Source organism: Pseudopodoces humilis, chromosome 16 (assembly GCF_049639895.1).
Source record: "Pseudopodoces humilis isolate 2021_Gansu_Grassland_sample_001 chromosome 16, ASM4963989v1, whole genome shotgun sequence".
Taxonomy (NCBI): domain Eukaryota; kingdom Metazoa; phylum Chordata; class Aves; order Passeriformes; family Paridae; genus Pseudopodoces; species Pseudopodoces humilis.
The window spans coordinates 18,497,168-18,566,095 of record NC_142215.1 but is presented as its reverse complement, the minus strand read 5'-3'; the positions used below and the strand labels follow the sequence as shown (position 1 = coordinate 18,566,095).

At 56.9% G+C, this 68,928-nt stretch overlaps 4 protein-coding genes across 8 annotated transcripts in view; 1 reads left to right on the top strand and 3 right to left on the bottom strand.

Moving 5' to 3' along the window:
- Positions 1–23,401: 23,401 nt before the first annotated feature.
- CCDC33 (coiled-coil domain containing 33) lies at positions 23,402–27,661 on the top strand. Its single transcript, XM_088063274.1, has 9 exons — positions 23,402–23,572; positions 23,655–23,688; positions 25,685–25,874; positions 26,264–26,352; positions 26,427–26,664; positions 26,957–27,051; positions 27,153–27,236; positions 27,351–27,440; positions 27,599–27,661. Exons 1-9 carry the CDS (start codon positions 23,409–23,411, stop codon positions 27,659–27,661), a joined length of 1,047 nt encoding a protein of 348 aa, XP_087919400.1. The 5' UTR covers positions 23,402–23,408.
- Positions 27,662–27,822: 161 nt separating this feature from the next.
- On the bottom strand, positions 27,823–33,055 carry CYP11A1 (cytochrome P450 family 11 subfamily A member 1). The gene is made up of 9 exons (XM_005521726.2): positions 32,775–33,055; positions 31,853–32,008; positions 31,249–31,448; positions 29,997–30,200; positions 29,748–29,908; positions 29,397–29,563; positions 29,206–29,284; positions 28,352–28,543; positions 27,823–28,111 (listed from the first exon to the last, which is right to left on the bottom strand). Exons 1-9 carry the CDS (start codon positions 33,053–33,055, stop codon positions 27,989–27,991), a joined length of 1,563 nt encoding a protein of 520 aa, XP_005521783.2. The 3' UTR covers positions 27,823–27,988.
- A 5,287-nt stretch (positions 33,056–38,342) lies between these two features.
- On the bottom strand, positions 38,343–60,695 carry SEMA7A (semaphorin 7A (JohnMiltonHagen blood group)). Its single transcript, XM_005521367.3, has 14 exons — positions 60,508–60,695; positions 47,911–48,044; positions 47,456–47,506; positions 47,015–47,110; positions 46,853–46,937; positions 46,298–46,408; positions 45,248–45,387; positions 44,860–45,038; positions 44,630–44,738; positions 44,084–44,282; positions 42,388–42,503; positions 41,690–41,841; positions 40,955–41,022; positions 38,343–39,924 (listed from the first exon to the last, which is right to left on the bottom strand). The coding sequence occupies exons 1-14, from the start codon at positions 60,620–60,622 to the stop codon at positions 39,578–39,580; spliced, it is 1,902 nt and encodes a 633-aa protein (XP_005521424.2). The 5' UTR covers positions 60,623–60,695; the 3' UTR covers positions 38,343–39,577.
- Positions 60,696–68,586: 7,891 nt separating this feature from the next.
- Positions 68,587–68,928, bottom strand: part of UBL7 (ubiquitin like 7) — a 7,264-nt gene continuing 6,922 nt past the window's right edge. For all 5 annotated transcript variants that reach the window (XM_088063341.1, XM_088063342.1, XM_088063340.1 and 2 more), the window contains exons 11-12: positions 68,831–68,928; positions 68,587–68,734 (exon numbers count right to left, since the gene is read on the bottom strand). The exon at positions 68,831–68,928 is cut by the window's right edge. In XM_088063341.1, the coding sequence (XP_087919467.1) occupies positions 68,848–68,928 (81 nt within the window). In that variant the 3' untranslated portion in view covers positions 68,587–68,734; positions 68,831–68,847. The remainder of the gene's footprint in view (positions 68,735–68,830) is intronic.

Here is a 68,928-nt window from a genome sequence, read left to right as displayed (position 1 = left end):
GTCCCCATGGACACCATGTCCCTGTCCCCATGGCCACCGTGTCCCCATGGCCACCCTGTCCCTGTCCCCATGGCCACCGTGTCCCCATGGCCACCCTGTCCCTGTCCCCATGGCCACCGTGTCCCCATGGCCACCTGTCCCCATGGCCACTGTGTCCCTGTCCCCACTGCTGCACTGTCCCCATGGCCCCGCTGTCCCCATGGCCATGCTGTCCCTGTCCCCATGACTGTGGTGTCCCTGTCCCCATGGCTGTGATGTCCCCATGGCCACTGTGTCCCCATGGCCACCATGTCCCTGTCCCCATGTCCCTGTTCCCATGGCCACCCTGTCCCCAGGGCTGTGGTGTCCGTGTCCCCATGGCCGTGATGTCCCCATGGCCACCATGTCCCTGTCCCCATGGCCACCGTGTCCCCATGGCCACCATGTCCCTGTCCCCATGGCCACTGTGTCCCTCTCCCCAGGGCTGTGGGGGAATAGAATAGAAGAGAAAAAAATAAAATAAAATAAAAAATTAAATTAAAATAAAATAAAATAAAAAATATATAATATAAAATACAAAAAAAAACCCAAAACAAAATAGCATAACATAAAATAATACAAAATAAAATGAAATTAAATAAAATACAAAATAAAGCATGACATATAAAACATAATAAAATAAAATAAAAATAAAATAAAATAAAATAATATAAAATAAACTAGAATAAAATAAAATAGAATAAAATAAAATAAAATAGAATAAAATAAAATAAAATAAAATAAAATAAAATAAAATAGAATAAAATAGAATAAAATAAAATAAAATAAAATAAAATAAAATAAAATAAAACAAAAACCAGGGCTCCTCAACCCCTGCTGAGCTGTGCCCTCCCTCCCTCAGCATCCCGGTGGGATGAGGATGGAGCAGCCCAAGGCTGGAATATTGGGAGCGGTGGGAAAAGCAGGATAATGGATCTCCCTGCAGGGATAATAACTTGGGATGGGGATAATTCCTTATCTTTTAGCTCTTATCAGCTCTTATCAGCTCTTATCAGCTCTTATCAGCTCCCATCTCTGACCCTTATCGCAGCAGCCGCTCAGCACGCAGGGGAAGGATGGAGAATCCATCCTGGAATATCCCAGAGGGAATGGGATGGAGAATCCATCCTGGAATATCCCAGAGGGAATGGGATGGAGAATCCACCCCAGAATATTCTGGTGGGAATGGGATGGATAATCCACCCTGGAATATCCCAGAGGAAAGGGGATGGAGAATCCATCCTGGAACATTCCTGTGGGAACGGGATGGAGAATCCATCCTGGAATATCCCAGAGGGAATGGGATGGAGAATCTACCCTGGAATAACCCAGAGGGAATGGGATGGAGAATCCATCCTGGAACATTCCTGTGGGAATGGGATGGAGAATCCATCCTGGAACATTCCCAGAGGGAAGGGGATGGAGAATCCATCCCGGAACACCATGGGAGCCACTCCTGGAGCACCCTGGGGGAATGGGATGGAGAATCCATCCCTGAGAATCCCAGGAACAAATCCAGAACATTCCAATTTCCAAATTTTCCAGTTTCCTTGGACCCTGAATCCAGAGAATTCCCAATCCTTGGATCCTAAATCCAGAACATTCCTTGGAGTCTAAATCCAGAACATCCCATGGACCCTAAGTCCAGAGAATTCCCATTCCATGAACCCTAAATCCAGAACAATCCCATCCCTTGTGTCCTAAATCCAGAACAATCCCAATCCTTGGACCCTAAATCCAGAGAATTCCCATTCCCATTCCCATTCCCATTCCCATTCCCATTCCCATTCCCATTCCCGTGTCTCCATGGATGTCCCCCACCTCCCCCAGCGGTTTTTGGGGTTCCCAGGGGACAACGGAGACCCCAAAAATTCCCGCCGGCCCCACTGAACTCAGGGGGAGCTCGTTAATTACCCGAGCTAATTAGGGGGCGATTAATTGATCCAGGTGGCCGCAGGTGAAGGATCCCCGTAATTAATGAGCCCCGAGCACCCCCTAATTAATCCGTGCCGGTCCTAATGAGGCTCTCGTTAACATTCCAGCCCCTCTCCCTCTTCCCGGCGGCCTTTCCCTGTCCCCTCATCAATTCCGGGATAATTAACCCCAAAGAGCCTGGAATGGCCTTTGGGATAAATGGGATTTAAAAAACAAAAAAAATCCCCCTGGATCCGGGAATAAATCTGGATTCCCCCAGAGCCCCATTCCCAAAAAATCCGCCCAGAATTCCTGCTTTTTTTTTTTCCCTGGAGCTGGGAGTATTCCTGGAATTGGGGACGGGGGTTGGGATTCGCCTCCTCCGGGGGTTATTTGGGATTTCGCGGTGTCCAGGAGTAGGGGACAGGACATTCCCGAGATGGATCCATGATTCCCACGGCATCCCTCGGGAATCACCGCCGAGCTCGGAGCCACATCCCGCCGCTTTTCCTGGGATGGGGCCAAAAAATCCAGGGAATTCGGGCCGGGATTTGGTTACAAAAGCGGCTCCTTACAAAACAAACGGCGCGAGCCGCCCTCGGCCCCGGGCCCGATCCCTGATCCCAAGAAAAATGAGGAGATCTGAGGGATTTTCCTGCTCCGGGAGAGCCTCCAGATGTTCCCAGCTGTGCCACCTCCCCTCCCCAGCTGCCATTCCCAGGTGCACCTGGAAACCCTCCGCATTCCCACAAATCCCATGGAGACCCTCCAGGGGCCGCATTTCTTATTTTTCCTTTTTTTTTTTTTTTTAATTTTATTTATTTGCCCAGATAAAAAGCGCGATTTCCATGGAAATGGGGCAATTCCCGGGAAAACGCCAGCCGCGCTCCTGCCTCATTCCCGATTTTTTTCCTGGCATTCCCGGCTCGGCCAAGCAGGAGTTAAGGCGGCCGGGCTGGGGGAAGGGAAGGCTGATGGCAGCATAAAGAGAGGGCGGTTTTCCCTTCCATCAGCTCCTTGGAATTCTTTTTTTTCCCCCTGTTTCCATGAAAAGCTCCCACTCGCTCCCGCCTGTCACCGCAATTACGGCTCGGCGCTAATTGCAGGGGGGTGGCGGAGGCGCTGCCGGGGATGGGGAGGGATGGATCGGAGGGAATAAAGGGAATTTCAGGGATTGTTCCCCTGCCCGGAGGGGTTTGGGATGCGCGGGGTTTTGCTCCCGGTTTGGGGGTGAAAAGGGGAAGGAGCCGCCGGAATTGGATCCAGCCCCCATTCCCTGCTCCAAATCCCAGAACCAGCCCCCATTCCCTGCCCCTTCCCAATTCCTGTTCCCTACCCCAAATCCTGGATCCATCCCCCATTCCCTGCCCCTTTCAATCCCCATTCCCTGCTCCCAAATCCCAGAACCAGCCCCCATTCCCTGCTCCAAATCCCAGATTCATCCCCCATTCCTTGCCCATTCCCAATCCCTGTTCCCTACCCCAAATCCCGGATCCATCCCCCATTCCCTGCTCCCAATCCCAGCTCCAACCCCCTTTCCCTTCCCCAACTGCAAATCCCCTCCTCTCCTCTCCTCCAAATCCTGGATCCATCCCCCATTCCCTGCCCCTTCCCAAATCCCCATTCCCCGCCCCAAATCCCAGATCCATCCCCATTCCCAGCCCCAAATCCCCATTCCCCGCCCCAAATCCCAGATCCATCCCCATTCCCAGCCCCAAATCCCCATTCTCCGCCTCAAATCCCGGCTCCAGCCCCCATTCTCTGCCCCAAATCCTGGATCCATCCCCCATTCCCCACCTCAAATCCCAACTCCATCCCCCATTCCCTGCCCCAGATCCCGGCTCTCGTTCCCATCCCTCCATCCCTGCCCCTCCCGCGGGAGGACAAATCCTCCGGGGAGTCCTTGGGGACAATTCCAGCCGGGTTCAGCTCCAAGATTCCCGATTTCCATGGGATTTCTCCCGGGTTTAGCCTTGTGTAAGGCCCTAATCCCGGTGGGAACAGCGCAGCCTGGGAAAGGCGCCCAAAGCGCTTTGGGAACAAGGCCGGCCTTGTGCCGCCTTGGGAAAGCAGGAAGGGAAAAGTGGGATTTCGGGAAAGGCTTTTGCAGCTCTGGATCCCGGGAAGGGGGCGCGAGGCAGGGCCTGCTCGTTAAGCAGCCGGCTGTTAACGAACCTCGGGGAGAAGCGGCTTCCCGGCCTCATCCATTTGGGATTTCTCCCGTTCCAGGGAGCTCCGTGCGCTGCTGAGACCTGGAAAAGTCACGATGTTCCCCAAAATCCACCTGGTGGGATGGGATCCCCTAAAATCCACCTGGTGGGAATGGGATCCCCCAAAATCCACCTGACAGGAATGGGGTCTCTCCAAAATCCACCTGGTGGGAGCGGGATCCCCCAAAATCCACCTGGTGGGAATGGGATCTCTCCAAAATTCATGTAGTGGGAATGGGATCCCCCCAAAATCCAGCTGGTGGGTGATAGGATCCCCCAAAATCCACCTGTTGGGAACGGCATCCCCCAAAATCCACCTGGTGGGAATGGGATCCCCCAAAATCCACCTGGTGGGAATGGGATCCCCCAAAATCCACGAGGGAGGGAGGGAGGGAGGGAGGGAGGGAGGGAGGGAGGGAGGAGGCACGCAGGCCGCGACCTTCTCCTCCCCGCTCCTCAAGTACCGCCAGGCATCTTCAAACTCGCCGTTACCACGGCAACCGATGCTCGGGGCCCCGCTTTTGTTCCCCAAAATCAGGGAGGAGGGCTGGAGCCAGCAGGAAGCTCCGGCTGGAGCTGCTGCATCCCCCGGGAAGCGCGGCCGGGGGCAGAGGTCCGGCCGCCCCTGGAATATGGATCCAGCTGGTGGAGCACAGGTTGCTCCGTGCGCTGAATTTTGATGGCGCTTTCGGAGCAGAATTCCCTGGATCAACACGTCCCCGGGAGGCCATAAATAAAATATCATGGAAAGAAGGCCGGCAGAATTCCAGGTGGGCCGGGAGGCACTGGATTGCCACGAAAACCGGAGCGGTTTTCCGAGGATTCTGGGTTTAGGAAGGATCCCCCCCACACACTTCAGTTTGGGCCCGGTGTGGATTTGGGATTTGAGATTTTCGGGAAGGAAATCCCTGTCCTCTTCCCCCTCCTCCCCAGCAGGGATTTGGGATTTCGGATTTAGAGAAGGAAATCCTTGCCTGCTTCCCAATCCCCGCCGTTTCCCGGGGATATTTCCCTGCTTTGAAGGCCCCCACCCCGCCCCGGGAATGCGTTTCTGTGGGATTTTGGGATGGATTCAAGCACAGCCGCGGGGAACTTGTGGGATTCGCGGATCCCGCATCCCTGGCCCTGCCGGGGGGGAGGAAAATTAATCCCGGCCATCTGGCCTGGCCACCAGCCTCCTCCTCCTCCTGCTGCTCCTGCTTTTCCTCCTCCTCCACATCCCTGAGGAGCCTCCCCCACATCCCCTGCCTCAGTTTCCCCACCTGTAGGCCGCGCTTTGTTCCCGAGGCTGGGGGGAGAAATATTGGGAAAGGCCGGGGAAAAGAGGAGGAAGAGGAGGGGGAGGAGGAGGAGGAGGAGGGGAAGCGTGGCCGCTTCCAGAGGTTAATGGCTTTCCCTGGGCTCGGGATAATGGGATTCCAGGATCCCGCGTGTCCTCTCGCCTGTCGCTTCCCATCAGATCCGCGCTTGGCTTCACCTCCAGCAGGACATTCCCGCTCCCCGCGTTTGTTTTTTTTTGGGATCCCGGGGGTTTTAACCCTTCCCTGGGATCACAGAGACCTGGAATTCCTGGCCAGGACTCGGAGATTCCGCAGGGACGCACCGGCTCTCCCCGGGTGTTCCCATGGTGCCAAAACACTCCCGCTTTTCCACCAAAAACCATGGATTTGGATGTGCTGGGCAGAAAGCAAACCCACGTGGATGTGGAAAGCCTCATCCCACCCTCCCTCCCGGCACCAAACCCCGGGAATTCCGGCTTTTTTTGGGATAAATCCATTTTTGGCATCTTTTCCTTGTGGATTCTCCAGCGGAAGCCGCTCATCCCTTGGGATTTCCGAGGCTTGGGGTCTTGGTTCCCAAGGGGATGAAGGTGGCTCCTTCCTCCCCCTCCTCCTCCTCCTCCTCCTCCTTCTCCTCCCCCTCCCGGTCCCTTTGTGGTGGAGGTGCCAAAATCCTGGCGGATCCGAGCGACATCGCCCACGGAGCCACCATCTGTCCCCCTGGCCCCCTCATGGAAAATCCCAGGAAAAAGCGGGAATGCGGCCGGTCGGGGTCAAATCCCGAGTTTGGCTTTTCCCTGCCCCGCTGGGGCTGGAGCGGAGACGTCTCCAGCGCCTCGGATGATACCGGGGAAAGCAACCGGAGGCGGAATTCCGGGAGCTTTTCCCAGCAAATTGGACTTCCCGAGGGCTGGGAAAGGACAGGAGGGTACTGAGCGTTTTCCTGAGGATTCCCAGCATCCAAATGCGGCGGTATCCCTGCCAAAAATCCCTCGGGAAGCGAAGCTGGAAAATTCCTGCTGCTGAGCCAGGGGATTTTCCCGGCTCTGGAGCATTCCCAAGGCTAGATAAAGCATGATCCCATCCCCATCCCAAAGCCGGGAGCGGACGGAGATCCCACCACTTTTCCAGCCTCCCCGGGAAGCGGGAATGTCAGGAGCTGCTGTCGATAAATTCCTGGCGTTGGGATGGCGGTGGCAGGGATGACCTTTGGAAAACCCTCCGGAGGCTGGGATGGGCCGGTGTCATTCCGATGAGCCGATGTCATTCCCGATGATGGATTGCAGAGCTGGGGACAGATGTGCTTCCCGATGTTCCGTATGACCTGGAATTCCAGCTTGGGAAGAGGTTTGAGGGTGACAGATGGACACCGAGCGCCTTCCCAAGATCCGTGTCCCCCACAAATCCCAAATTCCTCATTTTCTCCTGAGAAATGGATGGATGGATGATGATGGATGGATCCATGGATGGATGGATGGATGGATCAGGATTTCTGGGATGCAGACCCCACCTCCAGGCCTGGATCCACAGCCTGTCACACAATTCCCAAGCAATCCCATGGGAAGCCAGGACCTCGGCTCCAACCTCAGCCCCGCCCTCTGGATTAACACCAGGACAGCTCCAAATCTGCCCAGAACTCCATGGAAAACCCAATCCCAGCCTTCCGAACCGGGACCATCCCAAGCGTGGGGCTCCGCCTGCGATCCCAGATGCGATCCCGGAAATGCCGAATCCCGCGGCTGGGAGTGACGGAGAGGGGGATGAGGATGAGGATGAGGAAGGGACACGGACGAGGCTCTTCGGAGCTGCCAGCCCCTCCCCATCCCTCTCAGCAGGGCCGGGTCCCGCTTTTATCCCTTAGGGAAGTTGGCCCAAATCCACAAATCCACGGCTTTTCCGGGAATGTCGGCACATGCCGGTATTCCCAGGAAAGCTGAGCGGGAGGCCGGAGGGGATTGAGGAGCGGGGGGGAAAGGCCAGGCTGCTTAACCCTGGTGACAAACATCCATCTGTCCCCATCCCCAGGGACGGCCCCACCACCGCCGCTTTTCCAGGGAATCGCGGCCTCGGAAAAGCCGGGATGTGCCTCCAGCCCGATCGATCTCATTTCCACATCCCCAAATCCCCTCCGCCGGCAGAATTTGGGAAGGGAGAGGCTCTGGAATGAGAAGGGAAAAGGGGGATTCGCGTGATGAATTATTCACGGGTCCGGGATTAATCCCGGCACTTCCAGCTGGCGCTAAATTATCGCTTGTGGTCATGCGGGAAAACGCCTTTGGAATTCATTTCCCTGATTATTATTTGGATCTCGGAGCTGCCAGGGGCTTCTTTTTTGGCTTCTTTTTTTTGGGAATTTTTCCTTTTTTTTCCCCCCTTTCCCTCAACCTCTCCCATTCCCAGCTCTGGCTTCCCATCGTGGATGGAAGAGCTGGGAGCGGAGACGAAAAACAGGGAAGCAGATCCAGATAATTTATCTGGAGTGATGGAAATGAGGGAGAGAATTCCTGCTGGGCGAGGCCATGGCCCCGCCTGCAGCTCGGGATTTTCTGAGGAATGCCACGGTTTTCCAAGGAAAGCCATGGTTTTCCAATGAAAAACCCGGATTTTCCAAGGAAAGTCGGGATTTTCCAAAGAAGGCTACGATTTTCCAAGGAATGTCATGGTTTTCCAAGGAAAGTCACAATTTTCCAAGGGAGGTCACGATTTCCCAAGGAAAAATCCATATTTTCCGAGGAAGGTCAGGATTCTCCAAGGAATATCACGATTTTCCAAGGAAGGTCAGGATTTTCCAAGAGAGGTCAGGATTTCCCAAGGAAAGTCACGATTTTCCTTGGATCCTGGGATCCCACAGTCCCTGCCCATCCCTGGATCTGACAAACCCCACAATCCCTGCAAATCCCTGGATTTGAGGAATCCCACAATCCCTGGATCGGAAGAATCCCACAACCCCTGCGGGGTCTGTGAAAATCCCAGAGCACCACGAGCAAATCCCAGGAATGCTATCCTGGGTGCACCCCTTGGAAAAAAGCACCAAGACCCCAAAACTTTCCCTTTTCCATGGATTTTCACCCTTTTCCGGCCGCGTTCTCCCTCTGGAGGACAAAAGCCTTTGATCATCTGCGGGAGACAAAGAAATCAAAGACTTCAGCAAAACGCTGCTGTTTGAGCCAATTAACGTCGGGAAAACTCCACCTTTCCCAGCTTTCCTTCCAGGATTTTTTTCCAGGTTTTTTTTTCCCCCCTAGGAGAAACCGGCAGCCGAATTCCTCCTCCCACTCCCGGCTCCTCTTTTCCCTTTCTCTTTCTTTTTTCACCCCAAATCCGGTGTTTCGTCTGCACACCCCCCCCCCACCCCCCCCAAAAAAAAAAACCCAAACCCTGAGTTTGAACGGTGATAAATCCCGGGAAAACACAAATCCCGAGGGATCGGTTTCCATCCAGATTTAATCACAGGTCGAGTTTTAGGCTCGGTTTTAACCCAGCTCAGCGCCCTTAATTCGGCACCTGCCACTTTTGGGGTGTCACCAGCCCGGCGGTGTCACCCGGACGGGGATTTGGGGACATCCAGACACTGGAAAAGCTGGAAAATCAGGGAAAAGACACGGATTTGATTTATGGGATTGCTGGAGCTGAGCGGAGCCGAGGCTGGCGTCGATCAGCGCTGATTGTCACCGCACCAGACCCGGCCCCAGGATGGCCAAAAAAATCCGGGATTGCCTTTGGAATGGGAGCAGGAGGTCGCTTGCTGTGGATTCAGCCTGGTTTGGGCACCAAAATTGGGGGTTTTATCCCCAAATCTTGGGGGGAAAGGTTTGGGTTGGGGAATCCCAGAATTGAGGTTTTTATCCCCAGGAAAGGCTTGGATTGGGAATTTCAGAATTGAGGTTTTTAACCCCAGGAAAGGTTTGGGTTGAGGAACCCCAGAATTTGGGTTTTTATCCCCAGGAAAGGTTTGGGTTGGGGAATCCCAGAATTGGGGTTTTGGCCCCAAAACAGGTGGGACTTGTTGGTTTGGGGAATCCCAGAATAGAGGGTTTTATCCCCAAATCACAGTGAGGAAAGTTTGGTTTGGGAATCCCAGAATTGGGGTTTTGGCCCCAAAACAGGTGGGACTTGCTGGCTTGGGGAATCCCAGAATTGAGGGTTTTATCCCCAAGAAAGGCTTGGATTGGAAATCTCAGAATTGGGTTTTTATCCCCAGGTAAGGTTTGGGAACCCCAGAACTGGGGTTTTCATCCCCAAGAAAGGTTTGGTTTGGGAATCCCAGAACTGGGGTTTTGGCCCCAAAACAGAGGGGGACTTGCTGGTTTGGGGAATCCCAGAATTCGGGTTTTGTGTCCAAGGTTGGTTTGGGAATCCCAGAATTGGGGGTTTATCCCCAAGAAAGGCTGGGATTGTGCATCCCAGGATTGGAGTTTTGGCCCCAAGTTTGGTTTGGGAATCCTGGAATTGGTGTTTTTATCCCCAAGAAAGGTTTGGTTTGGGAATCCTGGAATCTGGGTTTTTATCCCCAGGTTTGTTTTGGCAATCCGGGAATCGGAGTTTTTATCCCCAAGTTTGGTTTGGGAATCCTGGAATCCGGGTTTTTATCCCCAGGTTTGGTTTGGCAATCCCGGAATCGGGGTTTTTATCCCCAAATTTGGTTTGGCAATCCCAGAACTGAGGTTTTTATCCCCAGGAAATGTTTTGCTTGGGGAATCCCGGGATCCCAGGCTGGGCTGGGTTGGACGGGACCTCAAGGCCCATCCCATGGCATAGGCAGCTCCCACCATCCCAGAGGTCCATCCTTGGCCATTCCCGGGATCCAGGAACACTCCCTAACACCCATTCCCATCTTTTCCCCAGCTCAGCCCCTCCCCGCCACTGATTGACAGCTGCCAATCACCCCCTTCCCATTGTGGCAGGATTCCAGGCGCGGCCAGAGCCGGGAATGTCTTTGTTAGGGGCAGCTCGCTCGGGGCTCCCGGGGGAGCGCTCGGGGCGGCGCTAATTGAATTAATTGAATTAAGGGCCCCGCGGGCGCAGCTGGGCCCTGATGGGGTTAATGAGGCGGGCACAGCCACGGCCGCTCCCGGAGCGCCGCCCTTCCCGGCCCTTCCCGGAGCCATTCCCGTCATTCCTGGTCATTCCCGGCCCTTCCCGGAGCCATTCCCGTCATTCCTGGTCATTCCCGGCCCTTCCCGGAGCCATTCCCGTCATCCCCAACCCTTCCCGGAGCCATTCCCATCATTCCCCATCATTCCCCATCATTCCCCATCATTCCCAGCCATTCCCAGAGTCATTCCCCGCCATTCCTGCCATTCCCAGAGCCATTCCCATCATTCCCCGTCATTCCTGGCCATTCCCATCATTCCTGGTCATTCCCAGCCCTTCCCGGACCCATTCCCATCATTCCCGGCCCTTCCTGGAGCCATTCCCGGTCATTCCCGGTCATTGTTCATCATTCCCAGCCATTCCCAAAGCCATTCCCCGCCATTCCCGTCATTCCCCACCATTCCCAGAGCCATTCCCAACCATTCCTGACCATTCCCAGAGCCATTCCCAGAGCCACTCCCAAACTTTCCCGACCATTCCCAGCCGTTCCCAAATCCATTCCCAAATCCATTCCCAGAGCCATTCCCAGAGCCATTCCTGGCTCCAACGAGGCTAAGCCAGGCTCAGGCACAGGTCAAAGGCACCGGTAGCGGCATTTCCCGGGATGCAGCTCCATGAATCCCGGTGTCAAGGTGGCCGTGACGCTCCGGCCCCCGCGGCCAGGAGCTCCATCCGTGCTTTATCCCATTAGGATCGCGCTTCCCGGCCTAACCGGATTAGGGCGACTCCGTCAGAGCCAGGCCGGAGCGGGAAATGAGGGGCCGGGAAATCGAGTTAGCGCGGCCGGCAGTGTCTGGCACGGCTCCGGCCGCGGGGCTTGGGGGGGTGGGGGCACACGGGAGGGCCTGGAGAGCCCTCCTGGGGCTGGGGAGCTCCTCCTCTTCCTCACCGCAGAACCCCAAAACCCCCGAACCCCAAAACCCCAAAACCCCCAAACCTCCAGCTCCTCCTTCTCATTCCAGTGGGGCGTTTTGGGGACCTGGAATTTGGGGGATGGGGACATCAACTCCGCCCCATCCTCACCTCACAGCCCTAAAACCCCCAAACCCCAAAATCCCTGAACCCCAAAACCCCCAAACCCCCAGCTCCTCCTTCTCATTCCAGCAGTGTTTTGGGGACCTGGATTTTGGAGGATGGGGACATCAACTCAGTCCCATCCTCACCCTGAAACCCCAAAACCCCTGAACCCCAAAACCCCCAAACCCACAGCTCCTCCTCCTCATTCCAGCAGTGTTTTGGGAGCCTGGATTTTGGGGTCCCTCACCCTGAACCCCCAAAACCTTCCTGGTGCTGATCCCCAGCTTCTCCTTCTCATTCCAGTGGGGCATTTTGGGGACCTGGGTTTTGGGGGATGGGGAATCAACTCCTCCCCATCCTCACCCTGAAACCCCAAAACCCCTGAACCCCAAAACCCCCAAATCCCCAGCTCCTCCTTCTCATTCCAGCAGCTTTGGGGACCCGGATTTTGGGGAGGAGGGCACATCAAGCTCAGCCCCATCCTCACCCTGAAACCACAAACCCCTCAAACCCCAAAACCCCCAAGTCCCCAGCTCCTCGTTATCATTCCCGTGGGGTGTTTTGGGGACCTGGATTTTGGGGTCCCTCACCCTGAAACCCCGAGACCTTCCTGGTGCCAACCCCCAGCTCCTCCTTGTTCCAACAGCATTTGGGGACCTGGATTTTGGGGGATGGGGACATCAAGCTCAGCCCCATCCTCACCCTGAAACCCCAAAATCCCCAAACCCCAAAACCCCCAAACCCCCAGCTCCTCCTTCTCATTCCAGCAGTGTTTTGGGAGCCTGGATTTTGGGGTCCCTCACCCTGAAACCCCAAAACCTTCCTGGTGCCGACTCCCAGCTCCTCCTCCTCATTCCAGTGGTGTTTGGGGACCTGGATTTTGAGGGATGGGGACATTATCTCCGCCCCATCCTCACCCTGAAACCCCAAACCCCCTGAACCCCAAAACCCCCAAACCCCCTTTCCTCCCCTTTACTCCCAGGGGCATTTTGGGGACCTGGATTTTGGGGCCCCTCACTCTGAAACCCCCAAAACCTTCCTGGTGCTGACCCCCAGCTCCCCCCGTCACTCCCAGTAGAGTTTTTGGGACCTGGATTTTGGGGGGCAGCCCAAGTTTTGCCTGAGTCCGGCAGAATTCCCGACCCCAGCGGGCAGCGATGCCCTCTGGACCCTCATGAAGGTCTCACCATCATCACCCTGCTGAAAAACCCCCAAAATTCCCAATTTTCCACCCATTTCCCATGGCCGGGAGCTCAGGTCGTTCCCTGGGCACCGATCCGTGGCGCCGCTGGGATCCCAGCACTTAATCCCGAATCCATGGGGCGAATTCCGTCCCGTTCCTCCTCCTCCTCCTCCTCCTCTCCAGCCCTTTGTGCAGATAAACGGAGCCTGGCCACGGATCCAAACTCGGCTCTGGAATTTTCCAATCCGGCTGGCTCCGAGAAGAGCAGCTCCTTGACGGAGAATTCTGCTCCTGGAACACCCCCAGAGCCGCTCGGAGGGGGAAAAATGGGGAAAATGGAAAAAGAAATAAATTTGGCTGCTTGGAGATGGAATAAAAGTGAGAAAAGCCCGGCTAGGAGGAGGAGGAGGAGGAAGAAGGGCTGCGGAATTTTCCTCCGGATGTTCTCGTTCCCCCAGCCCAGAGATTTTCCTGTTCTTCCGCCGCTTCCCGTCGATCTGGGCTTGGCCTGATGGGAATGGGTGGGCAGGCACGGCTGGAATGCCAGGAGAGCTCCCAGGGATGGATCCCGTCCTTCCAGGGATGGATCTGATCCTTCCAGGGATGGATCTGATCCTTCCAGGGATGGATCTGATCCTTCCAGGGATGGGTCCCGTCCTTCCAGGGATGGATCTGATCCTTCCAGGGATGGATCTGATCCTTCCAGGGATGGATCTGATCCTTCCAGGGATGGGTCCCGTCATTCCAGGGATGGGTCCGATCCTTCCAGGGATGGATCCCGTCCTTCCAGGGATGGATCCCGTCCTTCCAGGGATGGATCTCATCCTTCCAGGGATGGATCCTGTCCTTCCAGGGATGGATCCCGTCCTTCCAGGGATGGATCCCGTCCTTCCAGGGATGGATCCCGTCATTCCAGGGATGGATCTGATCCTTCCAGGGATGGATCTGATCCTTCCAGGGATGGATCTGATCCTTCCAGGGATGGATCTGATCCTTGCAGGGATGGATCCCATCCTTCCTGAGGATCTGGAGCAGCCCCAGGACCTTCCAGCTTTGGGAAACAGCCTTGGGATCTAGCTCTGGGATCCAGCCCTGGGATCCATTCCTGGGAGCCATCCCTGGGCTCCATCCCTGGGATCCATCCCTGGGCTCCATTCCTGGGATCCAGCCCTGGGATGTGTTTCCCTCTGGAATTGCTGCTCCCAGCATCCCAAATCCCGCTCCTCACTGCAGTGGGATCCGTGGGAAGCGGCCCCGGGGGTGGTTTTTTCAAAACCAGGAATATTTCCTGGGATATTTTCCCTTTTCCAACCCCTAGTGGGCCAACAGAACCCTGGGATATTTTTCCTTTCCCAGCCCAAGTGGGCCAATAGAATCCCAGGAATATTTCCCGGGATATTTCCCCTTTTCCAGCACAGTGGGCCAGCAGAATCCCAGGAATATTTCCCAGGAATGTTTTCCCTTTTCCCGGCCCAACGCGCTGCCGGGATGAACGTTTTCTTCCCCTCCACCACCTCCATCCATGGATTTTTCCCTGGTTTTCCCCTCGCGCCCCGGAGCGGGAATTATTTGCACTCGGCTGCCGAGGCCTCTCCTGCCAGGCCGGGAAGAATCCTCGGGAATGACGGGAGGAATCATCGGGAATGACAGGAGGAATGATCGGGAATGTCGGGAATAACGGGATCAGAGCGCTGTCGCTTCTCCCCGCGGGGCAGCTCCTGATCAAAGGCCGAGCCCGGAGCGGCCCCCGGGATCCCTGGAAAACACAAAAAAAGGGAATGAAGTGGAGAAATAAAGAGTTATCAATGAAATAAACTAAATAAATTAAATAATTTTTAATTGAATAAATTAAATAATTTTTAATTAAATAAACAAACAAAAAACAAAAACAAAAACAAAAACAAAAATAAAATAATTCATATAAATATAAATATAAATATAAATATAAATATAAAAATAACAGTGAAAACAATAATAATAATAGTAATAGTAATAATAATAATAACAACAACAACAACAATAACAATAATAATAATAATAATAATAATAAATCAAGGAAATAAATAAGGAAATAAATAAATAAGAATACATAAAGATAAAAAGGAAAAATTAGAAAAATTAAAAATGAAAAATAATAAGAAAAAGAAAGAAAAGGATTAGAAAATTAAAAATAAAAATGAAAAATAGCAAGAAATAAATAAAATAAAAAATAAATAAATAATTTTTATATATGTAAAGATAAAAAAATTAACAAAAAACTAAAACAATTAAAAACATGAAAAACATGAAAAATAAAGTAAAAATAAAAACCCTAAAAAAAACCCTAAAAAACCTTAAAAATTAATAAATAAATAAATAATATAAAAAACCTAAAAGTTAAAAAATAAAAATAATTAAAAATAAAAATATTAGTTAATTAATTAATTAAAAGCGAAAATAAATAAAAATTAAAAATTAAAAATTAAAAATTAAAAAAAAAGAAAAGAGGATAAAAGCGAATAAAAGGGAATAAAATAAAATAAAAGAAAATAGAATCGAACAGAATAGAATAGAATAAATAAATAAAAAATAAAATAAAATAAAATAATAAAATTAAAAATAAATAAAATAAAATAAAATAAAATAAAGTAAAATAAAATAAAATAAAATAAAATAAAATAAAATAAAATATTCCATGGGAAATGCTGATGCGCTCCCAGACGTCGCTTGGGATTTTTCCCAAATCCATGTTTTCCCGGTGTTTCCCAGTTTTCCTGCTCCCCGTGCCCGTTTTCCCGGCCTCTCCGGGAGCGGCTGCCATGAATAATTTACAGCAGCACTCAGGAGCGGCGGGAGGGTGCGGGCCGCAGGCTCTGCACACACAGCCTTCCTCATCCTCCTCATCCTCCTGCTGCTGCTGCTCCTTATCCTCCTCCTCCTCCTTCTCCTCCTCATGCTCCTCATCCTCCTGCTGCTTCTGCTCCTTATCCTCCTCCTTCATCCTCCTCATCCTCATCCTCATCCTCATCCTCCTGCTGCTGCTGCTCCTTATCCTCCTCCTTCATCCTCCTCATCCTCATCCTCCTGCTGCTGCTGCTCCTTATCCTCCTCCTCCTCCTCATCCTCCTCATCCTCATCCTCATCCTCATCCTCATCCTCATCCTCATCCTCATCCTCATCCTCCTGCTGCTGCTCCTGCTCCTTATCCTCCTCCTTCTCCTCCTCATCCTCATCCTCCTGCTGCTGCTCCTCCTCATCCTCCTGCTCCTCATCCTCATCTTCCTACTGCTGCTGCTCCTGCTCCTTATCCTCCTCCTTCTTCTCCTCATCCTCATCCTCATCCTCATCCTCATCCTCATCCTCATCCTCATCCTCATCCTCATCCTCATCCTCATCCTCATCCTCATCTTCCTACTGCTGCTGCTGCTACTGCTCCTTATCCTCCTCCTTCTTCTCCTCATCCTCATCTTCCTCCTGCTCCTGCTGCTGCTGCTCCTCCTCATCCTCCTGCTCCTCATCCTCCTGCTCCTCCTCCTCCTCCTTCATCCTCCTCCTCCTCCTCCTCCCTCTCCCTCCCGTGTCCCATCTCCTGTCCCGGCTCCCCCGGCTCGGCTGAGGATGGCGAAGGCACAAGCCGGAGCTTGGATTTGCATTTATTCTATTTTATATCCATATAAATACATATAGAGAGATATGTATGTGTGTGTGTGATTGTCTTTAATCCATCTGGCCGTTCCTCTGAGCATTTATGGAATGGTTTCTTTCTCTAAACGGTATTAATTCATTGATTTAATTGAATTCATTCATTTTAATGAGATCATTTATTTATTTAGTCTTATTTATTTATTATATATTGTGCTTATCTTTTTATATATATACTGATTTCTTTACTTCTTCATACATTATATATTGTGAATATATTATTATATAGCGTGATTATATATATATATTTATTTATTATATATTGTGAACATTTTATATATTAATTTCTTTATTTATTATATATTGTGAACATATTTATATATATTCATTTATTATATAGTGTGAATATATATATTCATTTCTTTATTTATTATATATTGTGAATATTTATATATTAATTTATGTATTTATTTCCTTATTATATATTGTGAATATATTTATGTATATATTCATTTATTATATATTGTTAATATATCTATATTAATTTATTTATTCATTAATTTATTATATGTTGTGAATATATATATTTATTTCTTCATTTATTATATATTGTGAATATATTTATAGATATATATTTATTATATCATGTGACCATATTTATATATATTCATTTATTTCTCTCAATTTATTATATCTTGTGAATAGATTTATATATATATATTCATTTATGATATCTTTTTATTAGATTCATATATAGATTATTTATATATATATATCCTATCTTGTGAATATATATATATTTATTTATTATATCTTGTGAACATATTTATATTTATATTCATTAATTTATTTCTTAATTTATTACATGTTGTGAATATATTTATGAATATATATATTTATTATATGTTGTGAACATATTTATATATATATTTATTCTATCTTTTCAATATATTTATATATATTATTTATATATCTATTTATTGCAGGTTGTGAACATATATATATTTATTTATTCTATCTTTTCAATATATTTATATATAGATTATTTATATATATATATTTATTATATGTTGTGAACATATTTATATATATATATTTATTTATTCTATCCTGTGTATATATTTATATATATATATATTATTTATATATACATATTTATTCTAGGCTGTGAACCTATTTATAAATATCTATTTATTTATTCTATCTTTTGAATATATTTATATATATTATTTTTATATATATATATTTATTCTAGGTTGTGAACATATTTATATATCTATTTATTTATTCTATCCTGTGAATATATTTATATATCTATTAATTTATTTCTCTCTTTATTCACACACACATATATATCCAGATATATTTTATTTTCTATATCACTTTACATTTAATTTCCCCCCCTCTCTGTCTCCTCTCACTTTGGAGATGCAATAAATCAACAGATAGAAAATACAGAAATAAACCCAGAAATGGATATTTGCTAACAACGGGAAAAACTGTTGGAAAAACCGGGAAAAGCTTGGGAGCGGGAGGAGGAGCAGGAGGATGAGGATGGGGATGAGGATGGGGAGGAGGAGGAGGAGGAGGATGGGGAGGAGGATGAGGATGGGGATGAGGATGAGGATGGGGATGAGGATGAAGATGAGGATGAGGAGGAGATGAGGATGGGGATGAGGATGGGGGATGAGGATGAGATGAGGATGAGGATGAGATGAGGATGAGGGATGAGGATGAGGAGGAGAGGATGAGGATGAGGATGAGGATGAGGTGGATGAGGATGGATGAGGATGAGGATGAGGATGAGGATGAGGATGAGGATGAGGATGAGGATGAGGATGAGGATGAGGATGAGGATGAGGATGAGGATGAGGATGAGGAGGAGGAGGAGGAGGAGGAGGAGGAGGAGGAGGAGGATGAGGATGAGGATGAGGATGGGGATGAGGATGAGGATGAGGATGAGGATGAGGAGGATGATGAGGATGGGGATGAGGATGGGGATGAGGATGGGGATGAGGATGAGGATGAGGATGAGGATGAGGATGAGGAGGAGGAGGAGGAGGATGAGGATGAGGATGAGGATGGGGATGAGGATGGGGATGAGGATTAGATGAGAATGTGGATGAAGATGAGGATGAGGATGGAGAAGAGGATAACGATGAAAATGGGGATGAAGGATGGATGAAGGATGAAGGACGAAGGACGAGGATGAGGAGGATGAAGAATGAGGAAGATGAGGATGAGGACAAGGACGAGGATGAGGAGGATGAGGATGAAGATGAGGATGAAGATTAGATGAGGATGAAGTGGAAGAGGAAGAGGACGAGGATGATGAAGATGAGATGAGGAGGATGAAGGCAGAGAGAGTTGCGGGGGCTGAGGCCGCTGCCGGCCGCGCTTCCAGCCCCACCTAGCGTCCGTCCCGCCGGGAACGGCTCATCCCGATATTCCTGGAACCGGGAACGGCCGCTCTGGGATCGGGAATGTCCATCCCGATATTCCTGGAACCGGGAATGTCCATCCCGCATCTCCCTGGGATTGGGAATGTTCATCCCGCATCTCCCTGGGATTGGGAATGTTCATCCCGCATCTCCCTGGGATTGGGAATGTTCATCCCGCATCTTCCTGGGATTGGGAATGTTCATCCCGCATCTCCCTGGGATCGGGAATGGCCGCTCTGGGATCGGGAATGTCCATCCCGCATCTCCCTGGGATTGGGAATGTCCATCCCGCATCTTCCTGGGATTGGGAATGTTCATCCCGCATCTCCCTGGGATCGGGAATGGCCGCTCTGGGATCGGGAATGTCCATCCCGCATCTCCCTGGGATTGGGAATGTTCATCCCGCATCTCCCTGGGATCGGGAATGGCCGCTCTGGGATTGGGATGAGGCCCCGGCTGTGTCGAGGGACAGGAAAAGCCACGGGGAATTTGGGGACAAGGCCGGGACAGGGATTGGGAACAATCCGGGAGCCGAAACCTCATCCCAGAAGGAACTTTGATATGATCCAGAACCCAGATTTTCATCCCGGGAGGAATTTTGATATGATCCAGAACCCAGATTTTCATCCCAGGAGGAATTTTGGGATGATGCAGGATTTTTGGGATATTTTTAGGATATTTGGGGGGATATTTTGGGGATATTTCGGGGGATATTTTCCCCCTGGTTTATCCCAAATCACAGAGGAGGATAAGAGCTTTTCCCTTTTTTTCCTCTTTCCCTTTTTTTCTCCTTTCCTTTAATTTTTTCTTCTTTCCTCTTTTTTCCTTTCCTTTTCTTCTTCTTCCCTCTTTCTTCTTTCCTTTTTCTTTCCTTTTTTCTCCTCTCCCTCTCCCCTTTTTCCCCTTCTTTCCCTCCCTCTCCCTTTTTTTCTCCTTTCATTTATTTTTTCCCTCCTTTCCTTTATTTCCCCCCTCCTTTCCTTCCCCATTCCCGACTTTCTTTGAGGATCGCGCAGCAGCAGCGACTCGCAGAGGCTCCGACGCTTCCCGAGCCTTATCTCGGAAACCCAGGCGGGATGGGGGAGCTTTTCCCGGCGAATTCCAGAGGCTCTCAGATCCCAGAAATCGCCGCTATCAGCTCCCGCCAGCCCCCGCCTCATTCCCGACCTTTGGGAATCGCTCCCAACCCAGCCCTGATCCAATTAACTGGAATTGGGATAAGTGAGTTCAGCGAGGGGTCCATCAGATAAAACCCACGGGAAAATTCCATGTTTTCCTCCGGGAATCGGGATTCCGAGGGAAAACACCGGGATTTTCGGGGTAGGCAGGGAAAAACAGCCTTTTCCCCGCATTTTTCCGCTTTCCCCCCTTTTTTTCCAGGATTTTCCTTCGTTTTCCCCACATTTTCCCTCCGTTTTCCTCCCATTTCTCCCTCATTTCCCCACTAATTTCTCCTACATTTCCCCAGATTTTCCCCCCACTTTTCCCACATTTCCCCCAATTTCCCCTCTTTTTCCCAAAGTTTTCTCACATTTCCCCTCTCATTTCCCCCAATTCCCCACAATCCTTCCCATTTTCCCCACATCTCCCCCATTTTCTCCTCATTCCTCCCCCATTTTTCCCCCATTTCCCCTCTTTTTCCCAAAGTTTTCTGCATTTTCCCCCTCATTCTCTCCCATTTTCCCCATATTTTCCCAACTTTTTCCCCCATTTTTCCCTCATTCCTCTCCACATTTTCCCACCTTTTCCATCCCATTCCCCCACATTTTCTCCCCATTCCCCCTCCCCGATTTTCCCCATTTCCCCCCTTTTCCCCCCTTTTCCCCCCTTTTCCCCCCTTTTCCCCCCTTTTCTCCCCTTTTCTCCCCTTTTCTCCCCTTTTTTCCCTTTTTCCCCTTTTTCCCCCCCTTTTCCCCCCTTTTTTCCCTTTTTCCCCTTTTTTCCCCTTTTTTCCCCTTTTTTTCCCCTTTTTTTCCCCCCTTTTTTTTCCCCCCTTTTTCCCCCCCTTTTTTTCCCCCCTTTTTTTCCCCCCCTTTTTTCCCCCCTTTTTTCCCCCTTTTTCCCCCTTTTTCCCCCTTTTTCCCCCCTTTTTCCCCCTTTTTTCCCCCTTTTTTTCCCCCCTTTTCCCCCCTTTTCCCCCTTTTTCCCTCCCTTTTTCCGCTTTTTTCCCCTTTTTTCCCCTTTTCCCCCCTTTTCCCCCCTTTTCCCCCCTTTTCCCCCCTTTTTCCCCCTTTTTCCCCCTTTTTCCCCTTTTTTCCCCCTTTTTCCCCCCCCCCCCTTTTTCCCCCCCCTTTTTTTTCCCCCATCTCTTCCCCATTTTTCACACATTTTCCCACATTTTCCCCACATTTTCCTCCAGTTTTCCCTGGATTTTCCCCCCCTTTTCCCCATATTTGTCCCCCATTTCCCCCACATTTTTTCCACATTTCCCTCCCATTTTCCCTGGATTTTACCCCCAATTTTTCCCGGATTTTTCCCACCCTTTCCCCCTAATTTTTCCCTCATTTCCCCCCCATTTCTCCAACTCCTTCCAGGGATTCCAGCCCCTGGCAGCATTCCAGAATTTCCTCCCGCCCCACAAAGACCTCTTGGATTTTATGGATGAGCTGGATAATGCCGTGGATGAGTGTCGAGCCTAATTCCTTAATTGTTGGGAAGATGGGATAAAGCGGGATTTACATATCTGAGGGAAAATGCGGATTAAAGGAGATCAGAGAGGGGAAAAAAATTCCATTTTTCCCCTTTCACAAAAGCTCACGAAGCCATCGGGAATTTGGGACGTCTTCATTTATCCGTGGAGCTCGGATATTCCCATGGGATCAGGGCTGGGATTGGGGGGAAATGGGAGAGGGATGAGGGGAAAATGGGGGGAAAATCTGGGAAGAATAGTGGGAAATCCGGGAAAGATGTGGGGAAAAATCCGGGAAAATGGGGGGAAATTCAGGGAAAAATGTGGGAAAATGGGTGGAAAGTCTGGGGGAAATGAAGGAAAAGTGGAAAAGTGGGGGAAAAATGTGGGAAAATGGGGGGGAAAAGCAGGGAAAAATGTGGGGAAAAGATGAGGAAAATGTGGGGAGAACAGGGAGGAAATGTGGGGGAAATGTGGGAAAATGCTGGGAAAATGTGGGGAAATACAGAAAAATGTGGGAAAGGTAGGTGGAAATATGGGAAAAATAGGGGGGAAATGGGGAAAAATGCAGAAAACTGAGGAAAAATGTGGAAAATTAGGGAGGAAATACAGAAAAATGGGGGGAAGTGTGGGAAAAATGGAGGAAATGCAGGAAAATGGGGGAAATGTGGGAAAAATGGGGGGAAAACATGGAAAATGTGGGGAAAACGTTGCTTTTCTCCCTCTGTCCCTAAAATATTCCCGGATCCTCCCAGTTTTGGGGCGTTTTGGTGGGAATTTGGGCCCCCGGTGAGGTTTTGAGGTTGATTTCCCACCCCGCCTGGAGAGGGATTGATTCCAGCTGCCGGAATCCGCCGAAACCCCACGGAACAATTTCTTAAATAAATATTAGGGAAAAAAAACCCTTTGGAATGAGCAAACACGGGAAGGAGCGGGAGAGGATGAAAGGATCCAGAGGCAGAGGGAGCTCCAGAGGCTCGGGAAAAGATCAGGGGAAAAAAAAAAAAGGAATAAATATGAAAAAAAATGGAATTTCAAAGCTCCGCACGCGGATTCCAGGCCTTTCATCCCAGCCTCCCGCGGGAAGCGGCGCTCGGAGAGCTCCGGCTGGATTTCAGGGAAGAGATGGAGCAGAAAATGCCTCGACATTCCCAAAAATCCAAGGGAAAATCAACGCCCAAAGCGGGCTGGGATGGGGAGGGATCGGGGTGCCGCTGGAATTTATCCCTCTGGGATTTGGGGATCCCCTGGATGCCTCCGGAATCTTTCCATGTGGGTTTTGGGATCCCCTGGTTGGGCCTGGAATTTTTCCATGTGGGTTTTGGGATCACTTGGGTGCCCCTGGGATTCCCAGGAATCCATGTGGATTTTGGGATCACCCCTGGGAATTCCTCTGAGTGGATTTTGGGATTCTCTGGAATTCATCCATGTGGATTTTGCGATCCCCTGGAATTCCCCCGTGTGGATTTTTGGGATCCCCTGTGTTTTTTGCGAATCACAGGGGATTTGGGGAATTACCAGCGAGGAGCAGAGCGGGATTTTGGGATGGGAGCCGCTCCCAGGAGGAGTTGCCAAGGGGAGGTTCTGTTGTGGCAACAACTCCTGGGAGCCGCGAGAGCCTCCCAGATCCCTTTTCCAGCAAAATAAAAAAACCGGGAAGAGCGGCTTTTCCTCTCTCTCCAGCCCCCAGGCACGGCCGTGAGTCCCCGGGATTCCCGGGATCCCAGGGAATTCTTTGGGAAGGGTTTGTCTGGGAGAACGGGAGCCTGGCAGCTCCCGGAGGCAGGGCTGGGATCGGGAATGGGACAGAGCAGAATCGGGAATGGGAGTGGGAGTGGGGAATTGGGAATGAGGAATGGGGAATTGGGAATGAGGAATGGGGAATGGGAATGGGAGTGGGAATGGGAATGAGAATGGGAGTGGGAGTGGGAATGGCAGTGGGAGTGGGAATGGCAGTGGGAGTGGGAATGGGAGTGGGAGTGGGACAGAGAGGGGTCGGGAATGAAACAGAGTGGGAATGGGAATGGGACAGCCAGGATCGGGAATGGGATCCCCTCATCCCCATCCCTCTCGCTGCCCCGGTGCCGGCTGGGCCAGGCTGGGATGTCACCACCAGCTCCGGATGCCGTGGACGTCGTCCTGCCGGGCCAGGAGCTGCTCCAGAGGTGCGGGAACGGCTGCGTGGGAAAGCCGGATTCCTCCTTGGAATGGTTCCCTGCTCCAGCCTTCCCGTTTTTCTCCTGGCAGCTCCCGGGAGAGCGCCAGAGACCCCCCGGAGCCGGTGAGTGACGCGGGGACTCCGGGGACAGTTGGGCTTGGCTGGAGCTCGGCTCGGGAATGAAGCCATCCCTGGATTTCTCCGTTCCCAGGAGATGGGCAGGAGCGATCAGAGCCTCTGGCTGCTCCTGCCCTCCCTGTCCCAGTCCCCAGGGTCCCCTGGGGCTGTCACCCCACGCCTCAGGAATTCCCCACCCCGGCATCTCCAGCCACACACGGGCCAAACAATTCCAGGAGATTCCTTTGGGAATGCTCATCCCTCTGTTGTGGTTCACCCCATTCCTCTTTGGAAGAGCTGGAAAGCCCCGGAAGCTCTGAGTGTGGGGGAGACTCCCGGGTCCGACCTCACATCCCTGGGAGATTCCCACAAGGGGGAGGTTGGGAAAAAGGGGGAAAGAGGGAGATGGGGAAGTGGAAGGTGAGGAGAAGGTTTGGAAGGATGGAAGGAAGGGTGGATGGATGGAATCCATGGATGGATGGATGGATGGATGATGGATGGATGATGGATGGATGGATGATGGATGGATGGATGGATGGATGGATGGATGGATGATGGATGGATGGATGATGGATGGATGGATGGATGAATGATGGATGATGGATGATGGATGGATGGATGGATGATGGATGGATGATGGATGGATGGATGATGGATGGATGATGGATGGATGGATGGATGGATGATGGATGGATGGATGATGGATGGATGATGGATGGATGATGGATGGATGATGGATGGATGGATGATGGATGGATGGATGGATGGATGGATGGATGGATGATGGATGGATGATGGATGGATGATGGATGGATGGATGGATGGATGGATGGATGGATGGATGGATGGATGGATGGAGGATGGATGGATGATGGATGGATGGATGGATGGATGATGGATGATGGATGGATGGATGATGGATGGGTGGATGATGGATGATGGATGGATGGATGATGGATGGATGATGGATGGATGGATGATGGATGGATGGATGGATGGATGATGGATGGATGATGGATGGATGATGGATGGATGGATGGATGGATGGATGGATGGATGATGGATGGATGATGGATGATGGATGGATGGATGATGGATGGATGGATGGATGGATGATGGATGGATGATGGATGGATGGATGGATGATGGATGGATGGATGGATGGATGGATGGATGGATGATGGATGGATGGATGGATGGATGATGGATGGATGGATGGATGGATGATGGATGGATGGATGGATGGATGGATGATGGATGGATGATGGATGATGGATGGATGGATGATGGATGGGTGGATGATGGATGATGGATGGATGGATGATGGATGGATGATGGATGGATGGATGATGGATGGATGGATGGATGGATGATGGATGGATGATGGATGGATGATGGATGGATGGATGGATGGATGGATGGATGGATGGATGGAGGATGGATGGATGATGGATGGATGATGGATGATGGATGATGGATGATGGATGGATGGATGATGGATGATGGATGGATGGATGATGGATGGATGGATGATGGATGGATGGATGATGGATGGATGATGGATGATGGATGGATGATGGATGGATGGATGATGGATGGATGATGGATGATGGATGATGGATGGATGGATGGATGGATGGATGGATGATGGATGATGGATGATGGATGGATGATGGATGGATGGATGATGGATGGATGATGGATGGATGGATGGATGATGGATGGATGATGGATGGATGATGGATGGATGGATGGAATCCATGGATGGATGGATGGATGGAGAAGAACATGGAGAAGAGGATGGATGATGACAAGAACCAGGGACAATCTGGACACCTCTCAGTTCCTCCATGGTGTGTCTGACCCTCATCCCGAGCCAGTCCCTGGGAGCCATGGGTGACATCCCCGGGCTGCCCGGTGGTGCCAGGCTGTGCTCTGGAACATCCGGCAGTGCCACCACTCCGGAATGTCCGGTGGTGCCAGGCTCCTCTCCGGGCTCCAGGGGCTCAGCCGTTACCACGTGGCGCTGCAGAGGATGGCAGGGGACATGCTGTCCCTGCGCCGCCGCGTCGCCAGCCTGGAGGCCGAGAACAGACACCTGCGGCACAGCCTGGCGCGGCTCCGGGAGCCGGTGGAGCTCCACCACAGCCAGCCGGACAAACTGAGCCGGGAGGAGCTGCTGGAGCGACTCGGTGAGTACTGGGCATGGGCAGGGCACTGCCACCCTGCAGGGGTGACGGGGACATGTTCTTGCAGCCACCCTGGGGACACCCTGGTCGCTGCCACCCTGCCTGGGTGACAGGGACATGTCCTTGGGCACTGCCACCCTGCCTGGGTGACAGGGACATGTTCTTGGGCACTGCCACCCTGCCTGGGTGACAGGGACATGTTCTTGCAGCCACCCTGGTGATGAGCAGCGACACTGCCACCCTGCCTGGGTGACCAGGATGTGGTGTGTCACCCTGGGGACGAGCAGGGCACTGCCACCCTGTCTGGGTGACGGGGACATGCTCTTGCAGCCACCCTGGGGACACCCTGGTCACTGCCACCCTGCCTGGGTGACAGGGACATGTCCTTGCAGGCACGCTGGGGCGCGAGCTGGCGGTGGGTGCTGCGGAGATGCGGGGGCTGCGGGACCGAGTCCAGCGGCTGCAGAACGAGCTGATCCGGGTACGGCTGCGGGCACCCCGGGCCCCACCAGAATTCCCACGGGATTTTCCCAATCCCACCCACACCCCCCGCAGAAAAACGACCGCGAGAAGGAGCTGGTGCTGCTCCAGCGGTGGCACCGCCAGCAGCAGGTGACACTGAGGAGGTGCCAGGACAGGGTGGCCAAGGCCAGGACGCTGGAGCAGGCGCTGCGGCAGCAGGAGAAGGCGAGCGCGGGCTTGGGGTGGCGAGGGGGGTTTGGGAGCACCGGGAGTTCCACGGGGTCCCTGGAGTGGCGCTGGGGACACGGCGACAGCGGTGTCCCCTACTCAGGTGATCGAGGCCATGGAGCGGCTGCTGCGGGAGAAGCCGGGCAGGAGCACGAAGACACCCGCGGGTGGACAGGGGACAGGGACACACAGGGATGTCCCCAACCCTCCCTGCCATGGTCCGGGATGGGCAGGAGACACCCGCGGGTGGGTGTGGAAGGGACAGGGACACTCAGGGATGTCCCCACCCCTCGCTGCTGTGATCCCTGGCCCCTCATTCCCGACCCCCCGGGCCCTGTCCCTGCACGGGGAGGGACACGGGACACGTCCTGCTGTCCCCCCACGCCACCCCACAGGTGACAGCCTCGGCGGGGACGCGCTGGCGCTGCTGCCCGAGAACCGGCGGCTGCGAGGGGAGCTGGCCAGAGCCCCCCGGGCCCCGGCGCTGCCGGTGAGCCCGGGGAGGGGACACGGGGCTGGCGCGGGGGACAGAGCCCGAAAACAGCAGCGGGGAGGGGCGAGATCCTAATCCCGCTGCTGCCGTGCCCGCAGGGGGGCCTGGGGGGCTCGGAGAAGCTGCGGCTGCTGGCCCGGCTGGAGGAGGCGCAAGCCCGGGGGCGAGTGTTGGAGAGGCAGGTGGGCACCACCCCCACTTGGGGGGCTCGGGGGGCCGAGCAGCTCTGGCCCCCATCTTTTGGGGCCACCCATCGTATTTTGGGGTCACCCAGCGTGTTTTGGGGTCTGTCGTAGCTGGAGAAGGCGGCCAGGAGATGGGGCCGGGAGAACCAGGAGCTGGGGACGCGTCTGCTGGAGCGGGAGCACGGCCTCCCCCCGGCCCGGGTGAGGACCCCCAGTGTCCCCCTGCCCACCCCAGAGCCCTCCCCCGGCCCGGGTGAGCGCTACGGGGACAGGGGGTGACCCCCAGTGTCCCCCTGCCCACCCCAGAGAGGGGGATGGATTTACTCCCCCCCTCAAAGTCCTTTCCCTGTGTCCCCCAGACGCTGCCGGCCGTTCCCGTGCCCCCCCGGAGGAGACCCCAGACCCTGCCCCCCCTGCCCTGACCCCGCAGAGATGGAGATGCCCGGGGCTGGCACAGAGGAGCTTTTCCATGGATCAGCGGCACAGGAGATGGGAGGCGAAGCAGAACATTCCAGGGGGTCAGGGGAGCTCGGGGAGACCCCCGGGGAGGCGGAGGGACCCCTCCCACCCACCCATCCCGCTCTCCGTGGGGTGGCCCCGCTTTATCTCCCCCGTGGCGTAAGCGCAGCCTTGAGCCAAGGCAGGGACGCGGCAGCCAAGGCTGCGGCCCTGAAAGCGTCCCGGCTGTCCCCAGATGCCATCCCGGGGCCACCGAGAGCCGCCGGGAGGTGGGGGCGTCACCGGACTCCTCACGCCGGGCACTCCAGGGGCCGCAGGGTCAGCTGGATGGGTTTGTCCGGGATCAGGATGAGGTCGAACTTGGTGCCGATTTCCACGGCCCTCATGGTTTCAATCTTGAAGTTCTCCAGGATCTGGGATGGAGGAGGACGGGGCTCCGTGGGGTTTGGAGCCACACCAGGGGGGTCGGAATGGGGGTGAGCCTCAAGGCCCTTCTGAGCCAGAGCACCCCGGGATTTCACAGGGACGGAGCACAGGAGGCATGGTGGGGACACAAGGTGGGGACACAGTGGGGACACTCTGGGGACACACGATGGGGACACACGATGGGGACACACGGTGGGGACACGATGGGGACATGGCGGGTCGCTCACGTGCATGAGGAAGAGCTGCATCTCCAGCTCGGCGATGCGGCGGCCCAGGCACTGCCGCGGCCCGAAGCCGAAGCCGAGCCCCTGGAAGTGTTTGGGGCCGGCGGCGAGCCAGCGCTGCGGCCAGAACTGCTCCGGCTTGGGGAACACGGCGGGGTCGCGGCCCATGGCGTAGAGCCCCACCTGCACCAGCGTCTGTGGGGAGCAGCAGCCGCGTGGGCCTGGGGTCGGGCCACAGTGCTGCTCCCTGTGTCCCTGTGTCCTCCTGGACCTGTGTCCTCCTGGCCCTGTGTCCTTGTGTCCTCCTGGCCCTGTGTCCCCACATCCCTGTGTCCCCGTGTCCCTGTGTCCTCCTGTCCCTGTGTCCCTGTGTCCTCCTGTCCCTGTGTCCCCATGTCCCTGTGTCTCCATATCCCCGTGTCCTGTGTCCCCATGTCCCGTGTCCCATGTCCCCATGTCCTGTGTCCCTGCATCCCCATGTTGCTACATCCCCACATCCCAGTGTCCCATGTCCAGTGTCCCATGTCCAGTGTCCCATGTCCCCCCAGTGTCCCATGTCCCTGTGTCCCATGTCCCTGTGTCCTCGTGTCCCTGTGTCCCCACAGTGTCCTGTGTCCCCACATCCCCATGTCCCATGTCCCTGTGTCCCATGTCCTGTGTCCCCACAGTGTCCCCACAGTGTCCTGTGTCCCCCCGGTGTCTCTCCAGTGTCCCCGCGGTGTCCCCCCATGTCCCCCTGGTGTCCCCGCGGTGTCCCCGCGGTGTCCCCGCGGTGTCCCCCATGTCCCCCCGGTGTCCCCCCATGTCCCCCCGGTGTCCCCCCCATGTCCCCGCGGTGTCCCCGCGGTGTTGCTCACCCTGGCCGGGATGCGGTATTCCTGCAGGATGACCTCGTGCGTGGTGTACCTCTGCAGGGTCACGGCCACCGGGTGCAGCCTGCGTGACACACGTGCCACCCGCGGGCCTTGGGGACACTCTGGGGCACGTCCTGCCCACCTGAGCGCCTCCTCCTCCTCCTCCTCCTCCTCCTCCTCCTCCTCCTCCTCACCTGAGTGTCTCCTTGATGGCGGCCTTCAGCAGCCGCGTGGATTTCAGCATCTTCTCCCTGTCACCGCCCGTCTCTCTCTTGGCTGCCAGGACCTCGGCCCGCAGCTGCTCCTGCACGCCTGGGGCCCGCGCCAGCTCCAGCAGGGCCCACTGCAGCGTCATGGACGTCTGGGGGGACAGGGACAGGCCATGAGCTGCCAGGACCTGCTCCTGCCCAGCTCAGCCCAGCCAGGACCTGCTCAGAGATGCCAGGACCTGCTTCTTGGCCAGCTTGGTGTTGCCCCACCAACACCAACCAGGACCCTCTCCCTGCCCCACGCGCCCCAGCCAGGACCTGTCCCCGCGGCCGTACCGTGTCCACCCCTCCGGCCATCATCTCGGTGACGCTGGCACGGATGTCGTCCAGGGGCAGCCGGGCGCGCAGGATCAGGTTGCCCAGGATGCCCACGTGCTCCTGGGCGCTCCTGTGCCGCAGCCGCAGCTCCCGGTACACGTTCTGGATGCACTTGTCCGCTGAGGGGACACCGGGAGACACCCGGGGACGTCAGGAGGTGGCCGCGGAGGAGGAGGGCCCCTCCCCGGTGGCAGTGGTGGCACTGACCCTGGCAGAAGATGACATCCCAGGCCTGCACGTGCTGGCGCCAGGTGCGGGTGTTGAGGCGGCGCAGCAGCGCGGGCGGCAGGTGCAGCATGGGCGCCGTGGTGTGGAACATGCGCGACACGGCCTCGATGAAGCGCTGGGCCTCGGGCTCCACAAAGTCCTGCAGCAGCCCCAGGCGCTGCCCGTACAGCACGTGGCACACGGCTGGGGACGGGCACTGTCAGGGGACGTGGCATTGTCCTTGTCACCGTGGCCATGGGGACCGGCCCGGGTGCTCCCAGTGACAATCAGGGACCTGGCCCCATGGCCCCATGGCCACAGAGACCAGCCCCAGGTGTTCCCAGTGATCCTCAGGGACGTGGCATTGTCCTTGTCACCACGGCCATGGGGACCAGCCCAGGTGCTCACAGTGACAATCAGGGACCTGGCCCTGTCCTTGTCCCCATCCCCGTGGCCACAGGGACTACCCCGGGTGCTCACAGTGACCGTCAGGGACCTGTCCCTGTCCCCATGGCCACACAGATCACCCTGGGTGCTCACAGTGACCATCAGGGACCTGTCCTTGTCCTTCTCCCTGTCCCCACGGCCATGGAGACCAGCCCCAGGTGCTGTTAGTTACCATCAGGGACCTGGCCCTGTCATTGTCCCTGTCCCCAAGGACACGGGAACCACCTCAGGCGCTCCCAGTGACCATGACGGACACGTCCCTGTCCTTGTCCCCATCCCTGTGGCCATGGAGACCTGGCCCAGGTGGTCCCAGTGACCATCAGGGACCTGTCCCTGTCCCCAAGGCCATGGGGATCTGGCCCAGGAGCTCTCAGTGACCATCAGGGACATGTCCCTGTCCCCAAGGCCACCTCCAGCCTTGCCATGGCCATGGGGACCTGGCTGGGCTTCCTGTTTTCTCCTGCAGGGTCAGGATTGTCCCCAGCTGGTGGCCAGTAAACGACACAAGGGGCTTTTGTCAACGGTGTCCCCGTGCTCTGGGCTCGTCTGGGGAGGGGACATCCCAAATGGAGAGGGGACATCCCACCAGGGGAGGGGACATCCTGCCTGGGGAGGCGACATCCTTCTTCACTCTCCTTTGGGCTTTGAGGAGAAGCTGGTTGGCCAATCCCTGAGGATGGGGCTGGGGCTTTTGGGGTGTTTTTGGGGGGATTTTTGGAGTGTTTTTGGGGGGATTTTTGGGGTGTTTTGGGGTGTTTTTGGGGGGATTTTTGGAGTGTTTTGGGGTGTTTTTGGGGGCACTCACACTCGAGGGCGAAGCGGAAGAGCTCCTGGCTGAAGTCGGCCGTCCAGCACTGGCGGCCGCTCTGCCGCGCCTGGGCCCGCGCACGCCGCACGAAATCCTCGGCCACGGCGCTGAGCAGGGGCACGAAGCCGGGCACGGCCTCGGGGGCCAGCACCTCCTTGTTGAGCAGCAGCCGCTCCGAGCGCCAGGCCTCGCCTGTCCTGGGGGACACCCAGCGGCCCCATGGCACCCCCGGGGTCCCCGTCCCCTGCCAGCCCTGCCCCGCGCCCCCGGGACTGTCCTGACAGGAGCCTGGGCTGGGGTGACGCTGCCTTAGAGAGGGACAGGAGCCCGGATTTGGGGTGTCACTGACCCAAGGAGGGACAGGAGCCCGGGTTTGGGGTGCCACTCACTTGGGGAGGGACAGGAGCCCGGGTTTGGGGTGTCACTCACTTGGGGAGCTCAGATTTGGGGTGTCACGCTATGGGGAGCTCAGATTTGGGGTTTCACTCACTTGGGGAGCTCAGATCTGGGGTGTCACTCACTTGGGGAGGGACAGGAGCTCAGATTTGGGGTGTCACTCACTTGGGGAGGGACAGGAGCTCAGATTTGGGGTGTCACTCACTTGAGGAGCACGCCGTAGGGTTTGTTGCGGAAGTCACGGTAGGCCACCCACGGGGGGACGCTGAAGCGCTCGGGCAGGGTCCCCTCGGCCTGGAAGAGCGTGGCCGCGTCCCCGGGGCTGATGATGTTCACGCTCTCGTAGACTCCCAGCTTCTCCCTGGGGGGGACCCCCAAATCAGCCGCCCCACGGCCCGGGGGTGTCCCCGGGGAAGCGGCGGGATCGGGGCCCGGGCGGGCACGGGGAGGGCGCGGGGAGCAAATCCCGCTCCCCTCCTGCGGGGATCAGGGCGGGATCCTCGCCAGCCCCGCGTCCCAAAATCCTGCGGTCAGCAGGCTCTGCCCCACGGGGACTGTCCCCACTGGGACTGTGTCCTCCTGCCCCACGGGGACTGTCCCCACCGGGACTGTCCCCTCCTGCCCCACGGGGACTGTCCCCACTGGGACTGTGTCCTCCTGCCCCACGGCATCTGTCCCCTCCTGACCCACAGCCCCTGTCCCCTCCTGCCCCACGGGGACTGCCCCCTCCCGTGTCCCCTGCCGATGTCCCCAAGCCGGGCCAGACTTCTCCAGGAGCTCAGCCCCACCCCCTCCCCCTGCCCAGGGGTGGGGACACGGGAGGGACACAGGAGGGACACGGGAGGGACACAGGAGGGACACGGGAGGGGACAATGAGGGACACGGGAGGGGACAATGAGGGACACGGGAGGGACACAGGAGGGACACGGGAGGGACACAGGAGGGACACGGGAGGGGACAATGAGGGACACGGGAGGGGACAATGAGGGACACGGGAGGGACACAGGAGGGACACGGGAGGGGACGGGGCAAGGGACACAGGAGGGACACGGGGGACACAGAAGGGACACGGGAGGGGACAATGAGGGACACGGGAGGGGACACAGGGGGGGACAGGGCCACCTCACCTGTAGATGGGCCCGAACTGTCGGAACTTGCGGGCCATGATGAGGTGCAGGTTGGTGAGGCCGCCCTCCTGCCAGAAGCGGTACAGGTTGAGCCAGCCCGCTCGCCACTCGCCCGGTACCTGGCTGAAGGGCCGGGGGGCCGAGGGGACAGCCGAGGGGACAGCCGAGGGGACAGCCGAGGGGACGGCGGTGGCAGTCCCGCCGAGCCGGCGACAGCGCGCGGCTGCGGCGCGGGGACATCCCCGCAGGGCTCCGGGCTTGGCGGCGAGGAGGGCGAGCATGGGGAGGGTGGCCCGGAGGGACGGGGCGGCCTCGCTCTTATCCCGGGCCCGGAGAGATGCTCCCGCCCCCCGGGACCGCCGCGGGCCACCCCGGCCCCAGCCACAGGTGACACGGTGGCCTCGGGGGAAAGGCGGGATCTGCCCCAAAAATGATAACGAGGCTCGGCTCGGGTCAGCCCGGCCGGGCTCAGCCTTGGGGGCTCCCAGCCAAGGTCACCCCCGGCCGGGGACGGCCTTGGGGACTCGGTGCCGCTGCTGGGGGCGCCTCGCGTGGGCCCCCGCCCGGCGGGGGGGCAGGTCCGGCATTCCCGGGCTCCATCCCAAATCCCGAACACCCCCCGCCAGCAGGGAAAGGCTTTTGGGGTGTCCCGAGCCGGGGACGAAGCTGCGGCCCCCGAGGGTGGTGGCACACGAGGTCTCTTGTCCCCGGGGGCGACAGCGGGGGAGGGGGACACGGGGAGGGGCACACGGGGAGGGGCACACGGGTCTCTCTGGGGTGTCCCCGGCACGGGGATGAGCAGCGGGGATGAGCCGGGAATGCCGGGCGGGGCTGGCGGAGGATGCGACATTCGCGACGGGCACCGGGGGGCGCGCGGGGCCCGCCAGAGCCACCGCACGGGGACAGCAGCGGCTCGTCCCCTCCTCCCCGGAGCCTGGAGCCTGTCCCCTCCCGCCCCGCGGCCTCTGTCCCCTCGTCTCCCATGGTCCCTGCCCCCTGCCAGGGCCCAGGGGCTGTCCCTGCTGTCCCTGTCCCTGCTGTCCCTGTCCCCTTTTGTCCCTGTCCCCTTCTGTCCCTGTCCTTGCTGTCCCTGTCCCCTTCTGTCCCTGTCCCTGCTGTCCCTGTCCACTGCTGTCCCTGTCCCTGTCCCTGTCCCCGTCGCTGTCCCTGTCCCTGCTGTCCCAGACCTCGAGAACAGGGTGGTGGCACAGTGCCACCCCCTCCGTCCCCCCTGCGCTGTCACCGTCCTGGGTGGGACCCGTCACCTCCCCTCCAGCCACGGACACAGGGTCAGGTCCCAGGGGACACCGGGGACACCGGGGGACACCGAGGGACACCGAGGGGCACGCGGCTCCGTGCTGAGCCATTGTCCCCACTCCCGACGCCACAGCCCCAGCGCTGTGTCACCTCCGCACCTCTTCCCGAGGCGTGGGGACACCCCAGCCCCCCGTGTGTGTCCCCTGCTGTCCCCAGGGCTGTCACATGGCGTCCCCCGCCCACAGCGACGCCTTGTCCCCAGGCGCGGTGACAAACGGGGCCGAGCGGAGCAGAGCAGCGTCAACTCCTGTCACCCTTGTGGCCTTGTCCCCGGTGCCATCTCCTGTCCCTGGTGTCACCTCTTGTCCCCAGTGCCACCTCTTGTCCCCGGTGCCATCTCCTGTCCCCAGTGCCACCTCTTGTCCCCGGTGCCATCTCCTGTCCCCAGTGCCACCTCTTGTCACCCTCGTGGCCTCGTCCCCCGTGCCACCCGCCCGGTCCCTCCCAGCGCTTTTGCTCTCGGGGTTTTTTTGTCACCCCTGGAGCAAGCAGGTGACACCAGGGCCACCCCCTCCGGCAGGGGACCCCTCCACCCCGCTCCGGGTTTGGGGTTTGGGGCAGGGTTTGGGACAGGGAAGGGTTTGGGGTGAGCAGCTCGTCCTTTGTGGGGTCTCTGCCCCCCATGAGCCCGTGGTGTGGGGCCGGGGCTGTGGGGCCGGGGCTGGGGACAATGAGGGGACGTTGTCACCTCCCCGCGGTGCCCGAGCCCGCCCGGGAAAGGGGCCCGGAGCTGCTGCTTCACATCCTGACCCTGAAACTCCCTGCCCCATAGGGATTCTCCTGCCCCATAGGGACCCTCCTGCCCCATAGAGGGGGCTCCATAGACCCCCCCCTGACCTATAGACCCCACACATATCCCTATAGGAACCTCTGGAGGGAGTCCCCTGCCCCATAGAAAACCCTAGAAGGACCTCTCTGCCCCATAGGACCCACCCTGCCCCATAGTGACCCCCATGTCCTATAGACCCCACAAATCCCCCTGCTCTATAGGGACCCACAGAGGGACCCTCCTGACCCACAGAGACCCCTCCTCTGCCCCATAGGGACCCTCCTGCCCCATAGGGAACCTCCCCTGCCCCACAGAGACCTCTTCCATGCCGGGCTCTTCCCCCGCCCCCTCCATTCCCGGTGAGTTTTCCACAGGCTGGGAAATCCCAGCGGTGAAATCCAGGCCGGGAAGGTGACTCAAGGCGGGGCTGGAAACTCATTTTCCTCATAACTGTGTTGAAAACGAGAGCGAGCCTGGAGGGTTTTCCCGCGGGAGAGGAAGGGGTGACCCGGCACAGGTTCGTCACCCCCCGCTGGAATTTGGGGATGCTCCAGATGCTGAGGGAGGATCCAGGATAGACTCTGATGTGAAACTGGAACCTGGTTTTTATTCACCTCCTTGGTTAAACTGAATTTCCTTTCGCTCGTTTATTATTGTTATTATTATTATTATTATTATTATTGTTAATATTAATGTTAATATTAATGTTAATATTAATATTAACATTATTAACATTATTAACATTATTGACATTATTAACATTATTAACATTAACATTAACATTAACAGTAACATTAATATTAATATTAATATTAATACTAATATTGTTGTTGTTACTGTTACTGTTACTGTTATTACTGTTATTACTGCTACTACTGCTATTGTTATTGTTGTTATTATTATTATTATTACTATTACTATTACCATTATTACTATAACTACTATTAATATTATTACTATTATTACTATCATTATTGTTATTGTTGTTGTTATTATTATTACTATTACTATTATTACTATTATTACAATTACTATTATTGCTATTATTACTATCATTGTTGTTGTTGCTATTATTTTATTTCATTTTATTTATTTTATTTCATTTCATTTTATTATTTTATTATTTTATTTTATTATTTTATTTCATTTTTAATTTAATTTAATTTAATTTCATTTCATTTCTCAGACTTGAAAGCTGCCAGTCTTTTGCGGGTTTTTGGGGCTGTCCCGCGGGGATCTGGGGTTGGGAATCCACGGCTGGAAAGGGCAAATTGTGAGGAGAGGGAGGAGAATTCCTCGTGGGATTATCCCGAATTTAAATCTCCCAGGGTTCTCATCTCCCTTTTCCCAGCTGGATCCCTCCCTGTCCCAGCCCGGAGCAGCCGAGGGACAGAACCCGGGACAAATCCTGGGATCCTCGGGAAAACCGGGATCGGCAGCAGAGAATCCCTAAAAACAGAGCTCCCCCATCCCCCCTGGGAAAACCAGTCCGACACGGGGCGACAGCAGCTGGGAACGTGCCGGGAACGAGCCGGGAACGCGCCAGGAACGAGCCGGGAACGAGCCGGGAACGAGCCGGGAACGAGCCGGGAACGTGCCGGGAACGAGCCGGGAACGCGCCGGGAACGAGCCGGGACCGCGCCGGGAACGAGCCGGGAGCGACCCGGGAACGAGCCGGGAACGAGCCGGGAACGAGCCGGGAACGAGCCGGGAGCGAGCCGGGAACGAGCCGGGAACGAGCCGGGAACGCGCCAGGAACGAGCCGGGAACGAGCCGGGAACGCGCCAGGAACGAGCCGGGAACGAGCCGGGAACGAGCCGGGAACGAGCCGGGAACGTGCCGGGAACGAGCCGGGAACGCGCCGGGAACGAGCCGGGAGTGAGCCGGGAACGAGCCGGGAACGAGCCGGGAGCGAGCCGGGAACGAGCCGGGAACGAGCCGGGAACGAGCCGGGAACGAGCCGGGAGCGCGCCGGCAACGAGCCGGGAACGAGCTGGGAACGAGCCGGGAGCGAGCCGGGAACGAGCCGGGAGCGAGCGGGAGCGAGCCGGGAGCGAGCCGGGAACGAGCCGGGAACGAGCCGGGAGCGGGCCGGGAACGAGCCGGGAACGCACCGGGAACGAGCCGGGAACGCGCCGGGAGCGAGCCGAGAACGCGCCGGGGCTTCAGGAACCTCATCCCAGGCTCTTGGAATCCCTGGATGGAGCCACGGATGGATTCGATGGGAAGGCGAGGCCGGGATACGGCAGCTCCTGTCCATCCCTGCAATCCCGGCTCTGCTGAATCCAGGGGGATCCCGGTGCCAGCGGCCCCTCCCGGGATGGCTCCGCACCCCAATCCCAGCGGGAAAAGGTTCCCGGAGTGCTCCCACATCCCGTCCGTGGGGTACAGGATGGTCCCGCATGGCAAATCCTCCTCCCGGAGCAGCGCCCAGGCTGGAATACCCCCAAAAACGCCGCTGGGGGAGGAAAAAACTCCAAACTCCAAAAGCTCCTGGTGGTTTTTGTTTGAGGCTGCTCCGCCTGTGTCGGGAAAACCTGGAAAAGCTGGTGCTGGGAATACCCGAGATTCCCGGGAGAGCTCAGATCCCAAAATAACCCCTGGGACAAACGAGGTGCGGTGACATCGCGGCTCCCCCTTGGGCAACCCCGAAACTCCACACTCAATCCCAAGGCTCCCGGATTTTTGGATTTGAGGAGCGGGCGGGGGCTGGGAGAAGCGTCCCGGGATAAACCGGACCCGCGGGGCTCGGGCTCCGCTGCTTTTCTCGGGGAATTCAGGAAAAATCTGGGGTGGCGAGGGGGACGCCGTGTGTCCGTCACCTGTGCCGTGCTCCCAAACCTTTCCCCGGGCTTTCAGAGCGAGATTTTGGAGCTTTGGGATCCCGGTGGATCCACGGTGGAGCTGGGAATGGGAACAGCTCTGGGCGCTGGGCTGCTCTGAGTTCCTACCCCAAAATTCCCACTCCCGACTCCCGGCTCCTGACTCCTCCCTTCCCGCAGGCCGCCGGCGCCAGAGGGAATTCTGTGCCAAAATAAAAGGGATGGAGGCAGGGAAAGGTACCACCTTCGGCTGCCAAACCTCCCCACCGTGAGGATCAGCAACCCCAGCTCTGCGGCACCGGGCTCCCGAACATTTCCATCCCCAAATATTTCCAGGAGGGAAGAGGAGCACCGGGAATTGCGGTGAGTTTTGGGTGGGCTCTGCCTTTGGGATGTTGTTCTCTCCTGCCTTTTAAAATCCCGAATTCCCATTCCCTGCCCGGCCCTTTCTCCTCACAGCAGCGACCCTCAGCTCGCTTTTCCCCAAAATCTGGAGACGGTTCCCATCCCTCCTCTGGGTTTTCCAGCGGGAATTTGCCGCTGGAAGGCGCTGGCCTGGATCAGGAGCAGCAAAAGCAGGGCTGGAGAGAGCAGGAGGTGGGAAAAGGCGAGGGGAGACCCTGGCCCGACCATTCCCAGTGAGAACCACGGCGCTCTCCCTCCTTTTTTTCCACTCTTTATTCCGACCATCCGCTTTGGTTACAGGTCTGAAAGGGTTGGGGGGTGGTTTTTTTTTTTTGGTAGCTGTCGTGGTGGGGTTTGTTTTTTTTTTGCTTTTTTTTTTATTATTATTATTTGAATTTTCCTCTCCTGCAGTCCGCCCCCGCCTGCTGTAATATTATAAAATCCTACAAGACAGTAACGAGCAGTCGATATAATAATAAATATCTGTTAGTCCACAGAGTTAAAGTGCTTTGAGAAGGGCTGTGAGGAGCTCTGTCCTGGGCTGGGGAGCATCTCGGGGATGTAGTGCAGTAGGAAGCTCTGTCCGTGGGGTGTGGATGAGGCCCCGAGGCCGCTCCTGAGCGAGCAGGAGCCAGGACAGGCATTGGAAGCACGGCCTGGGTGTCCCCAGGGTGTCCCCGCCCGAGGCCGGGCCGTTCCGGGCTGGGCAAGGTTTGGACAAGGAGAGGGACCCCCCCCCCTTTTTCAGGGGGAAAATCCCTGTTTTCACAGTTTAGTCTCGCTCCGAGACCTCCGAAAGCGCGGGGGAAGCGCAGCCCGGGCCCGGCCCGTGCCCGGCTCGGGGGACAGGGGCAGAGCCGGGGACAGGCGCAGCCACCCCCGGTGCCCTGAGATCCGCGGCCGCTTTCCCTGAGGACTCCCGGGCTGGGGTGGGAGTGGGCACGGCCCCTCAGCCGCCTGCAGAGGGCTTGTGCGTCTCCAGCGTCTGCCCAGCGCCTCCCGCCCCGCTCCGGGCTCTGCGCTCCCGCTTTCCCGTCCCCACACCCCAAATCCAGTCACCTTCCAAGGCTTTTCCATGCAAATTCCCAACGCGGCGCCGATTCCCGACATCCCTCCCACACCAAAGCCGGCTGCAAACAGAAAACAAAAACAACGAACCGAGCCCCCCCTGGAGCCTCCGAGCCCTCCGGAGCCGGAGGGGACTCGCGAGTGACGCCGGGGATGTCGCAGCTGCTGCCAACCCCGACATCATCCGCCAAAACCGCGGGGATCCCGCGGTCCGGAGGCCGAGGGCCGGCTCCTCCTCCTCCTCCTCATCTTCATCACATGCAAGGAGTGGCCGCGCCCTGGGGAGCAGCGCATGCATGGCCGGCCAGCGGAGCGGCCACCGCGTGTCGCGCCCTCCTCCCGAGGCTCCGCCAGCGAGGCCCGCGGCGAGGAAGGCGAAGGGCTCCGGGGGAGCCGCGGGAACGGCGGCAGCGGGCAGGGCCTCAGTGGAAGAGCTCGGCCAGGAGCACAGCGAGCAGCAGCTGCAGCCACGAGGCCAGAGTGGCCGGAGCGCGGCCGCGCTGGGACAGGAAGCGCAGGCGGTCCAGCAGGCGCTCCTTGACCAGAGCCTGGCGGAAGCCGTCCTCCTCGGACACGCAGACGTAGTGGCCGTAGTGCTCGCGGCGGACGCTGGGGATGAAGTGGAAGCAGTCGTGCTGCGGGTGGGACGTGTTGCAGCTCTTGATGAGCACGTCCTCGTGGTACCAGTTGTAGGTGGCGTAGTGGGACTCGATGGAGCAGTTGAGGTAATAGCGGGAGTAGGGCATCACCGAGATGTTGCGGAAGTCACCTGAGGGGACACGGAGGGGGGTGAGGCTGCGTCAGTTTGACACAATCCGGCTTCGAGTGGCGCCGAGGGAGAGGGAAACTCCTCAAAACTTCAGCCCCTAAAGGGTTGGCACGTGGTGACCTCCCAGCTGGAGAGTCAGGCACGCCTTGGCGCTGACACGTTCAAGGAAAGGCGCGCGGTTCCTCTTCCCTCCTCTCTTTGGAGGGCCCATCCCACCCCGTGATGGGGCTCCTTCCCCGCACGGCTCTCCCTTCCCCGCACCGCGGAGCTCTACAAACGCTTCCCAGCTGGAAGATCTGGAGAGCAAAGGAGCCCATGGGTTCTGGGAGGGTCTGGCAGCACGGTGCGTCAGGAGGATTAGAGGATGAGAACCGCGCTGGAGAAGTTCCCAGAGAATTCTCTCCCGTGGGAAGGACCCCAGGTGGAAAAGAGACTCTTCTCCCAAAGCAAAGGTTCTTTTCAAGTGATAACCTGACTAAAATCCCCAGGTTTTGCCTCCCTGTGCGGTCGGTGGGAAGGAAAGGTGTGGGGTGGGGAAGGGAAAAGAGCTCTAAAAGTTTATTTTATTCTCATTATCCTCTTTTAATCCTGCTCATAAATTTTCCTTTATACCTTTCAAAGTTTTGAGCCTGTTTTGCCCTTCGAGTGTTTCCTCCTGACCCTCACCTCACCCCATGAGCCTTTTAATTTCATTTTCTTTGCCCTTCCTCTGCTCAGCTGTGGCAGAGCAGAGTGAGAGATCAGGATTTCCGTGGGAATACCCACGTGGAAAACCCACGGCAGACGTCCAGGAACCGCAGATGGGGTCGGTGGGATCGATGTTACACGACGCTACAGATCTGCCTGACAACAGCAGCCCCACAGCCGCTGAAGCCCCGGGACTTTTCTCCCAGTTTAATCCTTCCCACCCAGCTCAGGAAAATGATTTCTGCTAATTCCAGCCTTGGTGGAATTCCAGTTCCACCTCCCACCATCCAAACCCTTCCAAAAACCCAACGATTCCTTCCCCAACTGCAGCATCTCCGCGTACCTTCCTTGACATCGCCCCTCTGGCAGCTTCCTCGCCACGAGTCCAAGTTCAGGTTCTGGAGCACCTCCCTGGGGGTGGGAATGGGAATAAGCACCGAGGAAACTTTGGGAAGCGGCGTTTTCAGGGATGGGAATCCCTCATATCGGTGGGATGAGCGGGATGAGTGGGAATCTCCCCCCCCCCTTCCGAAGGCTGGAGATGACCAACGGGAGACCCAGCAGCAAGGAGAGGGTTTGGTGCCCAAAACCCTTCAAGGGAGGGATGGATCCACACAGAACACCCCAAAATTTGGGGAGAGGGGTCGGGTGCCCAAAACCCTTCAATGGTTTTGCTCCACACAGAGCACCCCAAACTTTCAGGGAGAGGGATTGGGTACCCAAACCCCTTCAAGGGAGGGATGGACCCACACAGAACACCCCAAACTTTCAGGGAGAGGGATTGGGTACCCAAACCCCTTCAAGGGAGGGATGGACCCACACAGAACACCCCAAACTTTCAGGGAGAGGGATTGGGTACCCAAACCCCTTCAAGGGAGGGATGGACCCACACAGAACACCCCAAACTTTCAGGGAGAGGGATTGGACACCCAAACCCCTTCAAGGGAGGGATGGACCCACCCCAAACTTTCAGGGACAGTGCAGCCATCCCCCAAGCCACGCCCAGCCCAGGAGGGGAACGCCGCGGGCGCAGGCGTCTGCCTGGCGGGATCAGAGCCGCGATTGCTCCCCCACGCACCGGCTGTGGGCCAGCGAGAGGCAGGAGCCGTTGGCCCAGCCGCAGTAGGGGTCCCTGGCCAGCACGCAGCTGTGGCAGTTGTTGCGGTAGGCCCCGCACATGTCCATGGGCAGCTCCAGGACGCGGCTGCCGGAGCCCACGTAGAGCACGGCCTGCGGGAGGAGAGCGCAGGCAACCGTCACTCCGCGTCCCACGGAAGGTCGGGAAGGCCCTGGAGCTGCTGGAAGGAGGCCAAGGAGATGCTCCAACCCTCCAGAGCCCGTCTGGGAGAGCTGGGAATGTTCACCTGGAGAAAGGAAGGCTCCAGGGAGATCTCGGGGCACCTAAAGGGGCTCCAGGAGAGCTGGAGAGGGAATTTGGAGGGGCAGGACACAGGGAATGGCTTCCCAGTGCCAGAGGGCAGGGATGAATGGGGAATTGGGTAGGAATTGTTCCCTGTGGGGATGGGGAGGGGCTGGGATGGAATTTCCAGAGCAGCTGGGGCTATCCCTGGATCCCTGGCAGTGCCCAGGGCCAGGCTGGACACTGGGTCTGGGAGCACCTGGGATGCTGGAAGGTGTCCCTGCCATAGGGTGGGGCTGGATGATCATTAAAGTTCCCTTCCAACCCAAATAATTCCACGATTTCGCTCCTGGACCCCAGGGGCTGGCACTGAGCCGCCCATCCCTGCCTGACCAACCCCCGGAGCAGGGACCCACCCTGGCGTGGTCCAGGATCATGGACTGGATGGGATCCTTGTTGGGGAACACCTGGATCTCCATGATGTTCTGCACGCCGTCTGGCAGCTCCACCACCTTGTGGATGGACCCCTTGTCTGGGAAGAGAGAGGGGACAGCCCTGGTGAGGCACCCTGAGAGGAGCCTGCCGGGATCTGACGCCCGCAGAGGGCGGGAGCAGCATCCCGAGGGAACGGGGCGTGGGAATCCTCGCAGTTCCCCCTTCCCAAAGGGATCCTCTCTCTCCCCTTGGCCAGAAGGAGGCGAAGTCCAGCTTGTGCAGGGCTTGGGACCCCCCCAGGTGATTTGGTGTCCATCCCAAGGCCCTTCCCATTGGATCAGGCTTCCCAGGGGGACCCTGCAGGGCATTGGCTGCATTTAAACCCAGGATTATGGAAAATCTCAATTGCTCTGTCTCTTTGCTCCTCCATTTCTCTATTTCTGTTTCTGTTTCTCCGATTCTCTGTTTCTCTCTAACCCCATTTCTCCATTTCTCTATTTCTCTGTTTCTCCATGTTTCTCTATTTCTCTGTTTGACTATTTCTCTGTTTAACTATTTCTCTGTTTCTCCATTTCTCTATTTCTGTTTCTCCATTTTTCTCTATTTCTCCGTTTCTCTCTAACTCCATTTCTCCATTTTTTCCCATTTCTCACTAACCAGCAAATGCAGAATCCAGCCCTGGCAGACCCCAATCCACCCAGAGCCCATCTCACCTCCTCCCTCGCAGCTTGCCCGTTTAAACCCCCCACACCTCCCTCCACCGGCACTGGGATGAGCAATTTGGAAAAAACCATGGAATTGTTCCTTTGGGAAGGATTCCTGCTCCCACCCTGGGATGGATGATGAATGGATGATGGATGGATGATGGATGATGGATGGATGATGGATGGATGGATGGATGATGGATGATGGATGGATGATGGATGATGGATGGATGATGGATGATGGATGGATGGATGGATGGATGATGGATGATGGATGGATGATGGATGATGGATGGATGATGGATGGATGATGGATGGATGATGGATGGATGGATGGATGGATGGATGGATGATGGATGGATGATGGATGGATGGATGGATGGATGGATGGATGATGGATGGATGATGGATGGATGGATGATGGATGGATGATGGATGATGGATGGATGATGGATGGATGGATGGATGATGGATGATGGATGATGGATGGATGATGGATGATGGATGATGGATGGATGATGGATGGATGGATGATGGATGATGGATGGATGGATGGATGATGGATGGATGATGGATGGATGGATGATGGATGATGGATGGATGGATGGATGATGGATGGATGTATGGATGATGGATGATGGATGGATGGATGGATGATGGATGATGGATGATGGATGGATGGATGGATGATGGATGGATGATGGATGGATGGATGGATGGATGGATGATGGATGGATGATGGATGGATGATGGATGGATGGATGATGGATGGATGGATGGATGGATGATGGATGGATGGATGGATGGATGGATGATGGATGGATGATGGATGGATGGATGATGGATGGATGGATGGATGGATGGATGATGGATGGATGATGGATGGATGATGGATGATGGATGATGGATGGATGATGGATGGATGGATGATGGATGATGGATGGATATTCCAGGCCGGGAATGTCCTCCGTACCTGTGGCCAGGTAGAGGACGTTGTGGCGCTGCCCGTCACCCGCGGCGACCTCGTGCACGCCGATCCTCTGGTAGCGGTGTTTGTTGTGGAACAGGGGGCTCCTGGAGGGGGACAGCGGCTCCACACGCTCCTCCACCTCGGGGTGGCTGTCGGCAATCTTAAAGGTCTCGCTCGGCGTGTGCTGCCCGGAGGGGACGCACTGCGGCCAGAGGGGACGGGAAACAGGGACCAAAGGCGCCGTCAGAGGCCATAAAAATTTGAATTAAAATGGCAACAGGGTAAAACAGGGAGAGGGGGAAACCGAACCACGCCTGAGGGCTGCCAGGCTGTTCCTGGGATGTTCCCTGCCGTGGGAACAGCAGCTGAGGATGCTCGGAGAAGCCCAGGGATGCCCGCCATGGTAGGGCTGCCTCTGAGATCCTCTCTCCCCGCCCTTCCCGCAAGGGGATCGAGCCTCAACCATCACCCCACATTCCCAGGGCTCAGTTCACTCCGTGCCCCCTTCCCGGGGTCCCCCCGGAACCTCCAGCAGGGTCCCTCCCTCACCTGGCCAGGTTTGACCTCCGGGGTGGGGCCGTTGTAGCCTTTGAGCCGCGAGGTCTGGAAGACGTTGTCGATGTCCCCGAAGGAGTAGACGCAGACAGCAGAGCTTCCCCTGAGGGGATAACGAGCAGGTCAGGGGGACACCGGCCACCCCCCGGCTGTGGCCCTTGTTCCAGCAGTGTTCCAGAGGGAAAAGAGTCCTGGGAGGAAAGAACTGGGCCGGGGCTCCTCACCAGGTGTTGGTGAAGAGCCCATAGACCTTGGAGCGCCGCCAGTCGTCCGCGGGGACAAAGAAGACGTCCTGCAGCCAGTTGAAGTTGCCCTTGGTGACGGGGTCCACGCAGATCAGGGTGGCCTTGAGGAACGTGGTCCACTTGGAGGCTGAGAGGGAGCTGGTTCCTCCCTTGTCCTCCTGGGGGACAGCGACAGCCGGGTCAGGGCGTGGGGGGGACACCCCAAAACCCCGTCCTGATGGGGAACACCGGGAACAATCCCAGCGAGGCCCAAGGATGCGACAGTGCCCCGTTCAGAGGGGCCAAACCAAGGCTGGGTAAGGCCAGGTGAGGTCCCTGTCACCCCCGGAGCTGTCCTGGCTGCCACCCTGCCCCGTCCCCGGGGTACCTTGCACAGCTGGGCCACCCGCGAGATGTTCCGGGGCGCCTCGGGGCTCTTGTCCGGGTTGTCCTCGCGGAAGAAGTAATAAATCTTGTCCTGGTGAGGCTCCTCGTGCCTCAGTGTGGTGGCCTTGACAAACTGCGGGTCTGGGGAGGGAAGGGACAGAACTCGGAGCTGATTTCATCCGGGACACGGCTGTGCCCGTGGGAAAGGACAGCTCCGAGCCCAGGCTGCCCCTGCCACCTTCCCAGTGCCCCCTGCCTGACTCCACACACTCATTCCCTGCAGGGAACGACTCCCTGGAGCCTGGGGAAGCCTCGGCAGCCACGGAAACCCGAGTGTCTCCTGGCTCTGGGAGCTGCCATGGGAAGGAAGGATCCCTCAGGAGGAGCAATCCGTGTTGGGAAATCCCCGCTCCTATTAACGCACCCCTGCCATGACGGGCATCCCTGGACCTCTCCGAGCATCCTCAGCTGCTGTTCCCACGGCAGGGAATGTCCCAGGATCAACCTGGCAGCCCTCAGGCATGGTTCGGTTTCCCCCCTCTCCCTGTTTTACCCCGGGGCCGTTTTAATTCCGCTTTTTATCCCGATAATCCCCCATTTCCCGCCTGGGGAAGCCACCGCAAGCCCAGGGAAGCGCAGCAGGGTCCTTTCCCCGTGTCCCCACGCTGTCCCTGCCCAGCCCAGTGTGCCCCTGCCCCAGCTTTCACCCTGGCTGGGGTTTGCCCGCAGCCCCTGCCCGCACTGGAAGTTGCCCAAGGCCACGGGGCAGCTGCCGGGCATTTTGCACAACCCAATTTCCCGCCAGCCCGCAGGAGGAGAGACTCGCCAGCCTCGTTTCCCCACGCCCCAAGGACGGGGAAGTGAGTTCGGGCTTGGTTTGGGACGGAAGTGAAGCGGTGACGGGGTGCAGACAGCTGGCTCCCTCCTGCCTGCAGCTCGGGGATCAGCCCCCACAGGCAGCTCCGGAGCTTCTCCTGCCCCCTGGGAGCCGTGGGGCAGCAGAGTCCAGCCGGGAATGTCCCCCCTCCCGCTGGGAATGTCCCGCACTGACTCTGCATCACCGTGTCGCTGGTGTAGAGCTCTCCTCCTCCCCTGACGCGCCGGAATCGAGGGATTTTCCCGTTCTGCTGGCTCTTCTTGATGGTGGAGTAGATGTCCTGGCCTGTGGGACGGCAGGGATTGGGGAGAGGAGGAGCGGAAGCAGCCGGGACACCCTCGGCATCACAGGGATATGGAACGGGAATGCCGATCCTGCTGTCCAACCCTTGAGGGGTGGCAGGGACAGGTTCCTGGGAAGGATCCTCACCTGTCCCCCCAACAGCCCTGGAGCAGTGGGATCACTGCAGGCCCCTCCTTCCCATGTCCCTCCCGACCCAAAGTGCTCCTGATTCCCAACGTTCTTCCCCCACGGAGCCCCCATCCCACGCCCCGGTGGGAATCCCCATCCTCAGTCCCAAAGGCATGTGCATTCCCATGGGGACAAAATGAGTAGAGCCAAAGCCACCCAGAGCAGGGGACAAAGCCCCCGGAGCAGCCTCAGCGGGCTCCTGATTCTCCCAGGGAAGGTTTGAGCACAACAAAACCACTGGGAAAACAACTCTCTTACCATCGACAACAACGAGGGTGTTGGAGTCGGGGGTAAACGGAGCGATCCCTCTCCCATCCCAGGGCGGGCTCTCTTTCCTCTGCGTCTGGGGAAGGGCAGGAAAGGATCCTGAGTGGGATCAGGCCAGGTTTTCCCCGCCCAGGATGGGGGAAGGATCCGTACCACATTCCAGCAGGTGGGAGCGCAGGCGCCGGTCCCGCACACCAAGAGCCCGTCCCCGTACTGCTCCACCAGGGTCAGGTAATTCCGGCTGTCCTCCTGCCGGGGGAGAGAGGAGCCTGGGAATGGCACAGGGCCCCCAGACCCACACAGCTTCCCAGATTTTCCCTGGATTTTCCCAGTTCTCCTCAGGCAGAGGGAGCTCATGACGAGCACACGCAGCTCCTTCCACCCAAATTCTTCAGCCCTCCCCATCCCACTCTTCCCTCTTTCTACCCAAATCCTCCCCATCCCACTGTTCCCTCCTCCACCCCAAATCCTCCCCATCCCACTGAACCCAAATCCTCCCCATCCCACTATTCTCTCCTCCACCCCAAATCCTCCCCATCCCTTCTCCACCCCAAATCCTCCCCATCCCGCTGTTCCCTCACAGGTGGCACCTACCAAATTCCCAGACATCACGCACTGGCCTTCATTTTTCACCGGGAACTCTTCCTAGGATAAAAGACATGGAAACGCCTCCTCTCCATTCCTGCCCTCTCAAGGCCAGCACGCGTGGGCTTGGTACGAGGCCACCAAACCCCTCTAGGTGTCCTTGTCCCACACCCCTGGTGCCTGAAACCCCTCGGGAAGGCCGGGCTGGATCCCAGGGATGGAATCCGAGCCAGGATGGCTGCTGAAAACACCCTCCCTGTGGGGCAGCGAGGACCTCGGGGGGGATGGCACCCAGGGAAGGACCCAACGTGGGAGATTTCTCCCCGCTGCAGCCGTTCCTTCCCGGTGGGATTTTGCTTCCTGGCGGGATGGAGCCGGCTGGGCCCAGAATGTGGGCTAGGATGTGGATCCCAGATATTTTTTATGGGGTTTTGAGACCAAACCCAGCAGCAGAGCCTCCTCACCGTGTAGTTCTCACGGGTCGCAAAGTCGTAGTAGTAGAGCCTCCCCTCACCCCCAACGTAGATGGAGGAGGTGTTTTCCTGGTGGAAGAACACCGGGAATCTCTCCGTCCGTGGGAACACATATTCCTTGGCACCTGGGAATGGCACACGCCTCAGGGAGCTGCTGTGGGGGCACCCCCCGATCCCCAAACTTCCCGTGCCCCTGGGAAAAACCCCGGAGGAAAACACAGGGCTGGGGCCCCCCAGGAGGGCCAGGAAAGGGGACAGGCGGCTCCCGGGCTCCTGCTGTTGTCCCCTGGGCCCCTGGGAATGGGAGAGCTCCACAGGGAAGGGAGGAAGCAGGGCTTGGATCCCCGGGAAGATGGACAGGGTTTGGATCCCCAGGAACGATCAACAGGATTTGAATCCCAGGAGGATGGGCAGGGTTTGGATCCCAGGAGGACAGACAAGATTTGGATCCTCAGGAGGGACGGACAGGGTTTAGATCCCAGGAGGATAGGCAGGGTTTGGATCCCAGGAAGATGGACAGGGTTCAGATCCCAGGAAGGATGGACAGGATTTGGATTCCAGGAAGGATGGACAAGATTTGGATCCCAGGAAGGATGGGCAGGATTTGGATCCCAGGAAGGATGGACAGGATTTGGATCCCAGGAAGGATGGACAGGGTTCGGATCCCAGGAAGGATGGACAAGATTTGGATCCCAGGAAGGATGGGCAGGATTTGGATCCCAGGAAGGATGGGCAGGATTTGGATCCCAGGAAGGATGGACAGGGTTCAGATCCCAGGAGGACGGACAGGGTTCGGATCCCAGGAGGACGGACAGGGTTCAGATCCCAGGAAGGATGGACAGGGTTCGGATGCCAGGAAGGATGGACAAGATTTGGATCCCAGGAAGGATGGGCAGGATTTGGATCCCAGGAGGACGGACAGGGTTCAGATCCCAGGAGGATGGACAGGGTTCAGATCCCAGGAGGACGGACAGGGTTCAGATCCCAGGAGGATGGACAGGGTTCGGATGCCAGGAGGACGGACAGGGTTCGGATGCCAGTCCAGAGCCCAGGTCTGACAGAAGAAAGGTTCACCCCAAGCCACAATCCCTGGGCTCCATATCCCAGCCAGGAGTGGCAGGCAGCCCTCCACTGGCAGCAGAGCCGCCCCTCTGCCCCTCCTCTTCCACATCCCGGCTTTTCCAGCTCCCCTTCCCCACAGACCCCCTCGGTCCCCACTGCGTGCCTGGGGGAGTGATCCACAGGGATCACTCCAAGGATCAGGGCTGCCCTCTGCCCAGGCACTCCGAGCTCGGCATTCCCGCTTTTCCCTTTCCCAAAGAGAGCAGCCTCTGCCCTGGCCAGCTCTCCCAGCGCTCAGCCAAAGGCCGGGAGCGCCTCTGGAGCTGGCAGCGGCACTGCCGGGCAATTAATTAATCAGCGGCACGTGGCTGACTCCATTTATAGGGCTGGCACTTGGCACTGCCTCTGCCCCGAGCCAGCAGGGAAGCGGCACCTCAGAGGTCACCGAATTCCCGCTGGGTTTGTGGGGCTGTTCCTGCCTCCCCAGGCTCCCTCATCCCGTAAAACAAGCAGAGTTTTCCCATCAGGGCTTGGGGAAGCTGCCAGAACCCCCAGTTCCAATTAGGAAGGGGACACAATGAGGGGACAGCTTCCCCCGGGAGCCTCAGCCCCGCTGATCCCATCCCTGCCTGCCCCCCGCGCCCTGCCCAGCCTCCCCTGTGTCCAAGGGCTCGGAGAAATGGAGCTGCAGAATCTGGCACAGAAACTTCCAGGCTGGTTCTGCAGCCAGGCTCGGGCTCAGCCTGCCCAGGAGAGGAGGGATCCCTTTCCCAGCCTCTCCCTTCCCAAAATCCCCACTCCTGGGGATCCCCTAAAGTGCCGTGACCCCATCACCAGCGGGCCTCGAGCCACTCTGCCCAGACCCCGTTTGAAACCTCCAGCCCCTAAAGTGCTGCTAATCCAGGCAAATCTCCAAACTCAGCTCCTCTTCCTCTTCCACACCTCTCTCCTGCTGCGCCGGGGCTCCTCTGGGGCTCTTGCTGAGTTCCCTGAGCTGAGAGCCGAAAACAAACCAGCTCCAAACAATCATTTGGCCGGCGCTGAGGTTTGTTGTTTATCCTGCAGCTCCCCAGGGATTCACGGGAGAGAGGAAACAGCTCTGCCAGCCTGGGCTCCCCGCGCTGGCAACGGAGCCTCCAAACGCTTCCAGGAGCGGCTGCTGGGGTCCCTCTGCCTCTGCAGAGCTGCTGCCGGGTCCTGCCTCATCCCCTTTCCCCCTGGTGGGACTGGGGGGAGCAATCCCGCACCTCAAACCGCGGCGCCGGGGTTTGAACGCCACCGGGAAATGAGGATGAGGAGGCAAAGGGCATCTCACAGCGCCATAAAATCATGGAATAGCTGGGGCTGGAAGAGAGCCTAAAGCCCATTCCATCCCACCTCCCGCTGTCCCAGGGTGTCCAGCCTGGGATCACTTCCAGGGATCCAGGGCCACATCCCGTTGTGTCCCCAAAGAACGGGACATCTCTCCCGGCAAACCCCAAACTGCTTTTGGCACTGGAAAGAAAGGCTCGTGCCCTTGGAAGGTTTGACCCTGCCGTCACCCCTGCTCCCAAATCCAGCCCCGCAGCTCCGGGGGACACAGGGCTCATTCCCAGAGCCTGGCTGACCCCGCCGAGCCCCTGCACCCAGCGTTTGCCGCTGGAGCGGGAATCAATGGCACCACTGTCCCTGGAAATGTCCCCGCTCCGGCGGCCGGAACGGGAGAAAGGGCGGCTTTGTGCTCCATGCCAGAGGGGAGGGGAGCAGGAACATCAAACCCAGGAGAGAGGCGCATCTCGGAAAGGACGCCTGGGGCTGAGGGAACCGGGAGATGCTCCGGGTGCCATGGAGAGAAGGGAGCAATCCCACTTTCCATTGGGCTGTGGTGACAGAGCCAATGGCTCCCTGTGGGCCCAAGAGCCCCTTGAGAAGCACTGGAGCATCCTGGAGCATCCTGGAGCATCCCAGAGCATCCCAGAACACCCTGGAGCATCCCAGAACATCCTAGAGCATCCCAGAACACCCTGGAGCATCCCGGAGCATCCCAGAGCATCCCAGATCATCCCAGAACACCCTGGAGCATCCCAGAGCATCCCGGAGCATCCCGGAGCATCCCAGATCATCCCAGAGCATCCCAGAGCATCCCAGATCATCCCAGAGCATCCCGGAGCATCCCAGATCATCCCAGAGCATCCCGGAGCATCCCGGAGCATCCCAGAGCATCCCGGAGCATCCCAGAGCATCCCAGAGCATCCTGGAGCATCCCAGAGCATCCCAGAGCATCCCAGAGCATCCCGGAGCATCCCGGAGCATCCCAGATCATCCCGGAGCATCCCGGAGCATCCCAGATCATCCCAGAACACCCTGGAGCATCCCAGAGTATCCTGGAGCATCCCAGAGCCGGCTGTTCCCACCTCCGGAGCAGAGGGGCAGCGTGGGCTGCAGCCTCTCCTGGCAAACTCCATCACCCAGCCCGGCTGGGGCTGAGTCAGCGCCGCCTTCCCTCTCCTCGCTCCAGCATTCCCGGCTGGCAGCGGCTCCCGCAGCCCAGACGCTCCTGAGTCATCAGCTCACACCGGGAATTCTGCGGGAATGCTGCTGCTGGGGCAGCCCGGGCTGGAGGCCATGGTTCCGATGGGTTAAAAGCAGGAATTGAAATAAAGCTCGGGACAAATGTAAGCAGAGGGGTGGGAGCAGGACCTGCTGGGTGTTGGGAACTGGGGAGGGCACGAGGCAGATCCTTCATTTTCTCTGCCCATAAATTCCTTCCAAATGGGAATTACCTTGGAATATGAGGTGGGAGAGCAGGGTAGGCAGTCTGCCTGCTCCCTGGAATTGCTCTCTCCAGGAATTGCCCATCCCAGGAATTTCCCTGGCCCTGGAATTTCCCTCCCCTGGAATTGCCCATCCCAGGAATTGCCCACTCTGGAATTGCCCTGTCCAGGAATTGCCCTGTCCCTGGAATTGCCCACCCCAGGAATTGCCCTCCCCTGGAATTGCCCACCCCAGGAATTGCCCACCCCAGGAATTTCCCATCCCAGGAATTGCCCACCCCTGGAATTGCCCATCCCTGGAATTGCCCTCCCCTGGAATTGCCCACCCCAGGAATTTCCCTGGCCCTGGAATTTCCCATCCCTGGAATTGCCCATCCCTGGAATTGCCCATCCCTGGAATTGTCCATCCCTGGAATTGCCCTCTCCAGGAATTGCCCTGTCCCTGGAATTGCCCACCCCAGGAATTGCCCACCCCAGGAATTTCCCATCCCCAGGAATTGTCCACCCCAGGAATTGCCCATCCTAGGAGCTCCCCCTCCCTGGAACTCCTATGTGCCCCCTCGGCTGAGCTGTGCCATGCCGAGCTCTCCCGCGGCTGCAGCAGGCCAGAGACGCGCTGCCAGCCCATGGAAAACCGGGATTTGCCAGGCGGCTGTGCCAGCGACGCCCCGGGAATTGTCACTTGCGGTGGCCCCGATGGCAAACATCCAAACATTCCCCAGCCTGGATTCCTTTCCACCACAGATTCCAGCATGGGCTGGGGGTGGAGGAAAAGCTGATTTAAGGACTGGGAATTCAGGAGTGCCCCCGGATGTGCCCTCATCCCGGCTCTGAGTCAGGGCAAGGCTCTCCGCACCAATCCGGCTGCGGGAGATCAGCCGGGATGCGGTGACACCCATCCCTGTCACCCGGGAACGCTGATGCTTCTTCCTGAGTCACTCAGGACTCCACATCCCAAAACTCTGGAGTTCTGCTGTTCCCTCGGGCCAGGCCGGGAGGACAATCCCTGGATTTTCCAGCTGCAGCCCCCCGGAGCAGGGCTGGATTCACCGCACCGCTCCCACCCCCAGAGCTCCGCCACGGATGCCAGTGAGAAGCCAAGCTGCAATTTTCCTCTTTTTTTTTTAGTCAATCTATAAATTCCCAAATTGAGGCATTTCAGGAAGAGGAAATATGTCTCCAAGGAGCTGCTGTGCTAAGTTTTTCCTTCCAGCGTGACTTTGCTCAAAGGGAACAAAGTGACATGAGGGAACAGCGTGACACAGCGGGAACAGGACATCCCTTCCCATGGGATGGACACCTCAGGGACAGAGCCTGCAGCAGCGGGGGTTTTTATGGGAATAATCTGCAAATGAGGTGTTCAGGGAGCAACTTTTGGGGCAGGTTTGCTCAGCCCTGCCATGGAATAATTGACAGTTTGTGGTTGCGAGGCCCCAGCCCCTCGTGAGAAGTGACACATTTCACATTTTCTGAACGCGTTTCCGAGAAGGAGGTGAAAGGAGAAACGCAAGAGGCGACGAGAGCGTGGGGGCCACTTCCTCCCCCCTGTTGCCTCCTGTGCCCGGCCTCTGTGCCCCAGCAGCAGGGTCCCTGTCCCCGGGGGTCCCTGGGAACCCCTCTGGAGAAGGAGAGCCTGGAAGGGTTGAGGGATCAGCCCAGGGCAGCCCCACCATGTTTGGGGTGGTCCTGTCACCTGAGCCGAGCCATTTCTCAAGGGAAGCAGAAGGAACAGAGCAGAAGTGACGCCTCCAGGTTTCTGTCCCATCCCCCCAGGAGCTTCCTCTGGGTCCAAATCCCATCCTGGACCGGCTTTCACTCCCTCCACCTTCTCCTCCTGCTCATCTTGGAGCTGACTGGAGCGCTTGGCGCTGCTTCCCTGCTCTCCCCTTGTCCCTGAAAGGAGCAGGGACCCCAAAACTCCTGGGGAAACCAGACAGCCGGAGGGGCTGAAAATGCTGGAAAAGGGAGACATTCCCCGCTTCCCCTGGCCGGGGGAACGCGCAGCTCCCTGCTGAGGCTTTGTGGAACGTGGATCAGCGAGTCCTGTTGGAATTTTCGGTGTTCCAAAGGCAGCCCGGCCTCTCCTGTCCCCCTGGGGCAGGGAAGGGCACGGGCCAGGTACGGCAGAGATGCTGCGGTCACGGCCTCGCCCGGGCCGGGCCTTCCCGCATCCCAGGAAGGAGCAGTTAAATGGTTTTCCAAAGTGCTTTCCCATCAGGCCGGCCTGGGTAAAAGCCCTGACCGGAATTCCGCCGTTCCTGCAGGAAAGGATTCCCGAAAGCAGGGACCGGGGGTTGTGGGCTGCTTTCCTTCCCATTTTCCAGCTGGGACCTGGGGGAAGCTCCAGCTGCTCGCTCAGAGCCAGCACAGGATGGGGGAGAGGGACCGGGGGGGACACGTGGCCCTAAAACCCCGCAAAGGGGCCCGGGAGCTCACGGGAAACCCCAAAAACAGAGGTGTGAAAGGCTCCAGCAGCCTCACCCCGAGATCCCAGCGAGGCGCGGCTCATCCGGAGTTTCCCATCACCCCGAGCCGCTTTGGGGCTGAGCAGCGATCCAAGAGAGCTCCTCGTTCCCTCTTCTCATCATCCCATCTCACCTCTGCCTCCCCACATCCTCCTGGGACCACCAGCACCCTCATCCAGAGGGGCTTTTCCAGCCCAGCATTCCCAGCTGCCTCCATCCCACTTTTCCCTGGCTCCTTTCCCACCCTGTTCCTGCGCTCCCGGGGTGCTCGCAGTGCCCTGGAGAGATCCCAGCTTTTCCAGAGCCCGGGAGACAATGGGAGCCCGCATTAGCCGGGATAATCCATCCCACAAAAGCAGGGCCAGGCTGCAGAGCGCTCTCAGAGCACACAAATGCGCTTTTTCAGAGCCACGCTCCGAAAGGAAATATCCTGGCACATCAACCATTCCCGAGCTATTTCTGGGAGCGCCTTGGGGGCAGCCGGGGCAGGAAAGGGAGAAAAAAAAAACCCTTTTGGTTTGGTAACTCAGCTGCCAAGCTCGGGATTTGGGATCCCAGAAGCTCTTGTGGGAGCTGTGCTGTCGATAACCCCGCTCCGAGCTGGAATCGATCCCAAACACCCACTCAGCAAGCAACAAAAGAGACCCCGAACCTGCATCCCGCGGGGAACAAGCCCTGGATTCAAAGCCGGGGCCCTGCTCTCCCCACGCTCCGGGAACGCTGGAATTCTCCTTATTAAACATCAAATCCCTGGCTGGCGGGCTCGGCAGCAATTCCATGAATACTAACGCGGCCCCACTCTTGCTCCCCCCACAATTATGCAGCACTGGAGCTGCAAGGCGAGGCCAGAGCCTTTGATTCCGTGGATTTCTGCCATCCTGCAGGTCCGGCATTCCCGGCTGCTCCGGCGCCGAGCAGCTCGCTGCACCCCACGGCTGCAGGGGCTAAATTTAGAGCCAGGTTTTGCCACTTTTCCAAAGGCTCCGCTCCGCAGCGGCGCTCCCAGGCTGCGCCGCTTCCCGGCTCCTGCCTGTGAAATGATGGAATTTTATCCCGCGGCCGGCGGAACAATGGCACAAGCACTGCTGGATGTAGTGTCAACACAACAAAGGATGGATTCAGAGGGATGCGGGGAGCCCCTCCCAGCCCAGGAAAGTCAGACCCAGGCATTGATTTCCCAGGAAAGGCCTTCCAGGGGGTAAAACCTGCCCGGAGCAGCGCCAGCAGCATCCACCGGCAGAACAAGCCCCGCTCCAGCCCCTTCCCGATCCCGGCTCCCCGCAGCTGGAAAACCCTTCCTGGGCAGGGAGTCCCTGTGGTGTCCACCCAGGGAGGCTCCGAGGGGGAAGATCCAGAGGTTTTCTCCCTGTGGAATACAGGTGGGGTGTGTGCATTCCCGGTCCCGGTGGGATCGGCCCTGCTGTGCCCTTCCCAGAGGGATTGGGAAGGATCCCAGTGGGATCAGGAATGGCCCAGTGGGATCAGGAATGGCCCAACTGTGACCTTCCCAGAGGGATTGGGAAGGATCCCAGTGGGATTGGGAATGGCTGTGCCATGCTCTTCCCAGTGGGATCAGGAATGGCCCCACTGTGCCCTTCTCAGTGGGATTGGGAAGGATCCCAGCAGGATCAGGAATGGCCTCACCATGCCCTTCCCAGAGGGATCGGGAAGGATCCCAGTGGGACTGGGAATGGCTGTGCCATGCTCTTCCCAGTGGGATTGGGAATGGCCCAGCAGGATCGGGAATGGTCCTGCCGTGCCCTTCCAGCCTCCTCCTGCTGCTGGCAGCTTCCCGCACCTGCCGTGAGCTCCAGGCAGGTGCCAGCCCCGGGACATTCCGGGTTTGTGCCAGGGAATGCCACAGAACCCCCCCAGCAGCCGGATACAGCATTCCCACTGCCCTCACGCCCAGCCCTGGCTGCAGCTCCTCATTTCCCAGACTTGGAAAGCCCCCGGGTGGGCAGGAATCTGAAACCCAACTTCCCGAAACTCCAAGATCTCAGCAAAGCAGTGGGCAGGGCAGCCAGAGGGCAGGTGTTTGTCTGGCTGGGACTGGCCTCGAATTCCTCAAGGAAACTCCCAGAACTCCCAAAACCCTCTCCCTCCCACAGCCCCACACCTGCCAGACGGGAATATCCGACTCCAGCGGATAACGAGACGTGGAATCATCGCTGCCCTGACCCCAGGCAGCAGAGCTGTGGTTAAGGTCAACAAAAAATGGGATTTATCACCCAAAGCCGTGTCCCCCACACCTGAATTACGGCAGCGATTCCACATCCCCGCTCCTGCAGCAATCCCACGGCTTTCCACGGAGCTGGGGCTGGCAGGAAAAGGGTGCCCAGCAGGAGGAACCAGCCCTATTTTTGGAGCAGCCAGGAATAGGCACAGGCCAGCGGACGGAACCCATTTCCCCTCCTTGCTCACCTCCCAGCCCTTTTTCTGGATGCGAGATTTTTCCCTAAAAAAGCACCTCGTACTTAGAGATTTATTTCGTGCTCAAGCTTAGATTTAGTTTGTACTCCAGCCCTGGGGTTTAAATTTAGTCTGTCCCATTTAAGGCACCGAGCCTGGCTGCATCCCCCACAGAACACCTTCCCAGGCCGGTTGTCAGCAGTTCCGTCCCCAAATTGGCTGCTGCAGAGCTGGGAGCTTGGTCAGGAATTGGCACCCAGCTCCCTTTTCCAGCCACAACTTCCATCAGCTGTGCCCTGCCTGTTGTTTTTGTGTCGTGCTCTTGCAACAGGAGGTGCCTGTGATTCACTCCATTTGTTTGGTTTGCTTTTCTTCTTTTTCAATCTGCGCACAGCAAAACATATTTCTCTTTTTTTATTTTTTTCCTTTCTTTTTCCTTTTTTTTTTTTTTTTTTTTTTCCCCAACCAACATTTTCAGCTCCCAGCATCCCCCAACCCTGTGAAAAAGGAGAAAATAGCACTGCTGGGAAAGCAAGCAGCTTTCTCCTGGAAATGGTGATGCTCCGAGAGCTTTGTGGGAAAGTGTCCTACAAAGATGTTTCACACCATGGGACCACAAAAAAACCCCAGAGATGCTGTCACTGAGGAGAAGAAGCTGCTGCTGGCACCAGAAATCCCTCGTTTGCCACAACGGGAAGAGATGACCTTTAAGGATCCCTCTCATCCCAATCCCGGAATGGTCAGGGACACCTTGCACTGTCCCAGGCTGCTCCAAGCCACGGTGTTGGGCACCTCCAGGGATCCAGGGGCAGCCACAGCTCCTTGGGAACTTCGTCCCGGCCCCTCCCCACCCTCACAGCCAGGAATTCCTTCCCAACATCCCATCCATCCCTGCCCAGCGGCAGTGGGAAGTCGTTCCCTGTGTCCCGTCGCTCCATCCCTTACCCCAAGCCTCTCTGCAGCTCTCTCCAGAAGGTTCCGGGGGGAGCAGCCAGGGCACGGAGAGCTCCCCGCCAGCCCTGCTGACACAGCTCTCCCAGACAAGGAGGCAGCCAAGCCAAGCAAAGCCCAGGAGCTGTTCCAGGCAGCCCAGGCGGATTCCCGGAGCTGCCATTCCAGGGCCCCGCTGTATCCCGGGGCGGGCTGGGACCAGCTCACCCCGCCGAGGCAGCCAGAGGTCAATTGGATAATCCTGCTTTTCCCACCCGCTTATCTCAGAACCCGATGCCTCCGGCTTCCAGCTCACCTGTTAATGAGCTGGGGATAATTAAACCGCCGGAGCCCATCCCCACCCCTCGAAGACGCGAGTTTTCCTCGGATGTCTGCACGTGTGGCTGAGCAGGGACAAATTCCTGAGAGTGGCAGCAGCTCCTGCGCTGCCAAGGCCGCGGGCTGCAGCAGCCCGAGCGCGCCCGCAGGCTCCGTGCCACGCTCAGCGTTTTCTGATGCTCGGTGACTTTCCGGTCAGCAGACAGCCGGGCCGGGTGTCCCCTCCCGCTGCCGGGACACGAGAGATGCGGGACACGGCAGCAGTGACCGGGAGCGAGAGCTCCGTGCGCTTTCCCAAAGAACAGCCCAGCCGGACAGGGGGGAAAAATCCAGGGAGGATGGGGAGGGAAGGGGTGGTGGGAGCGCTGCGCGGCGTTCGGATCCCCCTCGGCCGGACACGGGCAAGGACAGCGGCCGGGAGACACCCCGAGAAAGGGAACGGGGCAGAGGCTCTGCCGGCAGAAACGGCCCGAGCAGAGATGTGGAGCTGAACTTGCTCCGGGCAAAAGGAGAAAGGAATCCTGCGGAGTCAGGAGTGGCCGGCAATGACCCGGAGCTGGCCACCTGCGCGGGGGCCCTGGAGCTGCGGAACAGCGGGCTCCCGAGTGCTGGGAATTGCTCATGCAGGAGCTGCGAGCAGCAGGACGGAGCCGCCGTGTTCCTTTGTCTGCAGGTGTGAGCTCAGGGCTGTGCCACCTCGGCCTGGGGACATTTTGTCCCAGTTCCCCACGTCCCCTCGCCCATTTCTTACGGGGAGCTGGGGGCCAAAGCAGCGGAGGCTGCAGGGAGGGCAGGGTTTGGCGGAGCCGGGGAGGCTCCGGATGTCACCAAATCCAGCGCAGTTGAGACTTTCCGTGTCACAGCCTCGCCGTGGGGCACGGTGCTGCTGAGGGACGGAAAAGCAGCTGCGGCTTTGCCCGATCTCCTGCGCTGCGGGCAGGGAGGGACGGCCCCTGCGGAGAGCCCGGCTCCTGAAATCCGCACCCTCGCCCTGCTCGGGGCTGGAGCACGCCGAGGTGCCTTTGGCGAGCCGCATCACCTGCCGCTGCTGCGGGGCCGTGGCGTGTAAGAAATTCAATTAGGGGAGAGCTGCCAGCTCCCGCAGAGCCCGGGGCCAGCCCTGCAAACACAGCAGCGGGCCCGCAACGCCGCTCCCCACCGCCAAGGAACGGGGGGCCGAGATGGAAATGAGCCCCAAATGAGGCTCCGTTCCCCCCCGCACGGGCTGGGGCTGCAGCTGCAGCAGCCACGTGCTGAGCCCGGCAACGTGCGGAGCTCTCAGCCTGCCCGGGGCACCCGCAACTTCGCACCGCAGCAACCCCCGGGCCGCTTCTTCATCCTCCTCCTCCTCCCACGCCCACAGCCCTGCTTGGGGAGGGTAGAGGTGACACCAAGGAGCTTCTAAATAGGACACAGCTCTCTCTCCCATCCCTCGCCGATGGCAATCCCGCTTGGCCCGGAGCGCTGCCGAGCCCTCGGAAACAGAGGCACAGATAAGCGCAGGACGGAGATAAGGCGAGCCAGGTGACCTCGAGTTTCGGTGACAGGTGCTGGAGGCCTTTGTGGGTGTGAGACACGAGTGACAGCATTGTGCAGGGACACAGGTGGCAATCCGATCCCTCCCTTTGCCCCAGTAATTCCCAGCCTCGGCGCTGTAGGGAGCGGGGTGGAACATTCCCGGAGGAGCAGCAGCAGCTCCCGTCCCACTCCCGCTCCCTTTTCCCGCAGCCAGCGCCGGTGACGCCATAGCGGAGCAGCCTCCCCTGCCCTGCGCGCCGGTGCCGCTCCCCTTTGTGTGACAAGGTGACAGCGGAGGCCACCCCCGAGCCACCACCGCCCCCCCAGCCCGGCGAAGGGCACCGCAAATGCCAGCCGAGGGTAACAGATGGCACGGAACGGAGCGGGGGAAATGGGCGTTCTCGGAAGTTGCCAGGGAATGAGGAGCACAGAGGAGCCCTTGTGCTGCAGAGCCCGCCCGGCAAAAGCCAACGGGGTCTTTGTTCCAGCCAGCCTGGAGGGGATTCATCCCAAAACTCGGGATAAAACCAGCGCCGACACACCAGGCTCGGGAGCCTTGAAAACATTTCTTTGTTCGGCTTTGCCGAGATCCGATCTGGTTACAAAAGTCCTTACGTGCCGCTTGTAAATTTTTCCCCGAGACCGGGGGTCCTCGGCTAATATTTACTCACCAAACTCGTCTGCGGCGAGCAGGGCGAGTTAAAGGAGATGAATAAGTGCATTAGCTATGTAAATACACTTCTCCTTTCTGGAGAACTGCAAGTTAGGAAATGTGTCCTGTGGCCGCCTCAGAGCTTTTTTGACAGCCTTTAATACACCCATCTGGTAGGGGGCGGGGGGAAATGCTTTTTGACAGCCTTTAATGTCCGAAGGTCGTGGAGAAATGCTTTTAAAACATAAAAAAAAAAAATTGAAAAGGAAAGAAAGGTCTAAAAATCCAATTAAAATGCAGCAATCTCATCCCACGGGCTTTTAAGGAGAGCCAAAAGCCTCCCAGAGGACACAAAAGAAATAAAAATAGCCTGACTACTGCTCAAAGGATGAGACCCAGGTAGGAAGGAGCCGGCGCGGGGAGCAGCCGCATCCCGAGGGTGCAGCCCGGGACTCACCTTGGGGAGCCGCGATGATCCTGGGGTTCACCTTGGGGCGTCCCGCTGCCCACGTAGCCAGCTGGCCGAGCCACAGGGCCACCAGGAGGGCAACGGGCGAGCTCCTCCTGCCCATTCCTAGTCCGGCAGCGAGCGGGGATGGGGAGCCGGGCGGGCTGACAGCTGCATCTCGCCGCGTACAAAAGGGCTGCGAGCACCCAATGGCGAGGAGAGGGCGGGACTCGCTACGGAAGGAAAATGGAATGAAACACCCCCCCAGCCACTCGCCTGAGCACCTGAGCTCCGGCGCTCCGTCTCTGGGGGTTTTTTTGGTTTTTTTTTTTTTGTCTTTTTTGGGGTTTTCCTCCTTCTGCTCGGTGAGAGGAAGGTGCGGGGGTCGGTGGCTTTGTCACCCGAAAAGCCGCAGCTGGGCCGAGGCTCGCGAAGAACTTCCCACGGGGGCTGGGGAGGGGAAATAAAGGTTGGGACGAGTGAAATGAGAAGGGAAACAGGGCTGAGAAGGGGGGCAGAGAGCGGTGGCAGGGGCTGGTGTGACGCGGGGCTGTGCCCGGAGCCGGTGCGGTGGCAGGAGCGGAACAGCTGGAGCGGGAGCGCAACAGCTGGATGATCCAGAGGAGCGGGATTGCAGCAGGGCTGCATCACACCCGCCTCTCCCGAGCACGGGAATGCCATCCCCGAATGGATGGGGACACGCCGGGAGCCCTGCCCGGGCGCCCCGAACCTTGACACCCCGCGAGTGGCACAGCCACCTCCTCATCCCAAAGGTCCTCCCGGGAGCTTTTGTGCCGCTGGTTAATGGGAAAAGCAGGGAATTGCGAGCACGGAGAGCGGGCTGGGACGTGACGGGAATGGGAGAAGCCCACCGGGAATGAGGCGCAGCTGCTCCCTTTAAAGCGGCGCTTGAAGCTCAGCTCAGCCCCCCTCAGCTCAGGGCAAGGGGGGCACTCTGAAGGAGGCAAAAATAAATCAGCGAGCCGGCTAATGGTGAATTTGAAGGAACCACAGGGATTTCCCGGCTCCTCTTTGTGTGTGTGGGGTTCACCTTTCCTTCTGGCCACACAGCTGCCGGGGTAATTACAGGGGGAAGACACACGCTCGCTTCTGGCCGTGGTAATTCCCAGCCCCGAAGCGCTCTGAGCTCACCCCCAACTGCCCCAGGGGCAGCTGCAGTGCCCTGGCTGCTCCCCGAGCTGCCAGACCCCGGCAGCACTTTGTTTCCAGCAGGAAAAAAGGCGATTTTTTCCCCAAAAAACACTCCTGAGAAAGGAGATTTCTTCCCCAAAAAACACTCCTGAGAAAGGAGATTTCTTCCCCAAAAACACTCCTGAGAAAGGAGTTTTTTCCCCAGAAAACACTCCTGAGAAAGGAGTTTTTTCCCCAAAAAACACTCCTGAGAAAGGAGATTTCTTCCCCAAAAACACTCCTGAGAAAGGAGTTTTTTCCCCAGAAAACACTCCTGAGAAAGGAGGTTTCTTCTTTTACCCCTCCCCAGCAGCTGGGGGCTCGGCCTGGTTTTGACTCTGAGGTTGGGGGTTTTTTGTTCCACCTGTGGGTAAATTTTAGCCTCAGGCTCCCTCAGGATTTTAGGAGTTTTTGTAGGATCCCAGAATGGTTTGGGGTGGAAGGGACCTCCCACAAACCCAGGGTGCTCCAAGCCCATCCTGGAGCACTTCCAGGGATGCTCAGAGGGAAGGATTCCTCCCTAAAATCCTTGAGAGCAGCCAGGGAAGCAGCTGGCTCCCAGGACGGTGAGATCACCGCCTGGGAAAGCGGTTCCAGGAGATGGGCAGGATGTGGATCACACAACCCCCAAGAAAACCCAACCCTTCCCATTCCCAGCTGCCTCCAGCCCTGGCCTGCTTTGCAGGAGGTGTTGGAAGGAAGGACACACTTCCCAAAGCGGGGAAGGAGCTCGGAGATTGGGTTTGTTTGCTCAGGCCCATTGGATTCCAGGCAGGAATTCCCATCTGCTCCTCTCTGGGATCAGAACTTCTCCAGCACAACTCGTGAGCAGCTTTCTCCCAGATCATGCGCCTCGCTTCCAGCACAGATCAGGAGGCAGCCTCCCCCAGGAATCTTGTCAGAAGCACAGATTTTTTTCCCCAAGAGGAACAGTTTTACTCATCACAGACTGAATGTTTGTGGCCCAGGCAACCCAGAGAGCTCAGATTGCACTTGGCACCCGAGCAGGCGTGTGGTGATTTTCTCCACAAAAACAGATCTGTTACCTTCCCTCAGCCTCGGCCAGGAATGTGACCCTTGGAAGCACCAGCACAGCCGGATCTTCCAAGGAAAAAAAGGCACAAGCAGAGAATTCCTAGCCCTGGCTAAGGCAGGGGAGACCTTTGCTGTGCCACAAAGTGGGTGCGATGCTCCCAGCGCTGCCAGAGGGACCCTGCTGAGCTGGACAGAGGATGAGGATGTTCCTCATCCCCCTTTTCCACGATCCCTTCCCAGGCAAGATGAGAACGCTGCACATTTTGGCCCAGAGCTGGAAGAGCCTGCGCTAAAGCTGTGGGAGGGACTGATGGCCCGGCACGTTGGGACAGAACTTTTGGAAGATCTGAGCTCCCATTCCTCATTTTGGCTGCTAAGGCTGGGTTTGGAATGGGTGAAATTCCCCTCACAGCTCCTCTTGGTGCTGACAGGCCCTTCATTCCCCAGCTGACAGAGTGAGGAGGGAAGCGAGCAGAGCAGATCCTTTATCAGCTGCTGCATTTTCTGCTCTCCACCCAAATTCTCTCTCCCCCCCCGTCTCCCCAGCTCATTTTCCTGGCAGGCAGCAACCAAAAAACCTCAACTGTGCCTTCCCAAGGCCACAGCCCTGCGGAGTTTGGGGACTTGCCAGCTCTCCAGGCTCATCTCTTCGAGCTGGATGGAGTCTGGGGGCACTGATCAGTTGGCACCACTTCCCCCCTGGGTTCTGCCAAAGGACAGCACAGCACAAGTGCCACCAAAGGGATCCAAAAGCCACCCCCAGGCCTTCACAAACCACCCAGGAAAGGGGTGGAGGGGCCACGTGCCCCCAAGCTGAGATTTCCCAGTAGATTTCACCCCCTCAGATAAGATTTCCCAGATCTGGCCAGAAGGGAACTTGTGACTGAGCTGATTTGCACTTGGTCATTCTGAGAGCAGCACAAAAGCCCAGCCTGGGACTCCCCTTCTTCTGTGCCTCCAAAGGAAAGCCCGGGGGTTCGCCCAGGCCCTTCCAGGCCGGTGTCACAACGTGATTTGTGACTTGTCACAGCTCAGGCTCCCCAAAATGGGATTCCCACATCTGCCAGCAGCTTTGGAATGCCCAGGGAGGGTCCAGCACCCCCTAAACAAGATGATAACCCCCCGCTCTTTATCAGCCCCAGCAGAGCCACAAAATCCTCCTGCACACACCTGGTTAAGGTTTGACCCCTCTGCAGTCGGCAGGAATTGCAGCCCGCATTTTTCCGCAGGGAATCCAAACAAACTCCCCTGGATCGCGAGAAGCTGCCGGGAAAAGCGCCAGAGCCCTCTCGGAGCTGACCAGGCTCATCAAGCCGAGCTGCTGAGGAAAAGCAACCTCCTTCCCCGTGACCTTGGAGCGCCTCCAGCACCGCTATCTGTCTCGCCAGGAAGGGAGAGACGAGGGAAATGTCCCGCTCCTCCTGGCCAGGGTGACCCCTGCCAGCCACCCCCGGGCCGGGTGACGCAGAGGGACGGTGGCTGCGGTGACACCGCGCACAGAGGTCTCCATCTCTCCCAGCAGGGTGTCCCCAGAGACCCTCTGGCTCCGGGAGCTCCCCTTTCATCCTGTGGCACATCTGCCCTTCCTCGCGCTGCCTGGCACCTGCTCTTGGGGCCTTTGGGACAGGGATTGGGTAGGGGACTGTTATAAATGCATATCATCTTATTGGCTTTTTGCATATTATAATATTATAATGAGTGTTATATGTGTTAGATTAGAAAATTTAGCTATATTAATATAGTTTCCTTTATTTCTGTCATTGATGGAACTTAGAAATAATGGTATAATACATATATATGTTGAGCTATGGCATAGTATTAAAACAAAAACTACTTTTGCTTGTATAACCCAAAGACTGACAAAGATAGCTAGAGACTCCCCTGCATTCATAAACTATCTTCTGAAGACAGCAGTGACCAGAGCTCTGGGGGAGGAAATTTACTGCATTTCTGTTATCAGGGAATGTAAGTCTCGATGGTGCCAAGAAGATTGATTTATTGGAAAGGGGGCAAGAAAAAACTAAACAGAAGAACACCAAAAATCTTAAGAGGAATGTTTGAATCATGTATGAGAATTTATGGATGTGTAGCAGAGTTCTGTTTTTAAGGGACAATCCTTTGTCAGTAAGGTTTGCTGTATCTGTATACTTAATTTTTATCTCCTAATTGTCTTTTTTATTAAACTTTTAAATTCTATAAAAAACGTGTGAACCTCATTTTTCACAGGGAGGAAAAATGGGAGTGAGGGGAGAGAACCAACAGCCAGGAACTCGTCTGGGCAGACGGCAGCTGGCAGGAGCTGGGGGTGATTAAACCACGTGGAATTGAGAATCCTCCGGGGTCAGAGAGATTAATGGATCCTGTGGGGCTGGGATCTGCTTTCCTGCCCTGGAACAGCAAATAAATCCAGCAGCACTCAGGGAAACACTGGGGATGTGCTGGGCTGGCTGCTCCAGCGACATCGAGGGACAAAGTTATTCCCGGCTGCCCCCATCACCTCCTCGTGCCCCAGTGCACCCCAAAAGGAACCCTCAAAGCCTCACTGGGACCCCAAAAAGTGTCACAGCCCCAGCTGCTGGACAGCCTTGGGCACCTAAGGACACTCAGATTCACCACTTGAAGGGAAAACCTTGCGTGGGGTCTGTTCCCAACACCCCCCACCCAGACCTGAAAGTCCCCAAACCCCTGACAGCCAGATGCTGTGACATCTCTCAGAAACGGGTTTTTCTCTGCTCCAAAGTTGTGCTGTGTTCTTGGCCCTTGCAGAAGAAAAAAAAAAGGAACTCTGGCTCCCCTCTGATGCTTTTATAGCTCCTGGAGAGGAACCCCACAGCTCAACCCTTGAATTACTTCATGCCTGCTGAACCAGCAGACCCCGCTCTTAAATCAGCATTTATTTCAGAGATAGATGGGGGAAAAAAAAAACCCTCTCAAAGGGATTTTGGGACACGTTTATGAATATTAGAACACTATAAATATAAAAGGGAACATAAGGAAATAGAAATATTCTCACAGGGTGACATTTTCGGCCCATTTCTGCTTTCTCTAAATTAAAACAGTTGCCTGGTTTTTATTGTGGATCACGTGGGCCTCTCAACTCTGTAACCTTAAAAGGGCGCTTTGAGGGCTGAAAGCAGAGCTCCCTTTTTGTCAGTTCTAACAGGGAAATTCGGGGTGATTCATGCCAGGAAAGGGACCAAACCCCACAGGACACGGGTCAGAACCTTCCTCCTCTCTCCAGAGGAAAAGGTAAGACCTTACTGCCAAGGACACCTCTGTCCCCTCTTCCTTTGTCCCCTCCCTGAGACCCCTCGGCTCACTCAACCTGGAGCTGGAAAAGGAAGAGAAACCTCGAATTTTTGATGTATTTTGGCCTTTCCTACAAGGACAAAGCTGGAAGCAGCCAGGAAACCACCGAGTCCTCTGTGAACGGTGCCAGACAAATTCCTGCTGCTGCTCCTGCTGGATGGACCTGCCCAACAAATGCTGGAGCATCAGGGAGAGTCACCTTCACTGGTTTTCTGGGATTGATGTGCCAGGGAGGAGCTCAGGGCAAGGTGTGGAGCCCCAGGATGTGACTGGGACAAACTGGGAATACTCAGAGCTTGTCATGCTGGGGGAGGAGCAAGGAACAAACATTATCCCATGGAAATCTGTCCAACACTGGTGGAGACGCTGCAAAAGCCATCTGGGAGATTCTGTTCCATCCCCATCCCACCTTTTTGCTGGAACATCAACCACCCCCAACACCTCAGAGAGACAAATCAGCCCGAAATGAGAGCAACAAGGAGAAAAAGGGCTCCAGAAAAGCAGAGCACACATGGTACAGAAGCCAGCCAAACCTCCACCCCCTCCAGGTGTCCAGCGAGGGTCAAGCAGCGGGATGAGAAACAGGATTATGGAAAATGGGAGGAAAAGCAGCTGCTCCCAGGCATCCCTGCTGACACAGCTTCCCCTGGCAGCCCCAGCCAGGCCAGCAGGGAACCGGACCAGGAGCTGCTCTTTGATGTCAGAAACAGAAGGTCCCTGCTTACGTTGGGGAACTGTGGCCTGACCTCCTGCTCTTCCAGGGTCACTTCCCAGTCTGCTCCCAGTAAAGCCCTGCCAGGGATGCTGGGCTGGTGACAGCAGTGTGGTGGGAATAGGGGCAGGAGAGGGATGAACTGAGACCCAGCCAGGGCAGGGACAGCAGGGATGGAGCACAAGGAACAGGCATCAGTTTGCTCTCTGTCGCGTTCAGCCACTCACAGTTAGTGACAGTGACACCTTAAAGCCACCCCAAGGGCAGGGACACCTCCCACCAGGCTTGGGACACCGTCAGGGATCCAGGGGCAGCCACAGCTTCTCTGGGCACCGTGTTCCAAGGTCTCCCCACCCTCAGAGGGAACAATTTCTCCCTGAAATCCAACCTAACCCTGCACTTCCCAGCCTTTCCCCGCCGCTCCACGCCCTTGCAAAGCCCCGTGAGCATCACTCCCATGTGCCAGCACCGCTTCCACGTGAGGCCTGGGACGGCTGCAGGAGCGCTCCCAGCCCCCTCCCAGCTCCCCCTCTCCTGCAGGGGCTGCTGCAGCAGAGCTCCCGTTGCTCCCCAGCCGTGCAGGAGGCAGCAGAGCCTCTCCCCCCTTCCCCGCAGCTCCCCCCGTGCCTGAGCACGGCTCTGCCGGGCGAGGGAAGCGAGCGTCGTGAGCGGCAGCGCTGCCAACTTCTCCTCTGCTGCAGCCAGTGCAGCCAGGGAATGTGCCTGAGATGCTGCTCCCAGCCAAGCCCTGCCGTTTGGGAAAGGAAAGCAGGGGAAAGTCACTTCCAACCCAAAAATCCAGGCAGTTCTCAGCTCTCCGGGGGCGTGGGGAAGCAGAAATAGAGGTGAAAACAGCTCCGTGCCCAACGCGGGGCAACAGAAGGATCAAATATCCCAGGAGTGGCACGAAAAGCAGCGTTTTGGGACAGCAGTGAGCCCCAAATTGAGAATTCAGGTGGTGCAGGAAGGCAAACCCGATACGCTGGTCTCCAGGAGAGTCTCAAATGATTGCCAGCTTCGGGCAGGAGCATCTGCGATCCGGCTAATCCGCGGTTATCCCGGAGGATCGGGGGCTGTGGGGAAGGGAGGGTGCAGTGCATATGCTCTGTCCTGCCCCTGCAAAGCCAGGAGCCAGGGATGGGAAGGGATTAATCCACAATTACACAAAAAATCCAGTGCTTGCCGAGGGCAGGGAGAGGGGAGGGTGTCAGGAAAGCCACTGATGTCCATCACATCTTATCCGCTCCAGCCCGAGGCACAAAACCAGCCCCTCCTTCCTCCTTCCCAGGAGGATTTTAATCCCAGGACAGGATTACAGCCTATCAGCGCGGGGCTCCCCCGGAGAGAACCCCGGGTGATACCGAGATGGTATCAGCGAGGATCACAGAGCTCGCAGAGGAATTAGAGGGCAGCACAGCAGCCTGGAGGTGAAGCAGGAGAGCGCTCTCTGCTCTGCGCGACATCCGAGCAGAACCCGCTCCCGTTTTCACGCCTCGTTAACCCCGGCGCCGCAGCGAAGCCGGGCCCAGCTCCAGTCCTGCTGCCGCTGATTGCAATTAACGGCAAACGCTGTTAATTGGCTTTGCAGCCCGGGCGCGTGGTGGCACCCAGAGCGGGCTGTGACAGGGGCATTTCTCCAGCTCACGCTCAGCCCTTGCGATTTGTCACTGTCACCTCGTGGTGGCCGTGAACTGCCGTGCCCTCTGCTGAAACCTCCCAGCAGGAGGAAAGGCAGAGCTCTTCCTCTCCCAGGAAAAGGCAGAGCTTTTCCTGCGCTTCCACTCCCCTTCCTGCCCTGCTGGGATCTGCAACGCAACCCGGGACAGAGCACAGCAGGCAGGGAACTGCGCAGGGTCCGTTTAATCCGGGGGGAGCACAGGGATGATGAAACAACACCAGGCAGAGTCGTGGTGACAGATAAAACATTGCACAGCTGCAGGGGCCACGTCTCCAACACACAGCCACCTCTTCCCTTCTCCCAGCTGAGTCCTGAGGAGGTTGGAGATAGGATTTGGGGCTGCTCCCCACAGCAGAGGAAGCCAAGGAGCGTCCCCACGCACAGAACCAGCCCGAGGAACAGCTTACCAATCCGGCAGGAGGATTTAGGGGGCGCCCCCAGCGAAGATGAGCTCCAGGGCAGCCTGGATGTCCCCTCCGGTGGCCTGCAGGGCCCGCAGGCTCAG

Bases quoted from the DNA above. Each gene is read 5' to 3' on its own strand.
- CCDC33 (XM_088063274.1), top strand. From the start codon at position 23,409: ATGAAACAGAGTGGGAATGGGAATGGGACAGCCAGGATCGGGAATGGG. The intron at 26,353-26,426 runs GTACGGCTGCGG...CACCCCCCGCAG, and splicing joins TGCAGAACGAGCTGATCCGG to AAAAACGACCGCGAGAAGGA. The intron at 27,237-27,350 runs GTGGGCACCACC...GGTCTGTCGTAG, and splicing joins GGCGAGTGTTGGAGAGGCAG to CTGGAGAAGGCGGCCAGGAG.
- CYP11A1 (XM_005521726.2), bottom strand. From the start codon at position 33,055: ATGCTCGCCCTCCTCGCCGCCAAGCCCGGAGCCCTGCGGGGATGTCCC. The intron at 29,285-29,396 runs GTGAGGAGGAGG...TGTGTCACGCAG, and splicing joins GCCATCAAGGAGACACTCAG to GCTGCACCCGGTGGCCGTGA. The intron at 28,112-28,351 runs GTGAGCGACCCG...CCTCCATCCCAG, and splicing joins TGCAGCTCTTCCTCATGCAC to ATCCTGGAGAACTTCAAGAT.
- SEMA7A (XM_005521367.3), bottom strand. From the start codon at position 60,622: ATGGGCAGGAGGAGCTCGCCCGTTGCCCTCCTGGTGGCCCTGTGGCTC. The intron at 47,111-47,455 runs GTAGGTGCCACC...CTCCCCCGGCAG, and splicing joins GCGTGATGTCTGGGAATTTG to GAGGACAGCCGGAATTACCT. The intron at 46,938-47,014 runs GTACGGATCCTT...GCCCTTCCCCAG, and splicing joins CTCCCACCTGCTGGAATGTG to ACGCAGAGGAAAGAGAGCCC.